The sequence below is a fragment of the Malania oleifera genome, chromosome 8 (assembly GCF_029873635.1).
Source record: "Malania oleifera isolate guangnan ecotype guangnan chromosome 8, ASM2987363v1, whole genome shotgun sequence".
NCBI classification, from domain to species: Eukaryota; Viridiplantae; Streptophyta; class Magnoliopsida; order Santalales; family Ximeniaceae; genus Malania; species Malania oleifera.
Window position 1 is genome coordinate 18,447,238 of NC_080424.1, and position 72,089 is coordinate 18,519,326.

A 72,089-nucleotide genomic window follows, 5' to 3' on the forward strand; every position below is an offset into this window, starting at 1 on the left:
CACCTTACCCCAAATTTAGGATGAATTTCAAACCACTTTCATCAACGATCAACTCCAGTAGTCTTGCAGAGAACTTCACCAAGAGCGTCGTGGTGGCCTCAGATTTATGATCCGGCGAGAAACGGGGCCGAAATCGAAGAGAAAAGAAGGGAGAGGCGTTTAGAGAGAGAGAGAGAGAGAGAGAGAGAGAGAGAGGAAGATTTAAGCCATTTTTTTTTTTTACAAATTAACCTGGGTTTTTACTATTTATAAGCCCGGATTCATCAACGAGACATGTTATCTCGTCGACGAGTTCTTAAGTGATTTTATCAACGAACCTTACTTCCTCGTCGATGAATTTCAGACTACCCAAAACTCCTTTCAGTATCTTCTTGTCGACGAGACATGGTTTCATCGACGAGGTCTCCTTATGCGCTTGTCGATGAGGCCTTGTGTAAATCTTCTGGGTTATTACATCCAAAGTGCAACGTTGTTGAAGAACGCGAAGCTTTCTTCAACAAAGCTTGCAATCTCCTTCTGTTTCTGTTTCCATTTCCCTCTCTCTTTATTATTTAAACACCATTATTCTTCGGGTCATTACAACCAAGCTTACATTGAGGACCCATTTTAGTTCTTTGATGAAGGGCAATAGGATCATATACTGCATAACCAAAAGTTCTTAAATAAGAAATATCAGGTTGTTGCCCAGAAACTAATTGCATGACTGGAAGATTATTGTAAGCAGTTGGCATTATATGGACTAAACATGCAGCATAAAGAATGACATGTCCCCAAACAGATAAAGGCAATTTAGTTCTCATAATAGGTCTAGCAATGAGTTGAAATCTCTTAATAAAAGATTCAAGTAAACCATTTTGTGTATGGGTATAAGAAACGAGATGTTCAACATCTATTCCAAATGACATGCAATAGTTATCAAAAGTTTTGGAATTAAATTCACCTGCATTATCCAAACGAATTGATTTAATTGGATAATCGGGAAGATGAGCTCGTAATCTAATCAATTGAGAAAGAAGTCTAGAAAATGCAATATTACAAGTAGAAAGTAGAGAAACACGTGACCATCTAGTAGATGCATCAGTTAGGATCATAAAATTTCTAAATGGTCTAGATGATGGATGTATTGGTCCAAATATATCACCATGAATTCTTTGTAAAAAACTGGGTGATCCAAGAGTTACTTTTGAAACAGATGGTTTGACAATTAATTTCCTTTGAGAACAAGTAGTATACATGAAATCATTTGATAAAAGAATCTTCTAGTTCTTTAGTGGATGACCATGTGAATTCTCAATGATTCTTTGCATCATTACATCTCCAAGATGTCTAAGACGATCATGGCAAAGTGTAAATAACTTTGGATTATTGCATTTCTGGTGCAAGACATTATATGATTCAACTGCTTTAATCTTTGTATAATACAATTGAGAAGATAAAGTTGACAGCTTTTCTAAAATTTGTTTCTTCCCAGAAACAATAGAAGTAATATAAAGGAATTCTTTACTGCATTCATTTATAATTTCAATGTGATATCCATTAATTCTTAAATCTTTAAAGTTTAACAAAATTTCTTTTGGATCTGTTAGAGTATAAAACTTCATCAATTTGTAATAAAGCACCATTGGATAACTTTATATTAGCTTTTCCGGAGCCTTCAATCAAATTTGCAGAACCAGATATTGTATTAACATTTGTTGAATATATATTCAAGTAATGGAAATATTTCTTATCTTGAAGAATTGTGTGTGTTGTAGTACTGCCAGTTAAACAAACTTCTTCCAAAGAAATCTTAGAATCGATCAAAACTTTAAGACAATTCACACTACAACAAATATTTTAAAAACTCATTACTAAAATTGATAATAATAGCAATTTATCAAAATACAATATTACTTACTATATATCCTAAAATATTACATAATTATTTTTGTAGTGACCCAAAAATTTGCTCTAATACCAATTGTAGTAACCAAAAAATTTGCTCTAATACTAATTGTAGTGACCCGAACCTACAAATAATTCTACTGTGGAAGGCCTCAAATTCATTATACCAGAGTACTAAATAACCTCATTATAACAACAATATCTCCAATATCAAATTTAATACATCCTTAAAAATTCTAAATCGTATAAAAAATAACAAATTTAGTATTTAATTAAAACCGCTCTTTCTAATCCCACCCACGCTTATGCTACACTACTATGATTTTTGGCTATACTTCTCAAGATATTTGAAATGTATGAAAATAATTGGGTGAGACACCTTTCAGTAAGTAAGGACTAGATTATTATCAGTGTGTGGCTAAAATGAGCTTTAATATACAAATAACTTAATAAAAATTTTACTTTAATAAAATTGAATTTGTAAACTGTCAATCACATATTTATAAATATCCGTACTTTTCTTCAAAACACCATTTAGGCCTATTAAATGGCCATAATACACAAATATGTATAAAATAACTTCTTTTGGCCGATGCATGTCATGTTTAACCCCCATGACCAACTTGTGTGGTCCGAAGATTGGACTTAACTTAGTTGACCGACCAAAGCTAAATTAAAATATTATGTCTATAAGATCAATTTGCCTACCATATCCTAGTCCGGAAACAGGTGGATACAACCCTACTCAGGCCAAATCGACTATCCATTGTCAACACTTCCACAACAGTGTGACTACACTAATATTCCTTTGTAGTTACATTACTGAGCATTCACCACATATGACCCACTAGAGTTCTTAAAATATATAATTGTAATTTATGTAATAAAATAGTATAATGATCTCATCATTTCCTCAACATATAATTTAATATTAAATTTCATCATTATTCCCAATAAAACACTTAATAAATATAATACCGTAAAAATCCCAACATGCTTAATTATGCAATAAAATAAATTAAACTCATGCCACACGATTTGCGTGTTAATTATAATTTAATAAATTACCGAAAAAAAAATATAATAATATACTTAGATATATTTAATTAAAAATGCAGGTATAATCACCTTCACATATTTAATTTTAACTCAAACATGTTTAAATAAAATAAAACAGGATCAAATCTACGTACTTCAGTTTTACTCACATAAAAATTAAATAAAACCAGTATCACCAAATTCATATACTTTAATCTAATTAGATATAATTACAATAAAAATATGATCAAATTCCTACGATTTAATTTGACCCAAGCATATATTCCAATATATTCCCAAAACCCAGATTTGATCAAATCCTCGTAGTTTAATTTAAATCAAATATATTCTCAAAAACTCGATTTGATCAAATCCCCGTAGTTTAATTTAATTCCAAAATATATTCTCAAAAACCCAATTTGATCAAATCCCTGCAGTTTAATTTAACCCAAGCATATGGAAATAATTGAATTCACAAAATAAATTTAAATTGGAAATATATTTAAAAATAAACCCTGACATAATCCAGTCCAGGTGCCTACGGGGTGCGGATGATGAAAATTTTCCGGTTAAATCGTTGAAGAGCAGAGCTGGGACACGGGAATGACGTTCGTTCTTCAATTTGGCCAAGAAGTGAGAGAGAGAGAGAGAGAGAGAGAGAGAGAGAGAGAGAGAGAGAGAGAGAGAGAGAGAGAGAGAATGAGCATGCTGCGAGGGGGGGAGAAATTGAAATCTTCAATTGATCTGGAAGCTTATATATATGTATTATATTATATTATATTATTTAAATAAATAATAATAATAATAAAAAAGTAATTTTTAATTTTTTTTACACTTACATGCATATTATTTTTGGGGTCATTACAATTTTCATCTAGATTTTCAAGGAAATCTTTTGAGATATGTTTAATGTTGAATGTGTGTGAGCTTATGTACATGAATTTAATTGCATAAATAATTAGGGCGAAGTAAAACTCTTTGCCCGAGGGCTTACTGAGTAAGGTGAGTGCCCTAATAAGTAACAGTTGTAGCCGCACTCGAATTAAATAAGGCAAGGTTACAAACAGTATCAGAGCAAAGGGGTGTTACATGTATGGGCGTGTAATCTCCCCAATCCTCGGGAACTTTCGCTGATAAATAATGTTTGTGTAAGTGTGAGTATGGTCTGCTTGTGTTTTGTCAGTTGCAGTTGATTAATAAATGATTGTATTTTATATTTACTAAAAACTCTTCTGCCACACACTGTTATAGTTTATTCTGTCCTTACTGAGAAGTGTCTCACCCCAGCGAATTATTTATTTTTCATATCCTTCAGGTGATCGTGCTTAGAAAGCTCCGGGATAGGGTTTAGAATTTTGGTAATTTTGGGTGTTTGTAAGAATAGTTATATGTACAGTTTATGTTTAGATATGCTGGAAATGTAATATGGACTGATGGATGCACTTTTTGGGATGTATAGATAATACTCTGGTATTTTATTTGAGATAGTTATTTATTATTTTTTGTTGCGTGATTGATATTATGGTATCAGAGACGGATGAATGATCACATAACACCCCGAGCCCCACTTGGCGGGTTCAGGGCGTTACAAAGTGGTATCAGAGGTTTAGATTATTAGGTTCTACAGACTCTAGGGTGGATTAATACCAGAGTATAGGTTTGAGTTAGGATGAGGATAGGAACAGGTAGATTAAGATATTGATAGGAATTTGAGTTTTGTTTCGTAGCCCGGAGACAAAAATTCCTTGACGGACTTCTATGATTTTCTGAATCTGTCGACGATTTAAGAGAATTACGGTAAATCCATCGACGATGATGTTTCCAAGCAGAGAGACTAGAACTTGAAATTAGAACTTGAAGGTTAGGTTGGTGGATTTATAGGAATAAGCCTCTAGAAGAGCATTTTGATAATTTAAGCATTGTGATTTGATGATTGAGGTCAATTGGGTGTTTGATGTTTAAGTTGAAGATTTGAATATTAAACTGGTTTCTTCTTGTTTAAGTTTGTAAAAAATGATTGATTAATGAATTTCGAGGACGAAATTTTGTAGGGGGGGGGGGGAATGTAGTGACCCGAACCCAGAAAATAAAATAAAAATAAATAAAAAAAGGAAAATAAATAAAGGAAATGAATGAAAATTTGGAGGGCAACACAGCAGGGACTTGTCGACGAGAGCCCTGCACTCATCAACGAGGAGATCCTGAGAGCCAGGTAAATTTTAGATTTAATAGGCTCGTCGACGAACCCATTATGCTTGTTGGTGAGTGTCCTTCTTTGACCCATCGACGAACCTTTTGTACTCGTCGATTAGTACCAGCTTATAAATATGCATTATGTCATTTTTAAGATGAAAAAAATTCCTCTCTTCACTCTCTCTCTCTAGGGTTTCGGCCCTTCTACCTTCTCTCTTCGATTTCTCCCCGGTTATAGTCCGATTCGACGATCAGAAATCACCACAAGGTTCTAGGGGCGATTCTCTCCAAGTTAACTAGAGCAAAATTGTGATTTGGGGTTCTTGGGCACCACTCCAAAATTAGGGTAAGGGAGTTATTTTTAAGATTAATTAGCTATTTAATTTATGTGGACTTGGAAATGCTAGGATATTAGGCATTCTGGGGTTCAACTGATTAAGTTAGGATTTATGGAATATAGGTTTCAGTTTTCCATTCGTTTTAGGCAGAACTTCGAGGAATTAGGTAAGGGGAATAAATTATACCCGCTTTTTATTAAGTTTAACCGAATAATTTTGAGTATATGATCCGTATATTTATAGTATGATTTTATGAATGGTTTAGGCAAATGAAAATAATGGTTTTTGATTATAAATCATATTTGGGAAAAACCGTGTGGCATGAGAATAACCTTTCATAATTAATTGGTTGTTAATATTGTTTGGTTGTGAATACTGTCTAGTTGAGAATACTGTGAATTTGAATGCATTGATGTGTCCGGATGAATGAATACTGTGGTGAATGCATTGATGTGTTTGAATGGTTGGTAGTGTATTGTTGTTCATGTAAATTGCAATATAACGTTGATAGTGATATGAGGAGGTCGTTATATCATACTTGATATAAATCGTCATATAACATTGGCAGTGACATGAGGAGGTTGTTATATGGTCATTTATATAAAAGGGGTAAAACGTTGGTAGTGGAATGAGGAGTTCGTTTTACCGATTTACTATGAACGGGGTTGTGAGTGTGTGTTATGATTGTGGAAGTGTATGAAGTACTAGTGTGATATCCTATGTGGAGGTGTATCTTGTGTGAATTTGAATGAAATGTGCTAGGGTTTAGGGTTTAGGATTTAGGGTTATCCTGTGTGGATGTGAGTGAAGTGGGTTATACCCTGTGTGGGTGTGCTGTGGTATTGTATATGTAGATTTTGAGATATGTTTAATGTTGAATGTGTGTGAGCTTATGTACATGAATTTAATTGTATAAATAATTAGGGCGAACATTTTGTTCCAATGAACAAGACAGACTAAAGGCTATTTGAATTCTCTCTAATTCAAATGTCTTTAATTCAAGATTATTACAACGCACATGGAAACTGAAGTTCCCTTTATATTTGGGAGCAAATTTGTACCTTTTTTTTCTTAAAAAAAAAACTAAAATATCTTTCTATTACATTTGGGACTATCTAATTAAGTCTTGAATTTGGCTTTCTTTGTAGTGGTGGATTGGACAAAAGCATCAATGAACCAAAAAAAGAAAAAAAGAAAAAAAGGTGACTGCCCCAAAATATTAACAAAACCTAATTCCGTGCAGTAATAGCCTCCAATTTGAGTCATTGTTTTACAATAATCAACCATTAAATGAAAGTCAAATTATAAAGTCTCTAGTTTTAGTAATATCTCTATACGAAGTTTTTTGTGTGCCTTTAAGATCGATGTTACCATGCTGCATAGATTATGACTTAAAATTATTATTTTTTAAAATAAAAAAGAGATAACATCATAAAAAGAATTGGCTCTGAGAGTTAGACACGAGGTCCCGATCCCAAAATCTTTAGTTGTCAGTTGATTGCTCGAGTTGTAGGCATGTCATCGTGTCCCCCCTAAAGCACTTTTAGGCTTGGTTTGAAATATAAAAACACTAGAAAAGAAAAGAAAAACATGAAAGAAAATCTATTTGTAAATATTACAATTTTTTTTAAAATTTAAAAATATCAGAACGAATTTTTATTTTTAATTGTATTTAACTTAGTAGAAAATTAGTTTCCTTATTAACCCTCTTTCCTTCCCTTTGGCCCAAAAAGTCCTTGATAAGATGGAAACTAAAGTTCCTTTTGTATTTTGGTGCAAATTTGTCTTTGTTTTTCCAAAATATTCTTGTGCGAGTCTTGGAGTTGGGGTTGTTTAGGGTAATTAATTGGACCAAAAACTCCAACATTCTCTAGAAACATACTTATATATATATATATATATATATATATATATATATATATATATATATATATTCAACTACAACATTCTATAGAAACATACTTTTAGTTCAATTTTAGAAATAAAAGCAAAGTTACCATAGTATTGTTTGAGAGAAGATATGATTTAAATGTCAGAGTTTAAGTGGCTAATTACTTGATATAGAGGATGGGTTAGGATGTATTCTTACTACAGTTGGTACTACTTGGCAAGACATTTGAGAGATTGTCTTGTCTACTCATTAGCCATTTGAGGTAGATTGATTTTATTAAATTCAAAATGCATCTCTCTTCTACAATTAGGCTTCTTTTTAAAAAAAACTTGATAAGTTTCACTAGTAAGAGCATAACCACGAAATATACCTTCATCTAACTTAAAATCAAATTTATTCCAAATCTTTTTTCATTCAATAAAGCATTTTAACATGAAAATATCCAATAAAAGGGTTCCTATGAAATAGCAGTTCATAGGTTGCCTTATTAAGGAGAGGTCTAATGAGCACACGATTTTAGATATAACAAGTAGTATTTTTAACCTTAATATGAAATACTTGGGCAAAAGTCATTAAGTGTGGTGCATTCCATCTCAATCAATGTTTTGTCTTTGCATTAAAAAATACAAAAAAGAAGTGGCCAATGCCTTAGTGTGCAAAAAAGAAAAAAAGAAAAAGGGTCAAAGTCATGATTTTCAAATTCTTTTCCACAGTCATTGTAGACACCCTATTTTTGCCCTAACTAGATAGAACAAGGGGTCTATTATTATTATTATTATTATTATTATTATTATTATTATTATTATTATTATTATTATCACTATTATTTTTAGTATTTATTATTTTTATTATTTTTATTCTTATTATTATTATTAGTATTTTTTATCTTTATTTTATTATTACTCTCTTATACTTATTTGTATTATTTATTATTATTTATTACTAGTAGTATTATTAGTATTACTTTACTATTATTATTTTGGATATATTTCTTATTATTATTATTATTATTACTTTATTATTATTTCTATTATTTTTCTATTATTATTATTATTAATTATTGCTTTTAATATTTGTATTATTACTTTATTTACTAATTTTTATTATTATTATCATTATTATTATATCTATTATTACCATAAAAGTATAAAAAGAATAAAAAAGAAAAAGGAAAGGAAAAGAAGGATTTTTAGGGTTATCACCTCCATGGCCGGATGAGTCAAGAAAATTGAAGCCAAGATCAGTAACAAACGATGGTAACTAGGGCAGATGTTGGTTTGAGTTTTGTTTAGACTAATTCCGATGCCTTCATATCAGAGTGCACAATGATAACATAGCCAAGATCAGTGGACAAGGAACGAAACTGGGGCAGTTTTTAAGTTCTATTGGAGTGAATTCAGGAGCTTTCAGGACAGAATAAAAGTCAAAAATAGGGCCATGACCAGTGGCATGTAAACACTAAGGAAAATTTTGAGCACCTTTTGGAATTTGAAACATGGCCAGAATCAGCGGCAACTTGGAATTTGAAAGCACACCCAAGATCAGAGATTGGGTTATCGATTAAAAGCACATTGGAAGGAGGAAAGATTCATGCATTACCATGCATTTCATGCATTACAACACATTCCATGCATTGCATAAGAAAGAAAATACAAAGGACATCTCATTCAACATGCATACATCTTTGCATTCACGCATCATTATGCACACATAGCAACATATCACTGCATTCTAGCATCTTAGGTAGCAACATGCATACATATAGTAATAGAGCACCATTCATTCATACTTGCCTGGTTGAATAAACTTTTGAATAATTCTTTTGCATCCTTGACTGAGCCATTTTTGTCTAGACATATTTTGAAACTGGGGCAGCTGGCCCCCATGCACAGATTGACATACTTTGAAACTGTGGCAGTTGACCCCAGGGAGCAATTGATGCATTGATTGTTGAGTCTTAAAGAGGGTAATCTAAAGACAACCAAAGAAACTCATAATTTTGTTCCCGATCGATAATCCCCAGTGGAATAATTCTGAACCCTACACTTAAGGACACTTTCCAGAAGAATCTCGTGGTCTCGCACCCAATTAATCAGCCTCAGCAGAGTAACCATTTTCCAAAATACTGACCTTCCAAAAGATCTCAGGACCTGGCACCTGATTAATCGTCCCTAGTGAAGCAATGTTTCAAGACGTAAAACCCATATAAGCTTATTATTCAAAGAGTCTCGGGATCTTGCACCCAATTGATCATCCTCATACTCCCGCACTCGGGTTCCTACACCCGATGCACATCATTCTCATACTTTGGGTTCCTACACCCGAGGCACATCATCCTCACACTTCAGCGCTCGGGTTCCTACATCCGATGCACATCATTCTCATACTTCGGGTTCCCACACTTGATACACATCATCTTCATGTTTCAGCGCTCGGGTTCCTACACCCGATGCACATCATCCTTATACTCCCACACTCAGGTTCCTACACCCAATGCACATCATTGTCATACTTCAGGTTTCTACACCCAAGGCACATCATCCTCACACTTTAGCGCTCGGGTTCCTACACCCGATGCACACCATCCTCATACTTCAGCGCTTGGGTTCCTACACCTGATGCACATCATCTTCATATCTCGGCACTCGGATTCCTACACCTGATGCATATCAATCCTCATACTTCCGCACTCGGGTTCCTACACCCGATGCACATCATCCTCATACTTCAGTACTCAGGTTCCTACACCCAGTACGAGTCACCCTCCTAAGTCATCGGGATCCTACACCCAGCATAAGTCCTTCTCAAGAGTCTTGCTAACCGAGATTCTACACTCGAGTCATCATTAACCATTGGTCCAGAATTCCCATCAAACAATAATCAGACTCTCAAAATCCTACATCTGAGAAGCCCTCGAGATCCTATACTCGAGCAATCATCAAACTCTCAGAATCCTACATCTGAGAAGTCCTCGAGATCCTACACTCGAGCAATCCACAGACTCTCGGAATCCTACATCTGAGAAGTCCTCGAGATCCTACACTCGAAGAAATCAACAGACTCTTAGAATCCTACATCTAAGAAGTCCTCGAGATCCTACACTCGAGCAATCAGCAAATCCTACATTTGAGAAGTCCTCGAGATCCTACACTCGAGCAATCAACAGACTCTTAGAATCCTACATCTAAGAGTTCCTCGAGATCATACACTCGAGCAATTAGCAAACTCTAATAATCCTACATCTGAGAAGTCCTCGAGATCCTACACTTGAGCAATTCGCAGACTCTCGGAATCCTACATCTGAGAAGTTCTCAAGATCCTACACTCGAAGCAAGCCATCATCGTGTCCCATGGCTGGATCATCGTATCCCTACGGCTCAGATTCCTACATTCAAAATAAGTCATCATTGTGCCCCATGGCTGGATCATCGTATCCCTATGGCTCGGATTCTTACATTCGAAGCAAGCCATCATTGTGTCCCATGGCTGGATCATCGTATCCCTATGGCTTAGATTCTTACATTCGAAGCAAGCCATCATTGTGTTCCATGGCTGGATCATCGTATTCCTACGGCTTGGATTCTTACATTCGAAGTAAGCCATCATTGTGTCCCATAGCTGGATCATCGTATCCCTACGGCTCGGATTCTTACATTCGAAGCAAGCCATCATTGTGTCCCATGGCTGGATCATCGTATCCCTATGGCTCGGATTCTTATATTCAAAGCAAGCCATCATTGTGTCTCATGACTGGATCATCGTATCCCTACGGCTCGGATTCTTACATTCGAAGCAAGTCATCATTGTGTCCCATGGCTGGATCATCGTATCCCTATGACTCGGATTCTAACATTCAAAGCAAGCCATCATTGTGTCCTATAGCTGGATCATCATATCCCTACGGCTCCGATTCTTACATTTGAAGCAAGTCATCATGTGTCTCATGACTGGATCATCGTATCCCTACGGTTTGGATTCTTACATTCGAAGCAAGTCATCATTGTGTCCCATGGCTGGATCATCGTATCCTTACAACTCGGATTCTAACATTCAAAGTAAGCCATCATTGTGTCCCATGGCTGGATCATCGTATCCCTACGGCTCGGATTCTTACATTTGAAACAAGCCATCATTGTGTTCTATGGCTGGATCATCGTATCCCTACAACTTGGATTCTTACATTCGAAAAAAAGCCATCATTGTGTCTCATGACTGGATCATCGTATCCCTACGGCTCGGATTCTTACATTCGAAGCAAGTCATCATTATGTCACATGGCTGGATCATCGTATCCCTACGGCTCGGATTCTTACATTCGAAGCAAGCCATCATTGTGTCCCATGGCTGGATCATCGTATCCCTATGACTCAGATTCTTACATTCAAAGCAAGCCATCATTGTGTTCCATGGTTGGATCATTGTATCCCTATGGCTCGAATTCTTACATTTGAAGCAAGCCATCATTGTGTCCCATGGCTGGATCATCGTATCCCTACGGCTCGGATTCTAACATTCGAAGCAAGCCATCATAGTGTCCTATGGCTCGAATCATCATATCCCTACGGCTCGGATTCTTACATTCCCAGCAAGCCATCCTTGTTTACCTCAACATGGATTCTTACATTCAGTACAAATCGTTCCTGGTTGGCAGAAATAAACAACTCTTGATTAACCTAAAAAATCATGGGGAGATTGAATGGCTTGGCTAAAATAGGTGTCTTTTATCTTTGCAGGCTTGTTGCTACAAAAAAAAAAAAAAAAACGTAGGAGAGTTCCTACCGTTACATTGAAGCAACCAAGCCTATAAAGAGGGGCAGCTGTAGACACCCTATTTTTGCCCTAACTAGATAGAACAAGGGGTCTATTCTTATTTTCATTATTATTATTATTACCTTATTATTATTATTATTATTATTATTATTATTATTATTATTATTATTATTATTATCACTATTATTTTTAGTATTTATTATTTTTATTATTTTTATTCTTATTATTGTTATTAGTATTTTTTATCTTTATTTTATTATTACTCTCTTACACTTATTTGTATTATTTATTATTATTTATTACTAGTAGTATTATTAGTATTACTTTACTATTATTATTTTGGACGTATTTATTATTATTATTATTATTACTTTATTATTATTTCTATTATTTTGCTATTATTATTATTAATTATTTCTTTTAATATTTGTATTATTACTTTATTTACTAATTATTATTATTATTATTATTATCATTATTATTATATCTATTATTACCATAAAAGTATAAAAAGAATAAAAAAGAAAAAGGAAAGGAAAAGAAGGATTTTTAGGGTTAGAATTTTTATATAAGGACCACAGCGCACAGCAAAAAAGACGGGGACACAGCACAAGCGCATAGTGGAGGCCAAAGAAAAAAAAAAGGTTTCTTCTTCTTCTTCTTCTTCTTCCCAGAGCTATCCACAGCTGCCACCCTCATTGCAGCAGCCCTCCTACTTCCATCCAAGACCCCTCCTTTCCATAGCCTCCCCTGTCTCCAGTCTCTCCCTCTGCTTTTTCTCTCCATCTTTCCCTGCCTCCGTTTTCAACCTCACAGCCACGGCAGGGGTCCCTCACGAACAGAAACACACAAACCGGCCCACCGCCTTGACGCTGTTGGAGTCACCACCGCAACACTACACTCGTAGCACCCCTGCAACATCGCCCCCGTCACACCAGATCGCCATCGCCGCCAGAATAGTACCAAGCACCAGCTTCCACGACGGCACCCGGAGCCTCCACTGACCATTCTCCTCCAACTCTAGAACACCAGCCGTCCTCCACTCGTCTGCAACAACCGAAAACTCACGGATTTTTCTTTTTATTGCCAAGGTAAGATTTCATTTGCAATATTTAAATGTAATAATTTCTGTTGTCATATTTTATTTTATTTTTTTTACTGCGCAATATTCAAGTTGTATGTGTAATATGTATTTTTAGGTTTCGGGTTGTTATCTTGTTGTGGTTCTTATGTGTAAGATTTTTTATTTTATTTTATTTTATTCATGCTTATATTGTATGTTAACTTTGTATTATATTATTAGTATTTTAGAGTTTTGGTTATGTTATATATCATGTTAGCATTTTTAGTAGATTAGTTATAGTATATGTGGTATTTTAGAACTATAATTGTATGTGTATTTAGTATTCTAGAATGTTAGTTATATTAAGTATTTAACAACTTAGGATTTATAAGTAACATCATACATGTAATTCAGTATTTTAGGTAACTTTTAATATAGCGTCTTAAGTAATACTATATATTTATTATTATTATTATGATACTTTTAGTATGTTAATATATAAGGTATTATTTATTATTGTAAATTTAATATTTTAGGTAATATAATGTATTTGGTGTTTTGGTAACATGCTATTATATTATATGTTTAGTATATATAGTGTTATAGTAATTTGTTACGTATTATAGTATTTGTGGATATGTATTATTATTATTATCATGATTATATGTATTATGGTATGTTTGAGTATTTTTATTTATAACGTACATGTAGTATTTTAATATTATGGTATGTTCTTTATCTTAGTCTATATTATATATATATATATATATATATATATATATATTTTATATTCTACTATTATCGGTATGTTGGATATTTTAGTCATGTTATATATATTTAGTCTTATAGTATGGTGGTATGTTTAGGATCTTAGCAAATATCATATATTTATTTCTAGTATTTTGTATTGTGCTAGTTTTAGAATTTTAACTTGTATTATATATGTTGATTAGTATGTATTGTGGTATTCTAATATTCTAGTTTATTACTATTTTTTATCTTTACTATTATGTTTAAATTATTATATCTATTATCCAAAACCTCCCAAACTGGTATTTTCATACTTAGGAAAATCCCATAAGATTTCTAAAATTTGGGAGTGTATGTTATAAAGTATTTTTGATTTTTAAGCCCTATGATTTTAATGCAGGGTTTATGAGCCTTCGGGCTTCACGTACCCTTCGTTCTGAGAGAATATGTAAATATTTATATATTACACATATTTTTGTATTCTTTATTTATTTATTCATTTCGCATGTGTATTAGTAAATTCACTAGAGGAGTAATTTTAAAGACTTACTAGATTAACTTAAAGATAATTCCAAATTAATTAGGTACCGTTCGTACGAACGGGCGTGTAGGGGGTGCTCGTACCTTCCCTTCGGGTAACCGAACTCTCGAGCCCAACTCTGGTAACATAGACCCATTCTACCCTTAACGAGATAGTAATCATGTGTTCTAACCACACTAAAAGGTTAGTGGCGACTCCGATAGTCATTGTTTTTCCCTGAAAATATAAAAACATTTTTAATTTCGCCGCCCGGGGCACACGCTCTCCGGGACGTCGCGACAATTATTACATAATGAAATCAAATGCATGTTTAGTTTATTTTGGATCTTTTTGTAGAAGGAGGAAAACCCATAAAAATTTAGATTTTAAGAAAATAGTACATGTGAAATGAGTAAAATGATCCACAATTACCTCTTTAAAATGTTTGCCACTAAGAATCCTGGTTTGCATAGGTCCAAAAAGGTATAAATGCAAAAGCTGAAGAGGTTTTCTAGTGGAAACCATATTTTTGGATTCAAAATAACTTTTGGTTTGTTTCTTTTTCATGCAAGCATCACATAATATGTGTTTATTTGTGTCAAAACAAGGTTGTCCTTTAACAAGCTCATTTTTAGAAACATTTGCAAGAGTATTAAAACTAATGTAACAAAGTCTTCTATTCCAAAAACAATAGTCATCATGTAATGGAACAAGGCATTGTCATCACATGAAAAATCAAAGTTAACAATGTAAACGTCACCTTCTCTAGAGCAATAAATAAAACTCTACCATCCGAATTCTTGACTACACATTTAGATTTGGAAAACTTAACCAATTTACCTTGCAAAGTTGACTAATGCTTAATAAATTACCTTTGAGACCATCTACTAGTAACACATTCTCAACGTAGGTAATAGGTACTTTATCAATTGCACCTTCACCTAATACTTTTCTCTTATTATTTTCACCGTAGGTGGCATACCCAAACTCTCTTGATCGAATGAAGGAGAACTTAGTCTTGCCTCCAATCATGTGCTTTGTGAAAACATTGTCAAATTACCATTTGTTCAACCAGTTATTTTTTTTCCTAAAAGAAAAAGATCGAAACTTTGATTTAGGATCCATGCTATCGGATCCATAAGGATTAGCATAGAGATGAAATTTATTTTTGAGAACCCAATTGTGTTTCACTTTATTCTTATTTTGAAAAGGCTTCATTATTTGCTTTGAAAAATTATTTCTTTAAATATTTCCTTTCTTGTAGTGAAAATGCCATTTTGTAAAAGGAGTTATGAATTGATAAGATTTTCCAAAGAATTTTGGGTCTTTCTTGCTATAAAGTTAATAATGTTTAGATTATCATGGCCCCATTGATAAAATTTCTAAAGTTTTGTTTAAATCAACCAATTTTTCTTTGCAAAGTCTTTCTCTCATTTTCAAGCTTGTTGATTTCCTTTTGAATTTTTTTTTTTTTCTTTTTCAAACAAAGTTCTTTGGGTATCAAGTTCTTCTTGCTCCTCTTGATTGATTTGTTTCAATATAAAATTATCTTTTTTCCCAAAGAAATTATCCTTCTTTTTTTTTTTTTTTAGTTTTTTATATACTTTAATATGTCGTAAAAAGCATCTTGTTTTGTCAAAATAGAGGGTGTAAAGAACTTCATCTCAAGTTATTCCTTCAGATTTGCCATCAAATATAGTTCGACTATCTCATGTTCTTCAAACTTACTTCTAGAATCTAAATTAATGTTCGAGTCACTCCAAGTTGTAAACATTGTCTTTTTTTTTTTTTTTGTCTTTGGATTTCTTTTTTTTTTTTTTTTATAGAGAGGAAAATAAATACCATAGTGACCCTACCTTTTTACATTAATAACAAGTTACATATTTTTTTCTTATCTTTTCTTCTTTCTTCAGCATTTTTCTGAATGAATTTGTTTTACTTTTTCTTAAAAATATTTGATATAATTTCTAATTACTTTTCTCATAGTTTGTTAGTTGAGCTTTCATCCATTGTGGACTCTTCATTAGCTTTAAGTGCTACAACCTTCTTTTCTTGTGTGGTTTGCTCATTATTGTTCATTCTCATTTTATGTATGATGAGTATTTCAATTAGCTTATCTAGCGGCAAGATGTTGAGGTTCTTTACTTTTGAGATAGCATCAATCTTTGTCTCTTCTTCAGCGATGACTTGAGAATCTTTTTCACAACTTCACCATTGGAAAAAAAAGCATTTACAAAATTCTTTCATTGGATTGGTGATACAGTAAAGTAAGTGAACATAAGTTAAAAGATTTATCTGAATTTCTCAATTAAGATACTTATCGTAATTTCCCTAACTTGTTTGATTCCTTTATGAATTACATCTAGTTAATTTATCTAGCTCTCTCTAGGTGATTCACATGCAGAAACTCTATTAACTGATTAGGATCAAGTGCACAATATAAGACATTCATAGCCTTATCGTTCAATTGAATTTTCTTATCATCAAAATCTTGCCTTTCATGCTCGAAGTAGTAAAAGACAAACCACCTAAAATCCTAACAGGAATATATATACACATATGTGTATATATGCATGTATGTACGTACATATGTATAGAACTAGAGAGAACTTTCTATGAAACTGTTAAAATCAAAACACAATCAATTAAACAATTTAGGAATCAATTGAAAGATAACACATATTTAGAACTAATAAAATTTTGAATTTTGGCGGGTGACTCTAGAGGTGAACCGTTGTAGACACTACAAAAAATAAGGTTATTAGTGACAGTTTTGAGTTAGTTGTTATATCTGCCGTTACTAATACTTATTAGTGACGGATTGAAACCATCATTAAAAAAGTTAAGCCCGTCATTATAAATTCTACACTGGCTCGATCAGAAATTGTCACTAAAGTCATAGTATTAGTGACAGTTGTAAATTCGTCACTAATGCTCTATTATTAGTGACGGTTTGAAAATCGTCACTATTGCTCAAAGGCAAAAACCGTCACTAATACTATAAAACCGTCACTAATACTATATTATTAGTGACGGTTTGAAAATTTTCACTAAAACTCTTAAAAAAAAAAGGCAATTATTAGTGACGGTTTTAAAACCTTCACTAATATTTAAATTGGACAATTAACAGTGACGGTTTTAAAATTGTCACTAATAATTTTAAATTAATTTTTTTCCAATTATTAATTCCTATAAAAATCTGTAATTACATTTTTGTATATGTAACATTAAATCATAATTGCTAAAAAATTCATAAATTATTCAAAATTTTAATTCAAATTCAAATTCAAATTTAAATAAAAATACAAATATATTATACAAATTCAAATTCAAATACAAATATATTATACAAATTCAAATTTAAATACAAATACATTATACAAATTCAAATTCAAATATAGAAATTTCATTTGTTCAGATAACAAAAAAAGTCAAAAGCTGCATCCATAGTGCATGACATCGTGCTGACGTTATGACGGTTGCAAACCTTACAAATTACGAAAATAAAAAAAATTAGTATACGTTTTTTAAAAAAATTTGGCAGCATTTCTCCTGTAAATATGAAATCTTCCATAAAAATATGCTCCAAACCTAGGTGTTTATAATAAAAAGTTCCCAATAATCCAACTAGTAATGAATTTTATGAGTACACAAGAGTTTCATATAATAAGCATTAAATAACGTAACGTGTTCATGCATCTCATAAACAATATATATATATATATATATATATATATCAGAATATAGTTCTATGAAAAATTAGAATGTGATGTTTATGGTTTACATGGCTTCCATAGGACTCTAAAACAACTATAATAATCAAATAATGCAAATGAGTCCATGATTGATAAACCTTTCACTTAGCATATGCAAAAGTAAATTTAAAGATAAAGTTCAAAGTTCATTTGAAGTTCACTCATTCTTTAAAAAATGTTGTAACATTCAGCACACTATAATCATATAAGCATATGGTATATGGTTACGATTATTTTGGGAAAAAGTCAATAAAATTTTGGCAGTATGCTGTCTATAAATAGAACATTTCCCAAACCTGCAAGTCATAAAAGTATGCAAATCACAATATTTTTGCATCATACAGATGCCATTTAGATTAAGACATGCAACAACGTAAAAGTATCTACCAGCAGGCAATGCACATCACTGCATCAGCCATGCAAGTGGTGTTCCAATCAAGCATGCAGTCCTAATGTCCACTACCAGCATGCAATTCACAAGATATATCAATCCAAGCATGCAGTCCAGAAGTTAAATCATCTATTAAACTGAAGTTAGATAAGCACAAGGCAATTGTGCGTTGTGCACAGGAAAAAATTTTGAGTGCGCAAACAATAGAAATTGTGGGTGCTTTATGTACAAAAAAGAATTGTAAATGTGTTTTGTGTGTTGGCAACATGGAAGTGTTTTGTAAGTGAGAATGCTTAGTGTTAATTATCTTGTAGTACTTGTGAGGTACATTAGTGTGTGACCATATTTATTGTCTTGTGTGAGTGTTTCGATGTATGTGCAAGTGTAAGGTCTTGGGCACGTATTTTCATCTTGTAAAGATGTCCAAGTCATAGAATTAAACAAACATAATACTATATATATAGATATGCAGTTCAACACTAAAACTACATACCCAAACAATTATTATTCAATCAGAGGAATTCAACAAGATGTTTGTTACTATCCAAGTGTGAAAAAAAAATGCCACAAATAACTTTAACACATACTGATTCCCACAACTTGAGAAAACTTACAAATCCTTTCTCAATCAGACAACTTTTCAGTTTTGGGAGTGCTTAGATATATACCCATCTCTAGCTGCAATCAAACAAGAATCCTAAATCACAAAAGCATAATACAAAACTTCAAACCGAAAACAAGAGAACAGAAAAGAAAATTCGCAAGGCCTCACTATGGAAAAAAGAAGAAGAAGTCTAATTACAGATTCAATCTGAATCATAATGCTCTGTTTGGTTGCTCCAAAAAATGTAGAAGACATCATAGAAAATATAGATCCAATAAGAAACAAAAAAGGATTTTCAGAATACATAAGCAAGTGAACCATATTCAACCCTTGAATTAGTAAACAAAAATTTGATTCCTTAATACAAAAATTAATAAAAACAATCATCACATCAGCCTAGAACGTGATGGCCACTGTATGATAGTATTTTATTTTCTATCTTCAAAACAAGCGAAAAACCAAGTGCCTGTAGGGAAAAAAAATAGCACATTCATGAATCTTTATTAAGAATGTTCTGAGTACCAAAGAAGATAGTAACCTTTTTCTTCCCCAAATCAACTTCAGAATCCTTGACCTTGATGGTGATGGAGCAGACAACGAGGTCATGGAGGGTGATGAAGGACAATGAGGTCATGGATGACAGAGAAGGACCACGAGGCGGTAGATGGTGGTGGCTGCATCAACGATTCTTTATCTAGTTTACTCGAAGTTTCTTTTCAAAATTGATTTGAAATGCGATAAGCCCGCCCATGTAGAAAAAATGAATATTAGCCTTTCATCTGATAGGTTGTCTCTTATAGTTAAGATATGATTTAAATATTAATTTTATTTCTCTTGAATCTTGATGCCCTTCTTGCGGTCATTGCATCCACTTGCCTTATTGTAAAAACTTCGGGTAAACTAGATAAAGAATAACCATCCACCCCACTATAAGAGTACCTGAATCTCCCGATTCTTACCTCCATGTCCATCATAAACTCCAAGGAATGAAGTGAAGGACCGTGGCCAGTAGCTTCATAAGAAACATGTAAACCTCTTTGTTAGCCATAAATGAAATTGATCAGTATTTTATTAGGCTTCATTCGACATTTTATGCCTTTATTGGGATGCAAAAAATGTGATAAAGCATAAAAATAAAGTCATATATTGGTGGTCCATCAAAAATATAAAACGATGTTAAAAGATTAGAATTTTAGAAATATATGTTATAGTTACAGATCAATGGTAGCTCTTCAATGTTCTAATATATAGAATCTTTCTCTTAGCTATAAAATTTTACAATGTCAAATTTTTAGATGTCTAAGTTACGTATGTCTACACCAAACTAAATCTCCTAAGAATTTTGTATATTGCACAACCAGTATGATACATCGAATTGGACAATCCTTAAGAGAGACATCTTAAAGGATCGAGCTTAAATTTAACTTCATTGTTGAAGATTCAAGTTAATATTGACAAAGAAGAAGGGGATATGGAGAGGGAGATGCAAGTTACCTCTTATTGTGTAGCAAAAGCACTATATAGGCCACTGATGAATGTCCGGTGAGATCAAAGGCGTCAGTCACCTGGGAACAACGGGAGATTGGGAAAGGGGTTCGACGGGGGTTGCAGCGGGAGACTGGGAGAGGGCGTACGTGCCAGACCATCAGTCCGCTAAGGTTCCAACGAAGCTTGAGATGTCCAACGAATAGGGCGTACCAAGCAAGAGTAGCAAGAGACTGGGAGGACGAGAGAGGTTCGCGAGAGCAAGAGGGGAAGAGGACGAGCCAATTGAGGAGCAGGAGGGGAAAGTGTGGGAAAATATCCCGCGGAAAGGAATAACGGTTTTTGGGCATCAGTGACAGTTTCAAAACCGTCACTAGTATTATCCGTGAATTTTTTTTAAAATAACATAACATTGTGACGGTCCACAATTCGTCATTAATAATGGCCTAGTACTGACGAATTTAGAAATTCGTCACTAATAAGGGACCAATGGTGATGAATTTATAAATTCGTCACTAATATTCTAAACTTAAAATTTTTTCTTTTTTTTTTAAAAAAAAAAGAAATATTAGTGACACATCTAAAAATTTGTCACTATTGGTCCTTTATTAGTGACAAATTTACAAATCGCCACTAATATTTTGAACTTAAATTTTTATTATTTGTTTTAAAAAAAGGAAGTATTAGTGACGACTCTTAAATCCGTCATTTAGAAGTGACTAATAGTGACGAATTTATAAATTCGCCACTAATACTCTAAACTTAAAATTTTTTATTTTTTTAAAACAAGAAGTATTAGCGACGATTCTCGAATCTGTCATTAATAAAGTCCAATAGTGACGAATTTACAAATTCGTCACTAATATTCTGAACTTAAATTTTTTTTTTTTTATTTTAAAAAGGAAGTATTAGTGACGGTTGTTAAATCCGTTACAAATAATGGACCAATAGTGACGAACCTACAAATTCGTCACTAATACTTTGAACTTAAAAGTTTTTATTTTCTTAGAAAAATAGTACATGACGGTTATTTAATTGTCACTAATGTTTAAATTTTAGTGACGGATTGAATTCGTCACTAATACTCCAGAAATCGTCACTAATATTTTCCCAGGTTAGTTTATACGCAAAAAATGTTTTCGCACGTTATTTTCCAATTTTTAGTGACGAACATATTAGTGACGAATTCAATTTCGTCACTAAAAACCGATTTTTTTTGTAGTGCGAAGTGGCAAGTTTAGCTGAGAGAGAGAGAGAGAGAGAGAGAGAGAGAGAGAGAGAGAGAGAGAGAGAGAGAGATTTCATTCCATGTTGGTAAAATATTTATTAATTACAAAATCTTTGAATCAACTAGATTTTAAATAGCTTTTAAAAGACATGCTTTGAACTTGAAATCCAATTATGCTTTAGGAAATCCATAAGCTATGTTTGAAAATTTTTCGACCAAGCGAAGCAAGCATTCAAAAATTATTCCTAATTTAAGTGAGTAAAATTCCATGGTATACATGTTTTATTTAGAGCATGAAATCTTGGTTAAATAATTCAAAATATCCTAAGGTTTACTTAAAAATTTAATATCAGGTTCATTAAATGAAGTACAAAACCATTGCACAAGGAAATAAAATAGACATGCTACAATGAATATCAAGTCTAGGCATTAGACAAAAAAAAAAAAAAAAAACGTGTATGCAAACCATGTATCCATGCATTAGACTCTTGCTTAGATCATCTAATGGAGCATCTAAAACCATAGTAACACAAATGCACACTCATTTTCATATAATTCAAAGTAGTAAACTAAACTCACAAACAACTATGTTTAGTAAAATCATCAAAACTTAGTTGAAAAATATTGAATTGAACAAGCATAGAAGACTTCTCAACATTTCCTTTCCTTTTGATAATCACAAAACACTTAATAAAACTTTTGAGGAGGAAAATAAATCTAGATAAAAAAGGATCATCCAAATTTATGCCGTTAACAAAGGCTTGAGAAGTGAAAATATGGCTGCAGGTTATTAGATTTTCATTAGATGAATTTGTTGAACTATTCACAATAAATTCAAATGATCAGAAGTAGGATTCAATAACAATTCCATAATATCAAAGCTATGGTAACCTATAGGAGGGCCACCGCCTACTTCGCGTCACCCTTACTTGGACATGCCATGTCATCTTGGAACCTCGTTCTCCCCCATGAAGCCAACACACTGAGAGAAGATTTAGATGGTGCGCAACATGCCACCATAAGATTTGCACGCCCATTGTTGTTTCCTGCTTCGCTATGGCCATACTCATAATTGTAAACACCATTGTCATCGAGGAAGGGACTATTTCCCCAAAAAATATTTAAGAACCTAGTGGTTCCTTTGTGTATGTGTGTGTTTATCTCTCTCATTGTTTGTGAGTGGAAATAGTCTAGGGAAGTCCTTTGTAGCCTCATTGGGTTTTCAGTTGTGCCTTGTCGCTAGAAGCATATAGATCAACCTTCGGCACACTCTTCTCTCTCTCTCTCTCTCTCTCTCTCTCTCTCTCTCCCCACTTTATATCTATCTAATTGCATTTTGTTGTGATATGGATCGAATAATTAAGATGCACAGTGGAATAAATACAATAAGTAAATAACACAACCAAAATAAGAACGATAAAAAGATTTACGTGATTTGGCAAAACCTACATCCATGAAAGTAATGATACACAAATTTCACTATGGAAATCACAACGCACACAATACACTTATCAAATGATCACACTTTCTCAATATATGCCTAAAATGACATATATAACACTATCTCAGAGGTTTCCCTCCATTTACCCAACCACTCCAACGTTCAAATTCAAAATTTAAAAAACTGCTCGCAACCCAGAACTTTTCATCGACTAGAACAGGGGATTCATCGATGAGACCAAGAAGAACACTCATCGATGAATCATTCCACTTGTTAGCGATCCCAATTTCCTGCTCTCGATATCTCAGAAACTCTGAACTTTTAGACCTCTCGGGATCTTCTCGTCGATGAACATAAGACACTCGTTAATGAGTCCTTGCTGTCTCCTCATTGACAATCACATGGCACTTGTCGACGAGCCCCTACTGTGCTGTCCCTTCATGTTTGTCTTTCTTCTTTTTTTATGAAAATCAAAGTATAAGAGCCACACCACAAACAACAATTTCTACTTTGGCGATTATATGCGCCTTAGGAGAATCCCGAAAAACATGTCTAACTACTCCACCTTGAACTTGAAACACTTGATTGGGTATGTCTCCCTTCTATCACTTGGAGACATGGAGTAAGTCCAAGCAATGCTTGAACTTCTTAAAAGTAACTGATTTTGTCAGAATATCCGTTGGATTTTCAAATGTGTGAACTTTCTCCAATACAAGCTCACTCGAAGCAATCAATTCTCGAACCCTGTAAAACCTCACATCAATGTGCTTGGTTCTAACATGGTATATTTGATTCTTCACCAAGGAAATGACACTCTGACTCTCACAATGTAGCACCACACCATCTTGCTATAACCCTAGCTCTCTGACTAAACTAGTAAGCCATAAAGCTTCCTTTACAACTTTGGCAACTACCATATATTCCGCCTCAATTGTGGATAATGCTACTAGAGACTATACTATGGATCTCCAACACACCGGTCCTTCTACAAGGGTAAACACATATCCCATTGTAGACCTTTTGTCATCCATATCTCCAACATAATCAGCATCAACAAATCCCATAACTGAAGGACAACCTTGTTGCTTGCCGAACATGATGCCATATCCCGATGTACCTTGTAAGTATCTAAATATCCATTTGACGTCTTCCCAATGCTTTCTGTCTAGATTAGAAAGAAACTTACTTACCACGCTTACTGCATGAGCCAAATCTGGCCTCGTATATACCATGGCATACGTCAAACTCCCCACAATACTAGCATAGGGGACCTTTGACATGTCTCATATTTCTTCATCCGTACTTGGGCAATCTGTAGTAGACAACTTGAAATGATTCCCTAGAGGTGTACACATTGGTCTTGCATCAGCCATGCTAAACCTCTCCAACACCTTCTATACATAACTGCCCTAAGATAACCATAACCTCCCTGCAGTTTTGTCATAGCGAATCTCCATCCCATGTATTTTCTTGGCTGAATCAAGATCCTTCATGTCAAATTCCTTATACAACAAGTCCTTTAACTGATTCACTTCAGTTAAATCCTTTGCAGCTATCAACATGTCACCAAAGTACAATAACAAGAAAATAAGAGAACCATCCTCAAACTTGTTCACATATATGCAGCAGTCATACTCACACCTTTTGTAGTCAATCTTGATCATATAAGAATCAAACCATTTACATCGTTGCCTTGGAGACTGTTTCAGCCCATAAAGAGATTTCTTTAACCTACAAACAAAATTTTCTTTTCCTGATTCAATGAATCCCTACGGATGTACCATGTAGATTTGTTTCTCAAAGTCACTGTGAAGAAATGTCATCTTCATGTCCATTTTTTCCAAATGAAGATCATAATGGGCGACCAACCCCAACACAATTCTGATTAAAGTATGTCGAACCATTGGAGAAAAGATATCATCATAATCTATTCCCTTCTTCTGTAAGTACCCTTTTGCCACCAATCGTGTCTTGAATTTCACTCTTTCCTTGTCTAAAATTGCTTCTTTCTTCCTATATACCCATTTGCAACCTATTGGTCTCTTCCCATCTGGAAGCTCCACCAAATCCCAAGTTTGGTTCTTATGCAGTGATTCTATCTCCTGAATAATCGTACCCATCCACCTATCTTTCTCCTGGTCGTGCACTGCCTCTTGAAAAGTAGTTGGAGGAAACCATAAGATGCTAACTCTTCAAATCCATACCTTGGTGGAGGACTGATAGTGCGTCTAGATCTCCATATAGGAATATCATCGACTTGTTGGTTTCTCGAGCTAGAGCTCCCTGTAACCATAGGACCATGATCATTTCCGTTGCCTTGAGCTTCCAACTTCACCTGCACAACATGTTCATCACTGCCCTAGCTTTCTGGCTCCTGTTTCTGTTCATCATACTCTTAAGTACTCTTCACCATAGCCTTTTCATCAAAGACTACATCCCTGCTAATCACCACCTTGTTTGCCATTGGGTCCCAGAGCTTGTACCCCTTCACACCCTTTGGATGTCTCAAAAGGATACAACGACGAGACTTTGGTTCAAGCTTAGACCTCTCCTCACTAGATATGTGAACATAGGCTAGACATCCGAATACCTTTAATCGGACTAGTCTATTGCATTTTTCGTCCAAACCTCTTCTACCACTTTACCCTCTAGTGACGCCCTTGGTGATCAGTTTACTAGAACAAAAGCCATACTCACTGCCTCCGCCCAGAAGTTCTTCTATAGCCCTGCATTTAATATGAGACACCGAGCCTGTAGAGACAAGAAAAAATAAAATAATGAAAGAAATTGAGAAAAGTGGATTTTGGATGAAAAGGAAGAAAATTGGCGATGATTTTCTAAATGAGCTAGAAAACTGGCGACATTTTTGGTTTTACTGTGAAGCGGTAACTAGTAAATGGTAAAAACTGAGCCGGTTAAATAAAAATCTAGTGACGATTTTCTTTGTAGTGGGTGTATTAAGAAGATCCCGCAAGCCATTTTCATTTAGCAAAACAAATTCTTACTCTCCTAAACCCACGAACCTCTTTCCTTTCTCTCTTCAATTCCGACTTCATTAAAGCCCAGATTGACGATCAGGAACCATCATGAGATTCTTGGAAAGATTCTCTGCAACGTATACAAAGCAGAATTTCAATTAGGGTTCCGGGACATCTCCCAAAATTAGGATAAGCGGTGTATTTTGGAGTTTTTGAGTTAATTTGGAGTATATGAAACCTAAGAAATGTTAAATGAAAGTTATTATGAGAGTTGTGTTGAATAATTTATGAAAAATGTGAATTGCAGGTTTTTGGGCTGCAAACACCGACAGGCATACAAATTGGGTGTTTTAGCGAAATCTCAGTAAGCTAGGTAAGGAGAATAAATTTGTAATGACCCGGAGAATTTTAATAATTTAAAATAGTAAGAAAGATAGTAAAAGGAAAAGGGGAAATATAAGAAAGGGAAAATAAATTTAAAAAGGATAATAAGCAAGTGCTCGTTGACGAGTAGGATTTTCTCATCGATGAGAAATCTTGTGAGCCTCATCGCTGAGTATGCATGTCTCGTCGACGAGGATTAATCGAGAGGGTTTGAGATGTTCTAAAACTCATTGACGAGGTCATGGCCTTGTCGACGAGTGTTCTTCAGTGGCTCATCGACGAGTCCTATCTTCTTGTCGATGAGTCCACGTGGCAAAGACAAGTATAAGAAGGTTTGGGGAAGCTTCTATGTGAAGGAAATCATTTTTCCTTCGTATTTCTCTCTCTAAACTCATCTCTCTCCCTTCTCTTTAAGAATTCGGCTCGGATTCAGCCTGAATCGACGATCGGAGGTCACTACGGTGTTCTAGGGAAGATTCTCTACACATCTAGCAGATCAGTTTTCTAAACTGGGCTTTTTTGGAAATGCTCCTAAGTTGAGGTAAGGGTTAGGATTCCTAGTTTTGGGTTTTTCAGGGTTTAATTGAAGTTTATAAGTTGATAAAATGCAGAAATAGAAGTTTATTTGGGGTTTATTTAATTAAACTAGGGTTTTTGAACAAAGGTCCGGGTGAACATCAAAGGCATTAGTTTGGGATTCCTGTTGGTGTCGTTCAAGGTGTCAGGTAAGAATATTAAATCAGGTTTTCATGAATTAAATGAAAATGGACTATGTTATATATGTGTATATGTTCTCATATGAGTATAAAATGTCAACTATGTAAATTATGTTTTCTGAGCTTAGGGTTGCTTATTTAGCTACGTATATATGAAAATTAACTGATGAAAGTGAAAGATATTTTCAAGATAATTATGTAAGAAATGAAGGTATATTTTCATTATATATATATGTTAAATGTTGGTTGGTTTATTTTACAGGTAATGTACAGATTTTACTGCAAAATTGTGTGGCATGAGTAGATGGTAATGCAGTGTAAATATATGTTATATGTAAGAGATGCAGGCTATGTAAGAAATGCATTGATAATGAAATGTTATAAAGATTTTCTTGCTTGTGTTTGATAATGCAACCATGTATACAATGACAGCTAAAAGGAGCTATAGACTAATTGATGACAGCTAAAAAGAGCTGTGTTAGTAGATTCTAGCGCATTTCTATGTGGACTAACTAATGTACAGCTAAAAGGAGCTGTAGTATGAATGAATGAAATGAAAATGTGAATGAAATGGAAATGTGAATGAAATAAGCATTAAATATGAAATGTGAACGATATAAAATGTGAAAGGTTACGTAGAGTGAAATGTTACGAAATGCTAAAGTTATGAACATGAATAGTTATGGATGGTAGAATAACGAGAGATAGAATAATGTATTATGGTATTATCAAGTATTTATGTTAGTAGAGCATGTTACGTTAGGGCGGGGCGAACTTTTTTCCTAATGGCTTGCTGAGTAAGATGAATGCATTAGTAGTATCAGATGTAGCAGTAGGCTACATAACGCACTAGGGTAAAGGGAAACTATTTGTATGGGTGGGTAGATTTTCCTATTCTCGAGAGCCTTTGCTAGTAGACTTTTGTATGAACTGTGTGAATACAAGATTAATCTATCATTTGAGGGCTTACTGAGTAAGTTGAGTGCCCTGGTATGCTTCAGTTGTGACCTTTGGGTTGCCTAAAATGTTAGAGCAGGGGGGTGTTACTTGTATGGGTGGGTAATCAGCTTTATCCTTGGATAGTCTCGTGGGTAAATACTTTACATGTGTTTGATTAGGATCAAAAAATGGTTTTAAGAATTTATATTAATGGTTTACAAATGATAATAATATGTTACTTATGAATCTCATGTTGACCATACTCTGTTTTAATATATATTGTTTCTCCCCTTACTAAGATGTGTCTCACCTGAATACAAATTTATCTTTTTCAGGACCACCACGAGATTGAGATTAGAGAGCTCGAGGTTGATATCATTTTTAGGGTTATAGATAGAGAAAGGGTATAAACAATTTGATGATATTTTGGGATGTGTATATAAGTTATGTTTCATGTTTTATGTTTTAAGTCTTCTAAGATATGGATGGTTGTGGAACAAACTGGTGTTTGTGAATATTGAATGTTTTTGGAGATATGTGTATATATGAGAATACAGGTGATGAATGGTTATTATGAATTATAGATAGAAATAGTAAACTCTGGTATTTATTATTATAATTGAGGATCATAGTTATGTTTTTCCCTGTACATGGTATTTATTTATAGATTATTAGGATTTTATCAAGTATAACACACCAAACCGGGTTTAAGGGTTTGGGGTATTGCATTTTGGTATCAGAGTAATAGATTTTTTGGTTTTGTAAACTTATGAATGATTTATACTAGAGTATAGGAATTAGTTAGGAAAAGGATACTAGATAAATAGGTTAGGAAATGAGAAGTAGGTTTGGTGTAGGGAAGTATAGGATTTTGTTTTGTAATTTAGAGGTGGAAGTACGTCGATGATTTCCTGTGATTTTTATGAAGTAGTCGACGGCCTTAGAAAAGTCACGGTAAACCTTAGATGTTTTCGTTTCTGAATTGTGAGTCTGGTCCTTCTAAGAAGAACTTGGATGTATATTGGATTTAAATTATATAATTGTGTGTTGGAGTTATGATATGAAATTCTTATCTCTTTTCTGTCCTATTTTCAGGATGGATCCTAGAGATAAGGAGGTAGAGGCGGAAGGAAGGGAAGGTTCAAGTACTTCTAGTGAAGAGGATAATGATACCTCCAAGATGCTGCAGGGTATAGCCCGTCCGGTTAGGGTAGAGATGAAGAAGGATCCCAGAGAACAAAACTGTCCACCTGCAGTTCAGGGTTGCAACATTAAGGAGTTTATGAGGATGAACCCTTCGGCCTTTGTATGAGGACTTGATCTAGTGGCTTTAGAGAATTGGGTACAGGAAATAGAGGAGATCATGGTTGTACTCAACTGCACGGACAAGCAAAAGGTTCGTTATGCTGCTTTCAAGATGACCGGGGAGGCAAAACACTAGTGGTTTTTTGCAAAGCTGCTAGAGGAACAGAGGCTAGTAAAGATAGCTCTTACCTGGGAGAGATTCAAGGAGTTGTTTTTTGACAGGTATTTTTCTTCGTTTGTTAGAGAGGAAAAGATTGAGGAGTTTACTAATTTGACCCAAGGGGAGATGACTGTTGTGGAATATGCAGTGAAATTTGTGGAGCTTTCTCGCTTCGCACCAGTTTTGATCCTGAATGAGGCAAGGAAGGTTAGGAAATTTGAAAAAGGCTTTAGGTGCAGAATATATGAGCTAGTGGTGGGGTTTTAGGTTCATACTTCTCAGAATTAGTTGTTAAGGTTTCGGTGCTGGAAAAGAGTATCTAGAGCAGCACAGAGCCTTCAGAGAAGAAGAATAGGCCTGCACAATCTAGTTTCCAATCAGAGGTTAGTTAGGGATCAGGGAAGAAAGGAAAAAAGGTAGTGGACTCTGTATGCCAGAAATGTGATAAAAGGCATAGGGGCGAATGCTGGTTTGACACTCTGAATTGTTCCAGGTGCGGTAAGCCGAGGCACATCAAGAAAAATTGTCGGGAACCGTTGCCTATGGTATCTGTTCAGAACCAGGATCGGGGAAAACAGTAGGTACCACTTGGGAGGGGTGCTCCAGCCCAACTATATACACTTCAAGCTAAGGAGGATGCCATCAGAGAAGCAGGTATGGATTTATGATTTAAAAAGTAATGATTTAGTTAAATTATGGATAGCTGGAAAAGTTATATGATGATGTTTTGTCATGAATAGTATGGATATATGAAATAGAATGAGTTTATAAATGTTTGAAATGAGGAAAAAATGAATTAGAAGGAAAAATTTTGAGAACAAAATTTCTGTAAGGAGGGGAGAATGTAACAACCCAGAGAATTTTAATAATTTAAAATAATAAGAAAGATAATAAAAGGAAAAGGGAAAATAGAAGAAAGGGAAAAGAAATTTAAAAAGGATAATAAGCAGGTGCTCGTCGATGAGCAGGATTTTCTCGTCGACGAGAAATCTTGTGAGCCTCATTGTCGAGTATACATGTCTCGTCGACGAGGATTAACAGAGAGGGTTTGATATGTTTTGAAACTTGTCGACGAGCTTACAGCCTTATCGACGAGTGTTCTTCAGTGGTTCGTTGACGAGTCCTATCTTCTCGTCGACGAGTCCACATGGCAAAGATGAGTATAAGAAGGTTTGGGGAAACTTCTCTATGAAGAAAATCATTTTTCCTTCGTATTTCTCTCTTTAAACTCGTCTCTCTCCCTTTTTTCTAAGAATTCGGTCCAAATTCAGCCCGAATCGATGATCGGAGGTTGCTAAGGTGTTCTAGAGAAGATTCTCTACACATCTAGCGGATCGGTTTTCTAAACGAGGCTTTTTGGGAAATGCTCCTAAGTTGAGGTAAGGGTTAGGATTCCTAGTGTTGGGTTTTTAAAGGTTTAATTGAAGTTTATAAGTTGAGAAAATACAGAAATACTAGTTTATTTAGGGTTTATTTAATTAAACTAGGGTTTTAAATTGAACAAGGGTCCGGGTGAACATCATAGGCATCAGTTTTGGATACCTGTTGGTGTAGTTCAAGGAGTTAGGTAAGGGGGAAATATATATATTAAATTAGGTTTTCATGAATTAAATGAAAATAGACTATGTTATATATGTATATGTCACGCCCGAACTCGAAAATGGGACCCGGGGGTGAGAATGTAATCTAATTTGTCTTTGTATCATACAAATCATCACAGATATAGTACAAAGGATGAGGGTCCGATCCCGTGGGGTTCCCAGGCACCCTAAACACATCCTAACACAATCATATACGCAGTGGAAAAACCATATATACATATGCAGTACCATACTAGAGTCTATACAAGAGCAGACATAATGCTCTATCAAAACGTACAAACGGGTGCCCAACACATCCCAAAATGGCAACCCACCAAAAATTACAGTCTAACACTTACTCAGCGCTAAACGTAGTAAACCGGCGACTACGCTCCCTACACCAGGACACTAATTCCAGTTACTCGAAGGACCTGTAAAAATGTACACACAGCAAGGGTGAGACACCTCTCAATAAGGAAGAACACAGGTTATATCGGTGTGTGACATTTGAGTGTTATCATGATACACAACATGCATAAATCAATAGTCAAAACAATCAAAACAGTTCCAGTATTTTCACAAACCAAGCAATGCGATATGGTGTCATCCCATCCTTTAGCTCAAAGTCGGACTGTTTGGTGGTATTTCACACCCTTCGGTAAAAACTAGTGATCTGGTGGTATTTCACACCCTTCGGCCAACCCCGGTAGTCTGGTGATATTTCACACCCTTCGGCCAATGCCGATGCACCCGATAACCTGACATAACATCAGCGTTGAACCGGTGCAGATCTGGTGCTCGCACACCCTTCGGCTCGAAAGCCGGCTAATCTAGTGGTATTGCACACTCTTCGATAAAAGCCAAATTTTTAAACTTGGAACAATTCGAAACCCCGTTCCTATTTCACGATACAACATATGCATGCTCATATAACCAAACAAACCACACTCATTTGGTAATCTAAATCATGGTTTTCCAAACAAATACAGTTTAAACAAGTCAAGGCATGACCATCTTAATATCATAGTATAAATAACACATATACTTAATTTTCAACAAAACTCGGGTTTCAGCCCGTCACCCTTTTTTTCCCAAAAATGTAATAATGAAAAACCCATAGTTTTCCTCGTTAGATCCCCCCAAATGAGTAGCCAAAACACACATAGGATCGTGGACCACAATTCCACCGATTTCGATTTTGAAAATAACCAATATAAACATAGTTCCCCTTACTTTTTCCCTGAAAGCAAATCCTGAACTCCAAGGCCCCTAAACAGCGAACCGAGTACAAAACCTACAACCAACAGTACAGACTATACTCACAAGACAGTTACCTACAAAACTACCGGATCAGAAATGAAAACCGAGCCTTACCTCGATTTTCTGCCAAAACTCGAAAATCTCTAAAACGAGATTCCGATTCGTAGAAATTGTAGAGAATCCTTCCACGATCCTCGTGGTAACTTCAGATTTCTGATTCCGTCAACGATCGGCGAAGAAACTAAAGAGAGATAGAGAGTAGGGAGCGTTTTAGAGAGAGAGAGAGAGAGAGAGAGAGAGAGAGAGAGAGAGAGAGAGAGAGAGAGAGAGAGAGATTTTCTAAGTTACTTAGTGAAGAAGTAATGGAAATTTTCTTTTATAGCCCTTTAACCTGGCCCAATTTTGTCGACGAAATGGTGTCCTCATCGACGAATCTTACATAGCCTTCGTTGACGAATTTGAGAACACCGGTTTTTCCGAGACTCCTAGGCTTCTCCTTATCAACGAGTCTCTAAATTTTGTCAACGAGAAGAATGAAGGCTTCGTCTACGAAATCTAGCTTGGTCGACGAATCTGCTCTTTTACCAAAATGTCCCTCTCTTTATATATATATATATATACTCATTATCATGGTTCAGGTTCTTACAATATATATTATCATGTGGGTATAAAATGCCAACCATGTAAATTATGTTTTTTGAGCTTAGGGTTGCTTATTTAGCTATGTATATGTGAAAATGAACTGATCAAAGAGTAAGATATTTTCAGGATAATTATGTAAGAAATGAAGGTATATTTTTAGTATATAAACGTTAAATGTTGGTTGGCTTATTTTACAGGCAATGTATAGATTTTACTGTAAAATTGTGTGGCATGAGTAGATGGTAATGTAGTGTAAACATATGTTATATATAAGAGATGCAGGCTATGTAAGAAATGCATTGATAATAAAATGTTATAAGGATTATGTTGCTTGTGTTTGATAATGCAACCATATATACATTGACAGCTAAAAGGAGCTATAGACTAATTGATGACAGCTAAAAGGAGCTGTGTTAGTAGATTCCATCACATTTCTATGTGGATTAACTAATGTACAGCTAAAAGGAGCTGTAGTACGAATGAATGAAATGAAAATGTGAATGAAATGGGCATGAAATATGAAATGTGAAAGATATAAAATGTGAAAGGTTACGTGAAGTGAAATGTTATGAAATGCTAAAGTTATGAACATGAATAGTTATGAATGGTAGAATAACGACAAACAGAATAATGTATCATGATATTATCAAGTATTTATGTTAGTAGAACATGTTACGTTAGGACGAGGCAAACTCTTCGCCTGAGAGCTTGCTGAGTAAGGAGAGTGCACTAGTAGTATCAGATGTAGCAGTAGGTTGTATAACGTACTAGATCAGAGAGAAACTATTTGTATGGACGAGTAGATTTCCTTATTCTTGGGAGCCTTCACTAGTAAACTTTTGTATGAACTGTGTAAGTACGAGATTAATCTATCACTTAAGGGCTTACTGAGTAAGATGAGTGCCCTAGTATGCTTCAGTTGTGACCTTTGGGTTGCCTAAAATATTAGAGCAGATGGGTGCTACTTGTATGGGTGGGTAATCACCCCTATCCTCGGGTAGTCTCGTGGGTAAATACTTTGCTTGTGTTTGATTAGGATCAGAAAATGGTTTTAAGAATTTATATTAATGGTTTGCAAATGATAATAATATGCTATTTATGAATCTCATGTTGACCACCGCTGTTTTAATATATATTGTTTTTCCCCTTACTAAGATGTGTCTCACCCGAATACGAATTTATCTTTTTCAAGAACGTCACGAGATCAAGCTTAGAGAGTTCGAGGTTGATAACATTTTTGGGGTTATAGATAGAGAAAGGGTATAAACAATTTAATGATATTTTGGGATGTGTATATAAGTTATGTTTCCTGTTTTATGTTTTAAGTCTTCTGAGATATGGATAGTTGTGGAACAAACTGGTGTTTGTGAATATTGAATGTTTTTGGAGACATGTGTATATATGAGAATACAGGTGATGAATGGTTATTATGAATTATGGATAGAAATAGTAAACTCTAGTATTTATTATTATGATTGAGGATCATAGTTATTTTTTCCGTTACACATGGTATTTATTTATGGATTATCAGGATTTTATCAGGTATAAGGCACCAGATCGGGTTGAAGGGTTCGAGGTGTTACAAAATTATAGCATTTTTTTATTGAAAATTATGGCTAAAAAAATATGTGAAAGTGATATTATGTTATTATACCTTAAATTTATTATGATATAAATAGCAGATGAAATTTTTGTGGCATATGATTTGTATTGAAATATATTTGAAATAGAGTTGAATGATTTACATTGAGAATATGAGATTATGGGATGTGAAATGATAGATGAGATTTGAAATGTGGAAAAATGATGAAAATGAAATACACGGGAGTATGTATCTTCTGAGAAATGATGAAATGTGAAATATGGAAATGTGTATTGAGAAACATTAAATTACATGAAATGAATTATGTATATGTTATTATGAGATGAGATGAATTTTGAAATGATGAAATGTGTTGAGAATACTAAAAATGTGGACATTGCAATGATAATACTGCAATGAGAATAATGATATGTGAATACTGGTATGAAAATATTGTAATGTTAATTTTACAAAATGAAAATGAGAAATGTGAATATGAGAAATATGATTATGAGAAATGTGAATATGTGAAATGTAAATATTGCAATGCAAAATTCTGCAATATGAATACTGAATAATGAGAATTGAAATGTGAAATTCTGAAATATGAATACAGACATGTGATTAATGAAATGCCAATTCCACATAATAAATGCTGGTATGTGGCAGAGATAACCCTAATGGATGGATATGGAAATTTTGAACACGGTACCATTGCTAGTGGTGTTAGTGCAACCACACGGGCTCGTGGAGCGCATGGCGTGATAATCAACTGAACTGTTTAGTAGAGTTGTTGTGCCCCCTGAGTCCGGATCAGGGCTATTGGCCGGCCAATCATACTATAGATACGGGATATATGATGATTTTTGACCTAACCGGGTTGGCCAATTGCGGTTAGGTCCAGCCTTCAGGCCGCACAACCCTATTCATGGGGGGAAACATGACGTGGAAAGATATTCTCAGGGCAGCCATGAGTATAGACACAGATGTATTGGTAACAAGTGACACTTATGATCTTAATATGGGAATGGGAAGGAAAATGGAAATGGAAATGAAATGAGAATGGAAACAAGAAAGAAAATGAGAAATGAACAGCGTGAGTTAATAAATAATTAAAGTGAAGTAGAACACACCTCTTGGGGGCTTACTAAGTAAGGTGAATGCTCTGATAAGTATCAGTTGTAGCTAAACCCGATTTAATCGAGTTAGGCTGAAAATGATATCAGGGCGAAGGGAAGCTACTTGTATGGGTGGGTTAGCTTTCCTATTCTCAGGAACTTCGCCGGTAACTTGGGTTACGAATGAATGATTTTGGAAATGGAAGTAAAAGCTTTTGAAAACTTGTGTTTTATATCTATTTGGTTATGATTATGGAATTGGTATATTTTCTCAGAAGATATTGTTACTGAAACAAATGTATGTTATGATATAATGAATCTCATACTATCACACATAGTAGATAATTTATTCCATCTTATTGAGATGTGTCTCACCCAATCATTTAAATATTTTAGGAAACCGAGATAGAGTTGATGATAGAGCTCCGAGGTAGAGGAGAGTAGATACCTTGGGTAGACAGGGTGAGTATTTTGTGTTAGGGAGGTTTGATTCCCCTCGAGTTTTTGTATTAGACTTGTATATATGGATGGTAATACTTTGATATGTGTATTCGCTGTGGTATGTATATGTATATATGAAATGACTTCCGCTATTAGGATCATGTATATGAGTATGATTGTATACCCGGTACCCACTTTCAGATCGGGTTATGTATTATGGTATCAGTGGTTGATATGGCCGGTTTATGGTTATGTGTGTTGTTTATATGAAAAAAAAAATGGTATGAAAAATTAGGGCGTCATAGAGCCCTTTCAAAAAGAGTCTGATTCATCCGTTCTGCCACACCATTTTGTTGGGGTGTCCGATGAACTGTAAAGTGTCTCTTAATGCCTTGCTCCACACAAAACTCCATAGACCAAGAATTAGCGTACTTGGTCCCATTATCCAACCTTAAGTATTTGATTCTCCTCTTTGTCAGGTTTTTCACTTCAGCCTTTCAAATTTTAAACTTGGCAAACGTATCTAATTTATGACCCATTAAGTAAACCCAGACCTTCCATGAGTAATCATCAATGAAACTCACATAATATACATGTCCACCCTTTGATGCAACTCTAATCGGGCCCCAAACATTTGAATGCACATAATCAAGATTACCCTTTATCTTGTGTTTAGTTGATTTGAACTTTGCCCTATTCTATTTTGCCCTATTCTATTTTCCAAGAACACAAATCCTACAAAATTCCAGCTGAGATGATTTCAAGCCCTTCAAAATTTTCCTCTTGTGTATTTCCTTCATGTCGTATTTCCTCATATGCCTAAGACGCATATGCCACAAGACGGTCTCATCTGATTCAACATCTACAATTGTAGCTCCACCTAGAACGATAGTTCCCTGCAATGTGTAGATATTGTCATCTAGTTTCTGCCCTTTTATTACAGTTAGATTACCTTTCCATACAGTCAGAATTCCACCTTTGGACTTGTAATTAAAGCCATTACAATCCAATGTACCAAGTGATATCAAACTCTTTCTCAACTCTGGTATATGTCTTACATTACATAATGTTCTTACAGCACCATCAAACATTTTTATCTTTACATTTCCTATGCCAATGATCTTGCAAGAAACATCATTACCCATAAGAACCAATCCAGAATTCACTAACTTGTAAGTGCTAAACCACTCCTTGTTCGGAGTTATGTGATAAGAACATGCCGAGTCAAGTATTCAAGAGTCCGTTAGATTATCCGAACCTACTGAAACTGATAGAACATTACCATCACTACACACTAAACCTTCTTCTTGAACAATATTCATAGATTTTGAAGTACCCTCATATTTATCAGAATTTCCCTTCTTTCAATCCGGACACTCTGGTTTCACATGCCCCTTTTTATCACATTTATAACACCGGATTTCTTTCTTCTTCTTGGATTGATTTTAGGATTTCTGACTTTAACCCTTTATCACAAATCCTTCTCTTTCATCACATATTTTCAATTTTTGATGAAAATTTAGCAAAGCACTTGTTACCTCTTCTAGATCAAGAGTTTCTTTTCCCCACGTAAGAGTGGTCACAAGATTTTCATAGGTATGAGTCGAGGGCAAAGAGTTTAACAACATCAAAGCTTTGTCATCCTCATCAAACTTAACATCAACTCTCATCAAATCACAAATAATTTGATTGAAAACATTAATATGTTGATCTAAGTTTGATCCTTCCATCTTAAACTAATACAAATGTTGCTTAAGAAAAAGTTTATTATTGAGAGATTTGGACATGTACCGGCGCTCTTAACTTTCACCACATAACCTCTAGAGAATCCTCCTCCATCACCTGATAGACTACTTCATCGGCCAAACACAAGCGTATTGTAGAAGCGGCCTTTGCTTGCAAATCTCCCTATGTTGCCTCTTCCATTCTATCCTGTTGAACATCAAGTAATGCCTTTCCCATTAATTGTTGTACAAGAATGTCATTCACTCTCCTCTACCATAAACCAAAGTTCCCGATTCCATCAAATTTGACGATGTCAAATCTTGCAGAAGACGATCTTGATGCCATAACAACAATCGCTCTGATACCAACTTGTTGTGATATGGATCAAATAATTAAGATGCACATCAGAATAAATACAACAAGTAAATAACGTAACAAGAATAAGAATAACAACAAGATTTACAGGGTTCGGCAAAACCTACATCCACGGAAGCAATAACACCCAAATTTCACTATGAAAATCGTAAAGTACACAATACACTTCTCAAATGATCACACTCTCTCAATACATGCTCAAAATAACATATATAACACTCTCTTGGAGGTTTCCCTCTGTTTACCAAACCACCCCAATATTCAAATTCAAAATTCAAAAAACTGCTCGCAGCCTAGAACTTCTCGTCGACGAGAACATGGGATTTGTCGACGAGACCAAGAAGAACACTCATTGACGAATCATTCCACTCGTCGACGATCCCAATTTTCTACTCTCGGTATCTTAGAAACTCTGAACTTTTGAACCTCTCGGGATCTTCTCATCGACAAGCACAGGACACTCGTTGACGAGTCCTTGCTGTCTCCTCGTTGATGATCACAGGGAACTCATCGACGAGCCCCTACTGTGCTGCCCCTTCATGATTTTCTTTCTTCTTTATTTATGAAAACTAAAGTATAAGAGCCACACCATAAACAATACCTTTCTTATTCTACCTTCTTTCTCTAGGCATCTATGATTTTATTTATCATTATTTCTCCACCATAAATAAACCCCACTTTCTTTCTCATTAGTTTCACTTATATCATGCATAAACTCTCTTTTGAAGTTGCACATAAACTTCCACTCTCCAAAACACACATAAATTGTCTATCTAAAACACATGCATAAGCCTTATCCCTCATCACGTTCTCTTTCTAAAACACGTGCATAAACTCGATATAACTAGAGCAAGAAAGGAGAAAGAAGAAAAAGAAAATGATGGTGGTGGTTTTCATGATGTAAGGAGAGGATGTTATTATGACATTCATAGTAGATGGTACGAGGAGGCTCTAATCTACCTAACGCCACCAAGATGAAACAAGCATGAAATCTCTATCATAGCAAACATAAGGAGCATATGCTATTAACACAAGAACAAGCATACAAAATAAAGGGAGAACATACCATGAATCCCTAGACCAAAGCACCTTCAAGAATACCCAAGAAATCTAAGAATGCTATGCTCAAGAAATTATATCTCTTCCTATAGCCACTCTTTTTATAGGAATTTCTCTCCCTTCTAAGGTTTTCCTCTTCTTTTTTCTTTTATCCCCACTATTTGGGAATCTAAGGCCTCTCTTTTATAGAATTTGGAAGCAAGGGTTTTGCTCTAACTATATATATTTATCCCCACTATTTGGGAATCTAAAGCCTCTCTTTTATAGAATTTGGAAGCAAGGGTTTTGCTCTAATTATATATATATATAAATGTCTTAAGATGCAAGGAGCTTCACTCATTGTCCAAAGGGGTATTTGAACACAACCCTTATACTATTCTCAATGAAATCTTAATTAGGCTAAGGATAGAATCTTATTCTAATAAAGAGGTGAACTAAACTATAAAATAAATCATTGAAGGTTGAAATTAGTCCAAACTTGACACATGCTCCCTAAAATCTAGAAAAGGATAAATGACTCTTAAATAATTGCTGTTAACTTATTTTTTTGTCAATTATTTGATCAATTAATCAAGGATTGCTCAAATTTTGATTAAATAGACTCTATAAAAATTTGACGTAGACAATTTGCTCTCAAAATGACATATTAGGGATGAAAAAGGGCTGAACAATAGTGATTGAAGATCTATACCACTATGTCTCATGCCTATCTTTGGTGCATTTATAGGATAGATGTACTCACCCACTTTTTTCCTTTATGCATGGATTAAACCTTTTTACTATGATAAAATCTACTATATAAAAAAAAAAATGGTGGGGTATAATAGTAAGAAAAGTTTGAAAATTTCAATTAACCAGTAGAATATGCTATTTACATTCGACCCAAAAGGAACTTTTTGTGGAAAAAAACAACATTGGCCTCCTCGAAGGGGAAGGAGTGGGTTTATGATTTTTAATTTTTTCCGTGTGAATTTATAAAGTAGAGCATTTCGGTGAGATTAAGAAAATTTGCACTTGAAATTACGGAGGGATTTTCACAGAGAGAGAGAGAGATAGATAGAGAGAGAGAGAGAGAGAGAGAGAGAGAGAGAGAGAGAGAGAGAGAGAGAGAGAGAGATTTATGTGTAAGATGCATATTAGCGAATAGATTCAGGACAAAGAAATTTCAACCAAGAAATTTTTTTCTTAAATTTTAAAAAAAAATTAAAACAAAAACTGGATTTTGGATGATCCTAAAGGCAAGGACCTCCTATTTTATTATGATATCATAGGTATCTCAAGTGATATCTAAACTGGCATGTTCTTGGCCTATTTTTTTGAAAAATCATCCAAGATAAATTTTAAGATAATAATAAGTGGTATTGTCTTTGTCATCTCTTAAATATTTTTTAAAAAAGTTTGAATTTGAATAATTCACACTCTATCTTGTTTTGTAAAAATGAATATTATCTCTTTCCTCCTTTGATCAATTGAAAATCTCAATTGAAGCATACATTATTTTGAGCATGGAGAAACTTAATTTGAGATATTCTTGGAACCATTTTAAAATGTTTTGATTCTTGTATCTCAAATATGGTTGTATAGAATCTTGTGTAGAATTATTATTTAGGGTTTTAAATTGGGGATGATATGCTATTATTTTTTTTTTGTTTTTTAAAAATTGATTGAAATTACCCTTCCATGATTCAATTATGATAAGGAGAATTTGAACTTTCATTGAATTTTATTTAATTTTTTTTTTTGCAAATGAAATATTTTTTTAATTGATCAAGAATTATTTATTTATTATATCATCTTGCTTAATTTGGGCTATACTTTTTTAGAACACAACTAATGAAAATGAGCCGTTTCATAACATTGTAAAAATAATCTAATCCTCTTGTCAAGAAGTTATTAGAAAGAAAAGTTTGTTCCTAATTTTTTGTAAAAAAAGGGCTAAAGTGTAAAAATATTTAAAATGACCAAAACATATATATATATATATATATATATATAAAATAAATTAATGTAACTATTGCATGATTAATTTTTTAATATGTGAGATGAAAGTCCTAGAAAATAATATTTTTTAGAAAAATATAATCATAACTTTTAAAATTTTCAAATTCATATTTTCTAATTTTTTAAAAAAAATTAAAAAATTTTTAAAACTAAAGGGTTATTTTATATATGTATTACATTCTCATTTTGACTTTTTAAATGAAAAATCCATCCAAGAGGGGGAAGGAGGGTTTGCAAACTAATCTTATCTTCTAGCGAGTACTAATATTATTTGATATAGTTTGTTTGACTTTTAAATTTTACTAACAAGATTGATACTTACATCATCTGGGGAGTATTAATCCTAATTTGAGATTAAGACTTTAATACGGAAGTGTAAGAACCTGAACCGTGATATATGGAATAAATAAATAAGCGAAGGGTAAAATAGTAATTGAGCAGGAAATGTGTATGTTATATGTCATGATAACATTTATATGCTACACACCGATATAACCTGATTCTTCCTTACCGAGAGGTGTCACACCCCTATCGTATGTACATGTTTTCTAGGTCTTTCGAGTAACCGGTACTAGCGTCCCTGTTTTGGGAGTGTAGTGGTCGGTGTACTGCGGGTAGTACTTGCGTAAGTATTAGGACTCTATCGGATTGTCATTTTGGGGTTTTGGCCGATGCTCGGGTTTATGTTTTGTATTGTGGAGTTTATATTTTTTTGTATAGACTTTGGTATGATATAATGTATGTATAGAAAGAACATTTTTCACTACCTATTTGTCATGTATGCGAACGTGTATAGGGTGTACGGGAACCCCACGGAGTCGGACCCTTATTTTTTATGGTATCATTGGTATTTTGTATGATACAGGGATATGTTAGGTTACTATATCACACCCTAGGTCCCATTACCGGGTTTGGGGCGTGACAGGAAGGCCTTAGGAACAACTTTGTAAGGGCTAAAAAGGAAGGTAAGTAAGATTGGACATGGTTCAATTTATAGAACCATACCTCTCCCATTACTAAAAATAAATTGAAGTTTCGGTTTGCTTAAAATTGAATCATTTCAAATACTTCATCAAAATTCTAGGGTAATTTGGCATCATCATCACTATAAAAAATTATGAATATAAAGAACATAAATCAAAAACGAAAACTAAGGGCCTGTTTAGTGTCATTGTTAGTTTCTGTTTACATTTTTTTTTTTTTTTAAGTGAAGAAACAAACTATAAAAAGGCATTTGTTTATATTGTCAATTTCCATTTCTATTGTTAGTTTTCAACTGTTTATGAAGAAGATGAAAATCAATTTTTATGGTTTTTAGTTGTTTTGACAATCTGTTACTAGAAAATTTTTATATTAAAAAATATTTTTTTTAAATTAAATCATTCATTTTATGCACACTTTTTAATTAAAACTAAATGATCATAAGAATTTAAATATAATTAAAATAAAAATATACATAATTTTTTGAAAAATAAAAATAATAAAAGCTAATTATAAAATACTTTTACTATTTTTCAATCGTCATGCACAATAACATTAAAGTAAAATATGGAAATATAGTAATATTCATTTTTATTATAGCATTTTTTTTAATTCATATTACTTTAACTTTCTATTCTTTTAATCATATTTTTATAACCAAATAGTTTGCCAATTTCTAACTTTTAGTCTTTATTTCTACTTTTTTGCTTCATTTCTAGTTTGCATTTTCATATTTTTTTAGAGTGATACCAAACAACCCCTAAAAGTTAGAAAAAGAAATCTAAAAACAAAAATCAGCAATCTGACTGACTGGTTAATATTTGTTAAATTTATTATAAATAATTTTTTTTATTTAAATGATTAAATTATTATGTAATATATAATTTTATAATATATCGGTTCGATCCAATTAACTTTCATTTAGCAGTGATCATTGATCCAAACTTCAACTTTAAACCCTAAAAAATTAAAAGCTTCAAAACAGAACTAATTTAAATAAATAGTCAATTGATTTTTTGATCAGAGTGATTCAAATATGACATTGAATTATTCAGAAAAATCCTTTTGGCCTTAAAATCTTTCAGGAAGCTTCGTAGAAAAATAGATGTGCCCAGAATATTCTCTCTTAAATTAATAATAAAGGTATGATTGCGACATATTTTCAAATAGGTTTTATCCTGTTTGTATCGAAGGAGTTCTTGTGGAAAAAGCTGTAATTTACTTTTGATTTTAAAGAAGTCAGCCACCATCTTCGATGCAGTAATATTCACTATACTTTGAATCATTCAAATAACTATTCAAATTTTACTCCCCTAGATCAAATTGTTTTCAAAAATTAATTTTAAATAATTTACAATCCGAACGAGTTAGTTTGTAAGTTTAGTGCTTAATTTATCTAATTCGAATATATTAGTAATAATCGATAATTACTTGAGATTTATGAACAACACAATTTGAACTGTTCTAATTTTTATTTTTAATGTGGTAATATTTATGTATATAATGTTTTGATCCTGTGTAAATATGTTTTGTATTTTATTATTTAATATGATTGATAATATTGTTCGACAATAGATATAATATTTTTTTAATTACTTTCAAATTTTTCTTTTTTATATTGTATTATCAATACAAAATTGAAAATTATAAAGTTTAAAAAATATCTTTTTTTTTTTATTTACATAAAAATTCCAGCCACCAACGAGTCCTTCTGACCCCCTGGTGCAGCACCAAACCTACGGATAAGCGTCCTTCGTCCCTAGGTCTCGCTGATCAAGGTAAAGTCTGATTTAATGTAATACATATTATCATATTTGGCAAAACTCTCATATATATATATATATATATATATATAGTAATTCCTCTTTCTTTTCTTTTTCCCTTTTGTCAACACCCACGAACTGGAATTGTTAAATTCCATCGCCGGGAATATTAAAAGGAATGCTCCCAACTCTTTTTATGTTAAGACGATATTGGGTTATTTTAATAAGCTAAACCACTAACCCGACACAACCCACTTGATAATCAAATTAGTCCAAATCAACACAAACCCACATCCTTTAACTATTCGGCTTAATATTGATTTTTGCCTAACCGATAAGATTAGATTAATTTCTTAAGGTTATAGGTAGAAAGATCTACATATTTTTCTATAATTACAATTCAATTCAATAATTTTGACTCGATATAAAAACAACATCAGTTTTTTTACATGATATAATCCATTACTCTAATTTATAGAAAAATGTCACTAATTATCCATATTAAGTTATCCAATATTTATATCTAATTATTTTCCAAAAAACTACACTCTATAAAATAATTGCATCTAGATTAATTTTACAATGTGTTCTCATAAAGCAGGGTAAATTTAATTAAACTTGTAAAAACTACCGACGCGGTGGGATAATACAATAAAAAAAATGTCATATACATATGAAGTAAGTTAAAAAAAGAAAGATTAGAAGTTTGAATTAGATATAGGTGACAATGAAATGATTAACTGTGTTGAAAATTGCCTAAGGACAAAAAATAAATTTCAATTTTAGATTTTGATAATGGATGTTGATTATGAGAAGATTCAAATCTTAAGATCAATCCAAACAATATAAAATCACAATGATATATCATTTTAGTATGAAACTTGACTATAAATACAACTTTATCATTAGAAAAAGGTGTATAAGAAAAACATTTTTAGAATATATTATTTCATTAAACATTACCATTAAAACACGTAATATAAATAATATTTAGGTATAAATTTTTGTGTATTTTTTATGAGATTAATTGTCGGATATATTTTTTTCGACAATAATATCATAATTTAATATATTATTTTATATTATTTGTTTAATATAATTGATAAATATTGATAATTCAAATGAATAATATAAATATGTATGAGGACTTGGACCACAAAATTGTTTACCCAAAATAGTGTCCTGGAAAAAGGAAAAAAAAAAAAAAAAGGACAGAAATAAATTAATCAGAAATTTCACTGCAACATTTATTTATTTATGCAAAATCTCAATACCATTGCGAAAAATCAATAATTGGGGCTGCCACAAAGAGACAAACAAAAGAAGACCGTCAGAACGGACGTGGACACCCGGAGCGTATCCAAAAAAAAGAAGCGTGGGGGAAGATAAAAAACAAAAGCAACCGCTGCAAGCAGCCATGACTGGACAGAGACAGAGACAGAGAGAGAGAGAGTTGAAGGTTAAAAGAAAAGCATTAATTAATTTTACTAAGAAGGAAGTCATACTATTGGGATTCAGCGGGACTTTCGTCTCCACTGTCACTAGCTGGAGGCTGATCATGACTACTGTTGCCGCTGTATGCATTCATGGAAGCAAACATACCCTCTGAGATCCCCAACCCCGCGAATTGAACCGCTCCAACCCGCCCCATTCCCCCTTCATGCCCGCCGCCCGAAAAGTTTAACACTCTCTGTCCGCCGGCTCCTCCCGGAAACGTCCACAATTCTGGCAAACTGGCTCTGGGGGCGCCCGTCACCGCCGAGCCCGCAGCTGCCGCTGTCATGGGCAGCATCCAGAACGCGTTTCCGCCGTTGGTAGTGGCCGGCGCTACTGCCCACATGGCCGGAACTGGCATGATCGGCGGTGACCGAACCGGAACGCTTACAGAGCCCGAACCGCCCGTTCCCTGATCCGGAATTTCGTTTCCGGGTGCTTTATCAGAGGAAGGACCCGGTTCTCTCTGCCGTTGCTGATGGGGCTCTTGCTTGAACAGATCTTCTCTAAAGCTCCTCGTCAGATAATTCTCGCCGAGCTGTACTTCAGCGGCCGGATTTGGGATGAGAAAATGGGGATTCGCCGCGTAATGAGGGCCGAGCACGGCAGCGGCGCCACCATCGCCGTAGAAAGAGAAAGAATGGGAGGCTGATTTAGAGGGTCCCAGAGAAATCGTGGACCCGCTGCTCCGGAGAGAGACGCTGAGGGTGGAGAAGTTCGCCGGGATCGTGCCGGTTCCGGTGGCTGCGACGATCGAGGGTTCGGCATGCTGAAGAAGCCACTCGATGGTTTCGCCGTCGGTCTTGTGACCCAATTCTCTGGTGAGCTGGAAGACGCGAGCGGCGCAGGCTGCTGGCATGCGGATGCGGCGGCCGCGGCCGTCGACTTTGGTGTGGCGGTCCTTGGAGGGTCTTTTGGTGGACTTGGGGGTGAGAGCGGAAGACTTGGAGGTTGAAGAAGAAGGGTTGAGGAGAATGGGCTGGACTGAAATTGAAGTGGAGGGGGCGGCGGATGGGCCATCGGCTGGGGCCGAACCGGACCCATCGGCGGGTTGGGGATGGAATTGTGTTTGGGTTGGGAAAGGGACGAGTTGCAGAGAAGCTGGTTGGATTTGGGGGGGATGGTGGTCTGAGCTAGCGCTTCTACTGCCTTTGTTGTTGTTGTTGCTGCTCTGATCGGCAGAATCCAACAACTCCATCTGGGTTTCGACCAAATTTCTCTTTATATAAGCATCAATATTCTACCACAACTCAATTTTGCTTTTCATCTCATAGTTCGAGCTGTTCATCAATCTTCAGAGATGGCCGATGGGGGCCTGGGCAGAGGAGAAGAGAGAGAGAGAGAGAGAGAGAGAGAGAGAGAGAGAGAGAGCTTGAGCTTGTGGATTTGGTGGGCAAGTAATTGATTGAGGGAGAGAGGGGGATGAGGTAGCTGGTGTGGGTTTGGGCTCCAACTGGCGGCAGGTGGGGGAGGGGCCTGCGCTGCTGGAAATTTGACAGAGTGCGGAGCAGTGAACCACTCGTGGGGTATCTGGCAAGGAATGTTTAATGGGATTAAAGCACTATTCATGAATTGTTTTTTATGGGTCTTGGCTACACATCTATATAAGCACCCATAATGGTGTGTTTGATATGGATGAATATCAATTTGATCCGTTAAATTTATTAAGTTTTAAATTACACCATATATATATATATATATATATATATATAAGCACCAATTAAATATTTAAATTTTTTAATGTGGGACAAATATCATAAGTAAAATTCTCAATATTTTCTTATTTCTCCGTTGTAATCACAATTAACGTAGAGGGAGAGAGAGAGAGAGAGAGAGAGAGAGAGAGAGAGAGAGTTTTCTAATCAAGGGATTGTGTTTTTAGTGAGGGCCTTAATGTAATCCAATAATTGATGTATGCACAAGACAATATCCATCATTAAAAAAATGCATTTAGGTGTGTTTGGTGAGTTTCTTTCCATTTTAATTTTATTATTTAATAAAATATTAAATAATACTTTATTTAGAAAAAAAAAAAATCTCATTTTTAGGCTTATGTAATCTCGCAGGATGGTCCTGCGAGATTTAAACAAATTTCGCAGGACCATCCTGTGAGATTTAAACGATTAGGGAATTGGGGTGTTGATGCGTGGTGGCCAAATCTCGCAGGACCATCCTGTGAGATTTACATGGACATTTACATGGTCTCAACGCATTTAGTTTGTTGCTGGCACAATTCGTATCCCCTGCCTGTGATGCCCGTGGCGAGGCCTTTGAGCAGAGACGTAGGAGAACAGGAGAAGAGGAACTTGGACAAAAGGGCGAGTCAACCCGGGTTTTGACCTTCGGTAAACCGCAGCACGAGCAAGTCAATGATGGCGTTGGTGATGGAGGTTTTTCGTGTAGTGACCCGAAGAATAATAGTATTTAAATAATAATGAGGGAGAGAAATGAAATTAGTAACAGAAGGAGGCAGTAGATTTCGTCGATGACATTACATTTTGGAGATAATAATTTTAAGGAATTTCCAGGCTTCATCGACGAAGGTCTTTAGGACCTCATCGATGAGGTTTCGTCTCGTTGACGAGAAAATACCGAGAAAAGGATTTGGGCTACCCTGAATTTCATCGACAAAGGGTAAGGTTCGTCGACGAATTTACCGAAGGACTCGTCGATGAGGTGACATGTCTCGTCGATGAATCTAACCCTATAAGTAGTGAAAAATCGAATTTTTATCACATTTTCAATGCTCTCTCTCTCTCTCTCTCTCTCTCCTCCCTCTCTCTCTCTCTCTCTCTCTCTCTCTCTCTCTCTCCTATGGTCCCTCTCCCTTCTCTTTTCAATTTTGGCCTCGCCAATCGTCGGATCGACGATCCGAAGCCACCATGACGCTCCTAGTCAAATTCTCTGCAAGTCTGCCGAAGCGGATCGTTGGTAAAACGAAGTTGGAATTCATCCCAAATTCAGGATAAGGCCTTTTAGTCCATTTTTTACCTTATGACAGTTATAGGAAATGATGTAGACGAAGAATTACTAATATTTTGTTCTGACAAATATTGTTTTTAAGATATTGTATAGGAGGCCCTACGGGTGTTAGACTAGTATATCATAAGGGCTTTCCAGTAGTTTGGTAAGACAAATATACTATGTTAGGTAATTTTAAAATTTATATAGTTTATTAAATTATGAATATTATGTATTAAAGTATGGTGTGGCTTGAAAATATGAATATAGTACGGAGATATGTTTTACGAATTTCAGTATCATGATTTTACGAATTTCAGTATCATGATTATACGAATTTTAGTACCATAATTATACAAATCTTAGTACTATGATTATATGAATTTCAGTATTATGATTATGCAGTTTCAGTGTTATAATTATACAGTTCTCAGTACCATGACGTATGGATTACAGTTACAGTTTATTCAGTATCATGGTTATTACGGTTATTTCAGAATCATGGTAAATCAGATAGTTGTATATAGAGATATATTATATAGTATCGGACTCTGTTGGACCATACAGTTACAGAGCATGGTACCGTTGCTACAAATATTTATGTTATGAGTGCAACCACTTATTTAGATAATACGTGGTAGTAGATTGATCACATAGACCCTTGACGTGGATAGGCTCCCCATCAGATATGGGTTGAGGTGGGCAGATCAAACCGGTGGAGTATAGTGATTTACCCTAGTCGGCCAGCCAGTGTAGATCCCGCCTACGGGCCGCACAACCCTGTCATGAGGGGTTAAATCATGACACTCAGTTATCCACAAGGAAAATTTTTAGTTATTATTACGTATATATAGTTTTACAGAAACAGGGAACATACTTATGTACACTAAAAGTATTTTGAATAGTAACTTACAATACTGTTATGTTAAGTTACATGAAAAGGGTGGTATATTTTATTACTTATACTGTACTTACGTATCCAGTTATATACGATTATATGGAAACAAGTTTTCATAATATTGTAACTCATTTGCCACACACTAATAATAGCATATTTCGACTTACTGAGCGTTGACTCATTCCAATGTTGATTCATTTTTCAGGTGATCCAGGTAGGCGAGCAGACCAGGCTCGCAGATAGAGGGGTTTCAGTACTACCCTGTCAGTAGATAGTGAGTATGTTTGTGGAGGATTTTTGTATATCCCAGTATAATTGAGGGTATTTTGGGAAACTGATATATGTGTATATTTTGGGAAAACATGTTAGTACTCTGGCATTGGTAGTGTATATATATTTACATATGGTTACGTCTATGTGATTTTTGCTTCTCGCTGCTTAGGTTGATAATTAGGTTTAACTTGTAGGGCATTAGACCATGTAAAATGTCATAGTATAAAAAAAAAAAAAAAATCCCTAGTTAAATAGGAGGTCATTACATTCCGAGTGACGGAGTTTTCCAGGAAAAGGGCGTAGGTGTCATTGCCACAAGCAAGGGCGAGGATGTCGTAGCAATTGGAGCAAGCGAGGGAGTGGAGGGAGGCACAGAGGGAAACCGACGTCGTTTTCCCGAATGTTGTCTGTCCTGCTAATCCGCAACCACCAATGTCCAAGAACGTGCTAGGGCCCATCGCCGCACGCACCCCTAAATCTGGTGCGCCGCCGTGATATGCACTGTGCTGGCTGCCACGCAAACTTCTACGACGCGGGCTTTGGGATCTACTTCCACGGGTTGCAGATAGCGAAGCTAGTGGCGGAGCCCTTCAGCGTCCGAAAGAACAGTTCAATGGAGTTTCATTATCAGGTGGAGTCATCGCCAGTTCCACTGGACGCGGCCGCAATGGATTACATGGACGCGACGCTGAAGGAGAAAAAGATTGCGTTTAACCTGAAGGGTCACGTGAGGACCAGGTGGAGAGTGGGGATTCTAGGCTCTGTCAAGTTTTGGTGCGATTTGGATTGTCAGCTCCAGTTCAACCCATTGAACAGAAGTTACATTCCCTCCTATTGCAGCTCCAAATCTAAATAATCTCCCCCTCTCTGCCTCTTTCTCTCTCTAGTTCTGTTTGAACTTTCAGTTTAAATGCAATAAATTTTAGAGTCTTGTGTTGAATCAATTAACATACTACTTTACAGTTTTTGTAAAAGATTGATCAACTAACGTACTCTCTTTCGGTTTCCACAATCCCAAAAGCAAATTAACCTTTAAGTTTATTTAATATCTAATTCATGTAATGTATATAATTCAGACATTTAAAACATCTACGCAATTGTATATGTACTGAAAATAAAGAGAGTAAGGGAAAGAGAGAGTGAGACAAGATTTTTACGAGGTTTGGCTTATACCCAATTTACGTCCTCGCCTATGCAAAACACCAAAAAATTCACTAAACCTGTTTATTTAACGGGCGGAATAATACATTTACACACTCCTTCAGTAGGCTAGAGTTTGTCTCTTCAAACGATGTCCTCTTGTTCAATCACTCCTTAGTTAAGCTAGAGCCCGCCTCTCTAAGCAATATCCCCTTACTTAGCTAACGATCCAAACAATCATTGGAATCGTCAATCTACAAGATATAAATCTAATAGACATGTACAAATAATGCTCACACAAAGAGTTGATTATAACAATTTAGAAACTAATATACTTTAATTCAAAATGCAAAAGAATGAAGTAAGAAGTTCAATGTAAATATCACCAGTTTACTTCTCTTTGATGAGAATCAAGAACTTAAATCATATACTTTAAAGAAGTTATAAAAGCTCATAAATTTCCCAAGAAATTCGCCACAATTCAGCACTAATAGCAGATAGCAAGAGCTTTGAGTGAGAAAGATTTTGAAAGAATGTTCAATGCTTGGTGTGAATGTGAAGAGCATAAAACATGTATTTATAGGCTTGAAAAACATTCACATTCATGCTGCCCAAGTTTACTTGAAGTGCCCTCCAAGTTTCTAAAAAGATTGGGGCGTAAGTCAATTAGATTTGAAAATTAGAAGTTTAAAAAATCTACCTGTTGCCGTACTTTGATTGTTTAAAGTGCAACCTCAGTCGCTTGAAGAGAGGTCAGGAGCCTAAAGATACAAGGTCAGGCACCCGAAGACACACTACCTGTTCTAATTTTTTTTCAGAAAATTCCTTGGTCACCTGAAGTGACTAAAGGAGCCTGAAGATGTCTTTCTTTGATTTTTCTTTCCTTTTTCAAAAATATTTGACTTCTTTGTTTTCTTGCTTTCAAAAAATATGTTCCAGAGATTTAAAATAAAATCTCTAAATCCATATTACTCCCCTAAAGAGCTTCTTTTCATTTACAATGATATTTTTACCTTTGAAGTACTTACATGAAGATTTCCTAATAATTTAAATACTTTTTGTTCTTTGGAAACTTCATGGTTATCTTCGAGCTTTGAGTTCATTCCACCTTCAGATGTCTTTGAGCTTCCCTTTTGATCACTTCATGACACATCACGTACTTTTAAGCTTGTTGGTGATCTTTCGAAACTTTGTTGGTTTTGCCTGTTTAAGTTTCCTGAAAAACATTATTACTTGAATACACAATGATATTAAAACTTTTTATTTGTTACCATCAAAACAAGAGGTGAAAGCCTTTGTTAGGCTAACAATCTTCTTCTTCATTTTGATTTTGGAGGGTAAAAGGGGATTGGATAGTGTAATCCAAGAAAGAGATTTTAAACAAAAGCTGAAGGACAGAGGATATGGAGAAACAACAGTGGCGACGGCCCACGACAGAAAACACGTCATCGGGGAAGTGTCCCATGCAAATCTGTTTTTTTTTTTTTTTTCCCCAAATCTCACAGGACAAACTTGCGAGATTTGTTTAAATCTCGCAACCCCAACTTGCGAGATTACATAAGTCTTAAAATAAGAATTTTTTTCCCAAACAAAGTATTATTTAATATTTTATTTAATAATAAAATTAAAATGGTAAAAAACTCGTGTTTTGGTACTACAGAATTTTTAACTTTAAATTTAGGTATAACTGAATAAATTTTGTAGTTTGTCTTATTTTGTTTAAACTTAGATAACCTTTTTTTTTTTTTTTTTTTTTGAAACTTAGATAACCTATTTAAATTTAAAGTTTAAATTTTTGTAAAGACCCGAAAATTAATAGTAATTAAATAAAGAGGAAAAGGAGAATTTAAATAAGGTAAAACAGGGTTCGTCGACGAATGCCCTAACTTTGTCAACGAACTCCCTTATACGATTTGTGGACGAAGTTCAGTGTTTTGTCGACGAAAAGATACCGAGAAAGGGTGTTTTGGACCCAGTGGTTCGTCGACGAGATTCTTACCTTCGTCGACGAACTACCTTCTTCGTCTCGTCGACGAGTACACGTGGCTCGTTGACGAAGCTACGTGTCAAGTCACCTATATATATATATATATATATATATATATATGTGAAAATCAGGATTTTAATGAGTATATTAGTTCCTCCTTCATTATCTCTCTAGAATTTTAGGATACTCCGCCTTCTCTCTAGATTTCCGGCTCCATTTCTCCCCAATTCGACAATCAGAAACTACCACGATGATCCTGAGGAGATTCTCTACAACATAGTCAGAGCAGAATTTCGATTTGAGAAGTTTGGGAACCATCCCAAAATCATGATAATTAGGTTATGTAAGGGTTATTTGACTTGTAGGTTTTTTTGAACCTAGATTTGGTTGTAGATGTTATTATACTGGTGTGTTTGGGATGATTAAAATTGGGTGTTGTGAATTCAGGGTTCTGGGGCTTATACTGCAGGTAGGTTAGGGAACCTAGTGGGTGTTCTCAGGAACCCAGGTAAATGATCAATAGGTTATAAATTCAGGAAATGTGAGTAAAGAAATTATTTTGAAAATTCAGTTGATTAACAGGAAAATATGTATGTGTATAATTTCAGGATTTTGAAATTATGAACGCTGTGGGCGTAAGTTAGAAATCAGTAAACGAGCCTAGTTTGTCAGATAAGGGAAATATGTTATGCTAGTAAATTCAGAAATTTTATTTGTAAATTATAGTATTTTTTTATTAAGATACGAGGTATAAATTATACAGTTTTACAGATTTCAAAACATGAGATTTATTAATTGTGGCATGAGTAGGTATTTTTTTAGTACAAAGTTTATATAGTTTTTTAGAATATCTTGATTTACAATATTTTTGCACAGAAATATGTTTTACCAGATTTTACAGAATTATGAATTACAGTGTATACAGACATATATTTTACAGTATCTATAGAATACCATGATTTCTAGAATATCAAAACCATAACACTCAGATATTACAGTTTATTCAGTTAAGATATTACCGATCAAATATTACAGTTATTTCAGTTAAGCTATTACAGTATTTTCAGATCAATTTTACAGTGTTATGATTATTTTCGATTCATGATGAAACAGTAAGATAATATATATATTAGTATTATATAATATCAAACCTTGATGAATTATTTCAGTCAGTAGAGCACAGTACCGTAACTATTTTAGATTAGAATGCAACCACATATCTCAGATATTGTGTGGATTTCCGTTAACCGTGCCTTGGAGAGATTGCAGACTCCCCAGAAATCTGGGTTGAGAAGGCCGGTTTGACAAAGGAGAGGTCAGTTACCGAGCCTTTGAAGGGATTGCAGTATGGTTGTTCTGATAATTGATAGAGTTTCAATTTACTTATCCTGATGGGCCAACAAGAGTTAAGTCCCGCCTACAGGCCGTACAACCCTATCATGAGGGGTTAAATCATAACATAGAGTTTTCCAAGATAGTTTTCACAGATATATATTTACACACACACACACACACACACAGATTTGCAGGATAACAACAGATACACTATAATACTATAAGTATGATTAAATATAAAGCTCAAATATTATTGATGTATTTTAAGCCACATAGGTGTGAGTTATATTGTGTGTTATTTTACAGGCTATCTCAGTTTCAGTTATCTATCAGTAAATTATTTATGTAAGTTCAGTTGTCACATACTGGTAATAACATATTTCTTCTTATTGGAAGTTGTCTCATCCTAGTAAATTAACATTTTTCAAGTGATCCAACTAGATGAGCAGATCAGGCTCGAAGATAGGGAGGTCGGCTACACTGCCCTGTTTAAAGGGTGAGTGTTTTCAGGGAAAAGTATTTTTGGGTAGGCTCCAGGAGTTTTGATAGATGAATTTGGAAAGATATGTATTTATGTGCGTATATTTTGGGGAAATACTGAATTCTGGTATTGTGTATATGGTTGTATAGTATTATGTTTTCCGCTGCATATGTTTTTCCAGTAGTCGTTACAGGGGTATCAGGGTAAATGATTATCAGTCAATTTATATTTTATTTAAAAAAAAATGGTATGTAATTTTGAGATCGTTATAATTTTAATATTTCAAGAACAGAATTATAGTTTTCTCATTTCATAAAAAAATTTCTCACATAATAGGTTCGTGCACCCTCAATATAAATTACAAAATATTGTAAAAAGATGAAAATTGCATTTATGTATCTTTGTAGACACCATATTTTGATGAAGTCAACTTGAGACTCCTATTGCACTTAAGTGGGTAATTTTAATTAATTAATTAATAATTCAAATTTATTTTTTATTGTGTGCTCATGGTCAAAATTCTTGGAAATAAGCAATTGAAAAGGGTTATAGTGGCCAATCCCCAACTTTGCAAGTTTAGATACACAATAAAAATGACCTTCAATTGAACTCTAGATTATGCATTGAGTATATATATATATATTACATTAGAATATGAAAAAGGCTCATATCACTTTTCCAAATTCATCCACTTTAGAAAAAAAAAAAAAAAGGTAAATTTAAATAGAACAAAGGAGTATTCAACATATATTATGACACGTAAGTTGGGAGATAAATATTTTGAGAAATTAGCGTAAAATCTTACACAAGAGTCTATTTAAAAAGGAAGCCAAAAAGACACGAGGGACAAACACACACATACATACATATATATATATATATATATATTCCATTTGGGTATTCTTTGAGAGGGAGAGGTTTTTTGGGATTTGGTCGTGAGAGAAGATCCAAAGGTAATCTTCTTCTCCATCCATGTAAGACTAGGTCACATGATGGTCACCTCTAGTCGACCTCCATCATCATCATCATCATCATTATCATCATCTTCTCTAAGCATTATCATCTAGTGTCATCATTGTACATGCATCCAACCTCCATCCCTTCAATTCATGCATATACATACCATCGCATTAACTATATATAATCACCATGGCTTGAGCATAGTTGTCATCAACCACCCTATCCATTACATGGATCGACTCACAACTCAAATACCACACCCAAGGACACCCATTTATTGATAAGCGACTGCCTAATCTCTTGCATGTGGTGTTTTTCCCCTATTAGATGAAAAAGCTTCGAGAGTGAGAGGGATGAGGAAGAGAGAAAAGGCTAGTGATGAACAATGACTGTTCAATGATGGCTACTGATGGTGCATCAGTATAATAGTGGAACAACATCAACGATGCAGCTCCCCCCTCAAAGCCCTATTACAGAAAGGAATTGTTGGATAATTAATTTGTGCTGTTTATGATTATTCAACCTAATTTATTTGGATGATTTCCCAGCACTTTAATGAAAACTATAATGTGTTGCTTAAATGTGATTTGATTTTGCACGAACATTCTATTAGATCTAGCATTGGACAGTTTGTCTTTGAATTTTTGTCTGAATATTCTATTAGACTTTGCATTTAAATCTGATATTCTGTTACTGCATTAGTTTTTGATTAAAGCATGTATTTTTTTGTCAAGCTTTCTTTGATGTTCTAATCTTGTATCTGATGCATGACCGCATGCATTCTGTACTTATATTTTGTTTATATGATTTAAGTTTGTTCATCATACACATATGATGATGTGTCCAATCAATGAAAATCTGTGTCATGATTTAATTTTATATGATCCATGCTTTATTAATTAAACTGTTTAGTAAACCAAAATTTAAATTTATTTAGCTTATTTAGTAAATTATATTTGAGTTATTTATTGATGATTTTGTTGTCTACCAAAATTAGAAATTTTTTTGAAATATTTCCTTTTTCCTAATGTACTCGTTTGTATGTTTTTGAGTTTCAAAACCTCGAAATCTCTTGAGTTTTATTTTTATTTTTTTCTAAAAATATCTTGCTCTAATTGTAAGTTATGCAAATCAAATTTGACCCTGAATATCTTGCCAAGTGGAAATGTTTTATTCACTCAATTTCTTATCTTGTCAGTTGTAGCAATTGATGATTTGGCCCCACACAATTTTTGTTTGTGAATCTTGTAATTAAATTATGATTTTTTTTTTTGTTAATATTTGTAACTAAATTATGATTTGGCCCCACACAATTTCTTATCAATTTTTTTGAACCTATATATATATCTAGCATTTATCGTAGACTAATTTTACGTTAGTTTGAACTTGAGTTGACTTAAATGTGTCTTGTTTATAAAATAACTTTCTTATATCTCTTTAATATCCTTGTTTAGCTAAACACATGTTAAGAAATTGGATAAACATTGTTGAATGTGTCTTGCAGATTGAGCTTGAATAGATTAATTAGGAATTGATGTTTATGATTGATCATTTAAATAAATGATCATATGCTCACGAGTTGATCATAGGGATGAATGGTGAATAAATGCTCATAGGTTGAGTCTAGGTAGTTGTCATATTTTGGGATTTGAGACGAAGTGAGGAAAAGGTTAACAATGTCCAATTCTTATATAATGATCTACCTAAACTCCTAATCATACTAAAAGGAATGTAGTTTTTTTTTTTTTTTTTTTAAAAAAACATTTTAATGACAAAATCTTGCACAATAAAAGATTTCATGAAAGAAAGAAAGAAAAAAAAAAAAAAAGCTCAAAATGACCACACAAGTTAATGTTGACACTAAGAAAGAAGAGGCTCATGCCCTTATGTGGCAAGTTTCTACTTTGGGATCATCTTTGAGACACTATTTTAGGATGTGGAACTCATGGCTTTTATGTGAAGTTCAACTCTATGCTTAAGGATAAAAGCTCCCTATCGATGGTTATTTTTTGACCAAAAATTTCATAACTTAGCTAACAATTTAAGAATTTAGCTAACACAGAGGATGAAAAAAAAGTTGCACATGCTAGTCGATCAACCATTTAATAGTGGTCGATTGACCCCTTCCCTTCTCTTCCTTTTTTTTTTTTTTTTGCGCATAAGTGAAGGAGTTTGACACTAACTCGATAGTGGTTGACAAGTTTCTATAGGTGGTCGACCAGTACTGTGGAAATTCAAATTTTGAATTTTTTTCTTTTAATTGACTGATGGTTTTGGGTGTGTCATATGTCCTTGTCGTTGCTATGTGTCAAGAAAGAAACAAGGTACTGGTAGTTATTGTAGAAACTCAAACCCAAAAAATAAAAAAATAAATAAGAAAAGAAGAAAAGGAAAGTTAAAAATGGAATTTTAGTAGGCTTTGTCAACGAATCTCTAGTTTTCGTTGACGAAGGTCCTTTTGTTGTTTGTCGACGAAGTTCAGGGTGTCATCGACGAAAAAATCCCGAACAACTAAAATTTCAGGTTTAGAGTTTGTTGATGAAGATCTTCTTTCATAGACGAACGTTCTTTTTCAGTTCATCGACGAAGGCGTCATTTTGTCGACGAATGTGACCGGGTCAACGACTTATAAATAGGATTTTTGGTTGCTTAGTGATTAAGAAATCAGTTTTCTCTCTCTCTCTCTCTCTCTCTCTCTCTCTCTCTCTCTCTCTCTCTCTCTCTCTCTCTCTCTCTCTCTCTCTCCTCGATTTCTCGCCAATTATCACCAGATTCAAAGATCGGAAGCTATCACCAAGATCTAGAAGTATTTCTCTACAAGTCTAGCAGAGTGGATTTTTTATTTGGGCATTTTGGAACCCACTCCAAAAAGCTAGGGTTTCGGCCTTTTGAGGCATTTTTAAGGAAAACGAGTAAGAGGATTATATTTTGTCGGCTAATCTTACGAATTTTACCAATTTAAAATGTTGGAAATGCTTATATGTGCAAAATTACGGCTTTTCTAGGGTTTCCGAGCCTAGGGTTCGGTTAACTGACTTTATTTTCAAAACCAACTGATTAAATTCAAATATGATATTTTTATATTAAAGTACTCAACTTTCTAAACGTTTTTACTGGTTGGGAATTTGGGATTTGAAACCATAGGGGTATTTTACAATGAACCAAAGGCGGTAGTGTTGATTATCTCTATTTTTCCTATATTTAGTTATATATCTATATTTTTAGTAAAATAACAACTTGGAGATACTCATACCCCTATTTTCAGTACAATATTTATTTTCTCAAGCAGTTGTGTATTTATGAATTACTTGATGAAAAATTGTGTGGCATTAGTACAGTTTTAATTGGCATAAATGAACAAGTTTTGTGTAATACTAATATGATACGATGACTATATGCTGAGATATGATACGACGACTATATGCTGATATGTAATATGACGGCTAGATGCCGAGTTTATGATACGCCGATTTTTACCGAGATAGTTTATGACAGGTATGATATGCCGAATTTTATCGAGACAGTATACAACTGATATTTTTACAAAACTATGAACAACTATTGTTTTATGTAGTTTCATGAATATGAATTATGATTTCAGTTTTATACGATGTAAATTGCTATATATGACTGTAGAGCCCTGTTGATATGATGTTATGTTATGAGTACGGTACCGTAGCTATATATTGATATATTGTAGGGGTGTAACCACACGTTTGAGATAGAGTGTGGATATGGGAAAGGCGACTGGTGGCCTGGGTAAAGTACTCCTCGATGCAGAAATTTCGGGGCTCCATCCAATGCAAAAATTTTGGGTGATTCTACCTTCGGGCATAGGGTAGACACCATTGTACTACTTTATGTTTGACTTACCTATAGTCGGCCGGCTATATGCTAGGTCCAGCCTTCAGGCCGCACAACTTGTCATGGCGGGAAGCATGTCGTATGTTATTTTTAGCGCAACGACGCTAATTCAACAATATAGGTTGTATCTTCTAAGCATATATGGGCATATTTACTATAGAAAGGGCTATATTGAGCCAACAGTATGTATTTTCAGATATACAGGTCAGTATAGTTTTTTAAAATGCCAGTTAAATGATTTAAAAGTTAGCAGTAATATGTGCATACGAAATCTCATGTTGACCACACACTGATGATAATATAATTTGTCTTACTGAGAGGTGTTTCACCCTATCATACAAATCATGTTTCAAGTCCTTCAAGGGATCGATTATAGTGTACTACGGGGCTGACTTTGATCGTTGTTTGTTTTGTTAGAGCTGGTGAGTCATAGACAATTGCTATGTTCCTATTGGGGGATTGTAATATCAGAGTATGATGTAGTATGTATGTATTTATGTATGTATGTTGGGAAACAGTTAGAAACTATGGTAAGTTTAAGAGAATGTATATTTTTTTGTTGTGTATGTTTATACAGATCAGTATGAAACACACATTCCCCTTATTTGCGTGGGTTGTATTTGTACGGTGTCAGAGAAATGTATGTTATGAATGTTTAGTAGCACTCCTGGCCAATCTAGAGGGTCAGGGCGTTATAGTTATTGGTTGATAGTTATGAAAGTTGAAATTTTGAATTTGAATTTCAAAATTTGACCAATTTCCCTCCAATTTGCATGGTCTATAAATAGGCCATGCATGAACAATTTTGGGACTTGTCTTAGTGGGTGTCAACACATTCCAAAGGCTTACTTCTATCGGGGTGAATCTTCGAACCGTTTTGACATGAATGACAAACTTGAATTGTGAAATTTATATTTTGGGGATGAGACGTGGGTTAATAATATGTCAGCAGTGTAACAACCCGGCCCTTAATACGGACCCAGGTGTCACTCACTCATACAAAATACTTGTACCTGTTCAAGATGCATAGACAACCCACCCTAAACAGGGACATACAGATGTAACTCATACATAACAGGAATGTAAATTTGCGAAAAAACATAAACATTCATCGGGATTTCTAATAGACATATACCAGAGTTTACTGTTGTATCTTCAAATACATTTATACAGATTTAGAACATATCCTATTAATACAACCCCAAAATATATTCCAACTAAGTTCAATTTACACATTAACCATTTACGTACGCTACAACAAAAAATAATTCTCCAAGTCCCTTAAGCAACTAGGACCGACATCCTGATGGACCTGAAAACAAAGGTTGTATAATGGGGTGAGACACTTCTCAGTAAGGAAGAAAGTGTTACAAACAGTGTGTAACCACATATGCATATTTGAATAAAACCCATACATATATATGTAAAACATTTCTTCACAATACTGGTATATATAAGATTTGTTTGCACATTCTAGTATTTAAATCATGCATATGAATATTAGAAGAACGACCAGCTTGTCATATCATGTTTTTCCTATTTACCCAGTGGCACAGGTTGTGCATCGATATCTCCAACAATGCCCTGTTCGTGCAGGCATTTGTTAAGTATCTAATATATAATCCGACTGCCCCCATCTGGTTTGTTATTTCACTAGTGGTTTCATTACTTCTTCTAGCCGACTATCTATGTACCCATAGTGATTTACATGTGTGGTTGTACTGTACCCTTCCAGCTGAGGAATTCCTTGCCATTGGGAGTATCTTTCACCTCCATTAATGAAGCTTTTTCAACTTCTCACATTGGAGTATCTTTCAACTCCTTTTACTGGAGTATCTTTCAACTCCTTTTACTAGAGTATCTTTCAACTCCTTTGGTAGCAAGCTATGGTTCCATTTATCACATATACAATTTATAACAAAATATAGTAACCTGAATTCCAGTATTTTCACAAATTCAAATAATCACATCGGGTTCAAATCGGGGTCTATCCACTTGGTTTACCCCTTTTTGTTTCACTAATACAGCTCGGTGTATAACTGGCCTCTGTTTTCCACATTTTTAGTATAACAAATTTGGAACTTCAGTTCCCATATCTCAAATACATAGCATAGAAAATTCATACATTTCTATTTCAACATATACCACACGAGTTTAATCCAAAAATTTGCTAAATGATAAAAAGTTCAGTAAACTTCATTTAAATGGAAAAGTAAAGGATTTAAGCATCTCTTACTACGACTTAAATGCAAATAAGTGATTTTTGTAAAGTTTGGAGATCATACGCCAAAATTCTCGTTTTTACCAAAAATTGTAAAATTGTAAAACTGACATTTCTACTCGGTAGAATTTAGCAAATAAGTAGTTAAATCATACATACAAGTATAAACTAGCTTTTTAGTGGTTTAGTTTACCAAAAATTATTTTGTAATCAAATTCCCCTTACATTAAACTCGAAACAAAACTTCGTACGAACACGGTCCAAATCGACAACTCAGGACCCTCAAAACCTAAAAACCACAGAACATAACCTTACTAAAATTTCTACTACTATCCAAATATTCAATCAAAGTCGAAATCATATCCCTACCTCGATTTTTGGGAAAACCCGAAAATCTCCGAAACGACGATCCAATCCACTAAAATTGTAGAGTTTCCTCTTCTGATCCACGCAGTACCCTCTGTTTTTGGAAACGGACGACGAATGGTGAAGAATCTTAAAGAGAGAGAGAGAGAGAGAGAGAGAGAGAGAGAGAGAAAATCGCAGGTTAGAGAGAGAGAGAAAACCGCAGGTTAGAGAGAGAGAGAGCTTTTGGGAGCAAACTTAGCTTCTAAGATACTAAAATGGATATTTATAGGGCCTTTGACCAAGTCCAACTCGTCGACAAAGAGACGTCTTCATCGACGAATCTGCCACATGGCTTGTCGACGAAGCCATTCCTTTGTCGCCGAGCCCAAGTTCCGAATATTTCTTTGACTCGCTCGGTATTTTCTCGTCGATGAGGCTCTGAATTTCGTCGATGAGGCTCTAAAGGACTTCGTCAACGAATGTGACTCCTTCGTCAATGAACCCAACTCATTTCAGGTTTGGGTCTCTACAAATCTCCCCTCCTTATAAGAATTTCGTCCTCGAAATTTACTAACAATTGCTAACATGATCTTTTCCTATAATCCCGTTTTACAAAAGAGTCGACCATCACCTACAAAATGACTTTGGCCTAAATTCATTACATACTCTCACATATGGTGGAGGAATACCGTGGTTACACAAAAGATACTTTGGAAGATTACATACATAAACAAAACTCTCCCAAAGATCATACCATTTAATCTATACCATCTACACTACTATACATACTTCTATACCATCAAATAATTGTGGGTAGTTCTGGCGTATTTCAGATTCTAATTCCCATGAAACTTCTTCCACTGCATGGTTACGCCATAGTACCTTTATGAGAGGTATTTCCTTAGTCCGTAACTGCTGCACCTTCCGATCCAATATCTGCATTGGTACTTCCTCATACGATAAGGCATCACTGATCTTTAGAGGTTCATAACTCAACACGTGTGATGGATTTGGTACGTACTTCCTCAGTACAGACACATGAAATACATCATGGACTTTGAATAGTGTTGGAGGTAAAGCCACTCGATAAGCAACCGAACCTATCCTTTCTAGGATCTCAAAAGGTTCGATATACCGAGGACTTAGCTTCCCCTTATTCCCGAATCTCATCACTCCTTTCATCAGAGCGATTCTCAAGAACACCATATATCCTACCTCGAATTCCAACTCTCGTCAACGAGTGTCAGCATAACAATTCTGTCGACTTTGAGCTGCTTTGATTCTTTCCCTAATCAATTCGACCTTTGCAGAGGTCTACTGAATTAATTCTCGACCCAGTATCTGCCGCTCACCTACCTGATCCTAGTACAACGGAGATCGACACCGATGACCATATAAAGCCTCATAAGGTGCCATCTCTATGCTCTCTTGGTAACTGTTGTTATATGCAAATTCAACAAGCGGTAGATATCGTATCCAGCTATCACCGAAATCCAGTACACAAGCCTGCAACATATCTTCTAACGTTTGAATAGTCCTCTCTAACTGTCCATCCTTCTACGAGTGAAAAGACGTACTGAATGTTAGTCGCGATCCCAAGGCATCCTGTAAACTCATCCAGAAACGAGATATAAAACACAGATCCTGATTTGAAACAATAGAAATAGGGACACCATGGAGTCGCACCACCTCCTGCACATAAAGTTCTGTCAGCCTATTCAGAGAGTAGCTGAGTTTGATTGGAATGAAATGTGTAGTCTTCGTCAGTCGATCCACTATAACCCATATGACATTCTGCCCATGCACTGCCACAGGTAAACCCATCACAAAATCCATCAAGACATATTCCCACTTACACTCAGGGATGTCGAGTGGATAAAGTGGTCCTGCTAGTTTCTGATGTTCTGCTTTGATCCACTGACATTTCAGGCACTGCTCTACAAAACGGGCAATCTCTCTTTTTATGTTAGACCACCAAAAAGATTCCCTCAAATCTTGGTACATTTTCTTACTACTAAGATGTACAGTGTAAAGTGAACGATGTGCCTCCTATAGAATGACCGTTTAATCACGGCATCATTTGGTACACAAACCCTACCGCAAAATCTTAATATCCCATCATCGGAAACACTGAAATCCGGATTTAACCCCTTCTGAATTCCTTCCGTAACTTCAACCAACTCGGGATCCTCCTTCTGCGCCACACGGATCCTCTCCTGCAAAGTTGGCTATACCACCAAACTAGTAAGAACAGCCTGATGGTTTCCTTCCACTACCTCCAAACTCAACCTCTCAAGGTCCATATAGATCTGATGTTGAATCTCCACTACTGAGACTGACGCATCACCAGACTTCTGACTCAGAGCATCAGCTACCACATTAGCTTTTCCTGGGTGATAGCTAATAGTACAATCATAGTCTTTAATCTACTCAAGTCATCTACATTGTCTCATCTTGAGCTTCTTCTGGTTGAAAAAGTATTAAAGACTTTTATGGTTGGTAAAAATCTCATACCTTTCATTGTACAAGTAGTGCCTCCAAATTTTAAGTGCAAACACTACCATTGCTAACTCCATATCATGCGTCGGGTAGTTTTTCTCATATTCTTTGAGTTGAGGAGAAGCGTAAGCAACTACCTTACCCTGTTGCATTAGAATACAACCCAAACCCCTTTTTGAAGCCTTACTGTAAATAACAAAGCCACCATCACTGGATGGAAGAGTCAGAATTGGAGCAGTGACTAGTCGCCGTTTCAGCTCCTGAAAACTCAGCTCGCACTCATCTGTCCAATCATACCTCATGTTTTTCCGCTTGAGTTTCTTCAAAGGACCTGCTAAACTAGAGAACCCTTCCACAAACTGACGATAGTAACCTACAAAACCCAGAAAACTTCTGACCTCCTAAACATTCTTCGGTCTTGCCCAGTTCACTACTGCTTCAATCTTACTCGGGTCCACGGATACACCTTCTTTAGACACCACGTGCCCTAGAAATGCAATCTGTTCCAACCAAAACTCTCACTTCTTCAATTTAGCATACAACCTCTTATCTCTAAGCATTTTTAATACCAGCCTCAAATGAACTTCATGCTCCACAAGACTCCTAGAATTCACTAGGATATTATCGATAAATACCACAATGAACCGGTCTAGATATTCGTGGAAGACCCTGTTCTTCAAATCCATAAATGTTACAGGTGCTTTAGTCAAACCAAAAGGCATAACCATAAATTCAAAATGGCCATACAGAGTTCGAAATGCAATTTTCGAGATGTCCTCCGCTTTCACCTTCAACTGGTGATACCCAGACCATAGGTCAATCTTAGAGAAGACCTACGTGCCCTGAAGTTGATCAAACAAATCATCTATCCTGGGTAGTGGATACTTGTTCTTTATCATCACCTTATTCAGTTTTTTATAGTCGATGCACAATTTTATTGACCCATCTTTCTTCTTCACGAATAACACTGGGGCTCCCCAAGGAGAAACACTAGGTCGAATATACCCCTTGTCAGGCAGCTCCTGAAGCTGTTCTTTCAATTCTCTTAGATCAGCTAGAGCCATACGATATGAAGCTTTCGATATAGGCACCGTACTTGGAGCTAACTCAATAGAAAATTCCACTTCACGGTCCAGAGGTAACCTTGGCAAGTCCTCTGGAAATACGTCAGGGAACTCGCACACTATAGCAATCATTTCCAAATCCCGTTCCTTTACTAGCATGTCTTTCTCAAACGCAAGATACCCTTGGCACCCTTTAAGGATTAGCCTTCTAACTTGCATAGCAGAAAGAATCTGTGGTGTAGAACGCACACACGATCCAAGGAACTAAAATTCTTGTTTTCCTAGCGGTTTGAACAACACCTCCCTCCTATGGCAATCGATATTGGCATAAGTGACAAACAACCAGTCCATCCCTAGGTTGATATCAAAGCCATACATGTCATACACCACAAGATCAACTGGTAGCACCCTTCCCCAAATTTCAACCGGGAAGTCATGAACTACCTTGCTTCACCCAACCACTGATCCAGACGGTGTAGCCACCACCAGTTCATAATCTAAAAATTGCACCTCTAATCCACACAATTTAACAAAACCTTGGGAAATAAAAGAATTTTTTGCCCCAGATTCAAATAATACAACAGCTTCATGAGAAAGCATGTAAATGATACCTGTGACTACGTCACCAGCGTTCTCAGCGTCACTAGGAGTCAGAGAATACACCCTAGCCTGGGTCATACCTCCTTGCTGACCGCCGCACTGTGTTGGAGCATTCCCTCTGTATGGCTATTGTGAGGCTCCACTATATCCCTGCATCAAATAGTCTATCATATTGTGCCCTTGCCTACCACACCGCATACAAGCCCCCGTAGACAACCAACACTGCCTCGAGTGTCTCTTTCCACACAAAGGGCAACGTTGAAAACGTGCTATGTTCTGAGACATACCACCACTGTTCTTCTTCCAATTACCCTGCTTTTCCCCAGACGAAGAACTAGGAGGTGCTGGCCTCTTCTTCGGAACCTGGACCTCTGCGTCTTCAAGCAAATACTCCTCTACCACGGTGGCTTTGTCAACCAACGTAGCAAAGTCTTGTAGCTACAGAATCGTTGTCTTCCAATGGATCTCCTCCCTCAGACCCCTCTGAAACTTCTAGGCTTTCTTCACTTCATCTGGTATCACAAATGGAGCAAATCGGGATAGATCCTGAAATTTGGCAGCATACTGCTGCACTGTCAGCGATTCCTGCATTAGGTTCATAAATTCCTCCATCTTCGTGTTTCTGACCGTGGCTAGAAAATATCGTTCAAAGAAAAGCTCTTTGAACCTTGCCCATGTCAATGTTACTGGTATCGGTCAGTGCTCCTCCATCTTCTTTACAAACACCCACCATCTCTCAGCCTCCCCTGCCAACTTGAACGTGGCAAAGGTGACCTTCTGATTCTCTGTGCAGTTCAAAACATCCAGGATTTTATCCATCTCTAGGATCCAATTATTAGCATGAACTGGATCTGCACTTCCTACGAAAGCCGAAGGCTTCAATCTGGTGAACTAATCAATGAAGCAATCCATCTCAATTGTAAAACGGTCCTGACTTCTATTCGTTCGCACTACCTCAACCATGAGCTGCTGTGCGAAATCACGCAATACACTAGTGGACTCACTGCCAGCCTCAGGGCTGGTACTCTCACTACGACTGCCTCCCACGTTGGCAGTAATATCCCTGGATTCCATCCTAAAATCAATTACGATATCCATTAGAAAAGTAATAGCCTAACCGTCACATTACTATCATAATATAAGCTCAATTCTCTAAGTTCATATCCTTGACATTGACGTACTCCATAAATTTGACATCCTCATTCTAACTAAAGTTCCACCCTTCCACTTGGAAACAAAATCGTCAATGGGTTGCCGTGATTTTCTTGAACCTTTCAATTGATCTAGAAAAACACAAAAGTTTATCAATGGATTTAGATCTCCAAATATACAAAGAAAAAGCAAGGTCTTATCCATGTCCTACACTCTGGCATATTCTAGACTATCACAACTAGCAATTCCTAAATTCTGCACATATCCCTAACCAGGCAGCATGAATCAAATCATACTTCCAACTGGCTATGGGCTCTGATACCAACTGTAACGACCCAGCCCTTAATACAGACCCAGGTGTCACTCACTCATACAAAATACTTGTACCTGTTCAAGATACTTAGACAAACTGCCCTAAACAGGGACATACGAGTGTAACTCATACATAACAGGAATGTAAATATTGTGGAAAAACATAAACATTCACCAGGATTTCTAATAGACATATACCAGAGTTTACTATTGTATCCTTAAATACATTTATACAAACTTAGAACATATCCTATTAATACAACCCTAAAAAGGATATTCCAACTAAGTTCAATATACACATAAACCATTTATGTACGCTACAACCAAAAACATGTAACGACCTCAAAATCTTAATATAAAATGAAACATAATAAATAGAAAAGTCAACCCGAACCCGTGGGTAACGGGGACACCTATCATTCACTGCGAAAACCTACGCAGCAGTAAATATAAATCACATTCTCATAACCATAATATACATAATACCAGAGTCTACTGTAATTCCATAATACTGTGTTTATATATAATCTCCAAAATATCAAAATAACCCTAAGATCATGCAACAAAAATCTCCTAATCCTAGATCAATGCTTACCCTTCTAGTAGGGAAGCTTAACTCACTCAACAATGGCCTTGACCCGCTAGTCTCTCTGGGTTTCCTGAAAATCATTTGATGTTTGGGGGTGAGACACTTCTCAGTAAGGGAAAATAAACTAAATACAGTTATGTGGAAATATGAATATTTATTGTAGTTATACATATACAATACATTTTATATATCTGTAAACATTCGTCACATCGTACTGAATAATCACATATTTTCATATTTGCTAATAAATCATACATACATAAAACATCTGTTATAACTGATAATACTGAAAAACATATCCAGGATGAATAGCTAGCTAATGTCATGTATTGCCCCCCATGACAGGTTGTGCAACCCGAAGGCGGGACCCGACAATGGCTGGCTGACCACTGCTGAGTAAAAAATGTATACGATGGGTCCGCCACACCCTAGTCTGGACTGTCAGGTGGACGTCCACACTCTACTGAAAGCCACATCGACTATCCATCTTCCACCCCCTCGTGGGGTGGTTAGCACCAATCTGATCATAGATATCTGATCTATAAGCTACGGTACTGTGCTCCTGAACTGAACTAAACTAACATCCGGGTTCTGATTACATATAATACATGATATTATAGCATTTTCATCATTTAATAAATATGGCCTCGTGCCAAAATTATTTCATATATATACGACCTCGCGCCGAACATTTCATAAATACAATCTCGCGCCGAAATCATTTTATATATATCATTTTAAAAATAAATCAATTATCATATATTTTCCAAATTATTTGTATTGCAACATTTTATATTCCTGAAAACATGCTTCATTTGTAATGACGTCATATCGTAATACATTCCACGTAAAATAATATTCATGCCACACATTTGCTATATAAAACCATACATTGTATTCTAAAAATCATGATTTCTAGCATCTCATACATATATATACATTTCAACATAATAACAGTATTTTCTCAAACGTGCATTTCCTTTATAATATACAGATATAATACATGCTTTCCTGAAAATAAATTTACTTATACATGATAAAAATTTGCATGAAAAATAACTACTTTAATTTATTCCATTACCTGGCTACTAAGAAAAGCCCCTATAAATTTTGGACTCACGCCCATAGGATTTCCTGATCAATACCCTGAAAATGAAAACTCCCAGTACTAAATTTCAGTATTTTCAAGTGAATATCATTTCCTATAACTACAGTAGGACCAAATTCGGTATAAAAAACCTTACCTCAACTCAGGGATGATTTTCAACGGAGTTCAAGTGACAATCCGTTTCTCCAGATATGCAAAGAACTTCTCCAAGAGTGTCGTAGTGGCTTCAGATCATCGATCCGGTGAAAATCGGCCCAAAATCGATGGGAGAAGAGGAGGGAGCCGAAGGGAGAGAGAGAGAGAGAGAGAGAGAGAGAGAAATTTCTTAATTTTGAAGTTAAAATCCGATTTTTTGATATTTATAGGACTGGATTCATCGACGAGCCACTTCATTTTGTCGACGAGTCCTTTAATAATTTCTTCGACAAAACTCACTCCTCGTCAACGAAATTCAGACTGCTCAAAACCTCTCTCGGTATTTCCTCGTTGACAAATCTTGCCTTCGTCGACGAGGTCCTCTTATACGCTCGTCAACAAATCCCCTGTGTTCATCGACGAGACTTGGGTAATTTCCCTCGATCATTCCTTCTGTTACTATTTTCACTTCCATTCCTCTTTATTTAAATACCATTATTATTCGGGTTGTCACAAAACAATTCTCCAAGTCCCTTAAGCAACTAGGACTCATGTCCTAATGGACCTGAAAAAAAAGGTTGTATAATGGGGTGAGATACTTCTTAGTAAGGAAGAAAGTGTTACAAACAGTGTGTGGCCACATATGCATATTTGAATAAAATCCATACATATATATATATATACATATATATATATATATATGTAAAACATTTCTTCACAATCCTATAATATATAAGATTTATTTGCACATTCTAGTATTTAAATCATGCATATGAATATTAGAACAACCACCAGCTTGTCATATCATGTTTTTCCTATTTACCCCATGGCACAAGTTGTGCATTGATATCTCCAACAATGCCTTGTTCGTGCAGGCATTTGTCAAGTATCTAATATATAGTCTGACTGCCCCCATCTAGTTTATTATTTCACCAGTGGTTTCATTACTCCTACTAGGCGACTATCTATGTACCCACACTGATTTACACGTGTGGTTGCACTGTACCCTTCCAGCTGAGGAATTCCCTGCCATTGGGAGTATCTTTCACCTCCATTAATGAAGCTTTTTCAACTTCTTATATTGGAGTATCTTTCAACTCCTTTTACTGGAGTATCTTTCAACTCTTTTGGTAGCATTGTGGTTCCATTTATCATATATACAATTTATAGCAAAATATAGTAATTTGTGCAATTCCAGTATTTTCATAAATTCAAATAATCACATCGGGTTCAAACCGGCGCCTATCCACTCAGTTTACCCTTTTTGTTTCACTGATACAGCTCGGTGTATAACCAGCCTCTGTTTTCCACATTTTTAGTATAACAAATTTGGAACTTCAGTTCCCATATCTCAAATACATAGTATAGAAAATTCATACATTTCCATTTCAACATATATCACACGAGTTTAATCCAAAAATTTGCCAAATGATAAAGTTCAGTAAACTTCATTTAAATGGAAAAGTAAAGGATTTAAGCATCTCCTACTACGGTTTAAATGCAAATAAGTGATTTTTGTAAAGTTTGGAGATCATACGCCAAAATTCTCGTTTTTACCAAAAATCATAAAATCATAAAACCAGCATTTCTACTCGATAGAATTTAGAAAATAAGTAGTTAAATCATACATACAACTATAAACCAGCTTTTTAGCATTTTATTTTTCCAAAAATGTTGTTGTAATCAAATTCCCCTTACATTAAACTCGAAATGAAACTTTGTAGGAACACGGTCCAAATTGACAACCCGGGACCCTCAAAACCTAAAAACCATAGAACATAACCTTACTAAAATTTCTACTACTATCCTAATATTCAATTGAAATCGAAATCACATCCCTTCCTCAATTTTTGGGAAAACCCAAAAATCTCCGAAACCACCATCCGAACCGCAAAAATTGTAGAGTTTCCTCTTCTGATCCACCGTTTTTGGAAACGGATGACGAACAGTGAAGAATCTTAGAGAGAGAGAGAGAGAGAGTGAGAGAGAGCTTTTGGGAGCAAACTTAGCTTCTAAGCAACTAAAGTGGATATTTATAGGGCGTTTGACCAAGTCCAACTCGTCGACGAGGAGGCGTCTTTGTCGACAAATCCGCCACACAACTAGTCGACGAAGTCATTCCTTCGTCGCCAAGCCCATGTTCCGGATATTTCTCTAACTCGCTCTGTATTTGCTTGTCGACGAGGCTCTGAAGGACTTCGTCGATGAACATGACTCCTTCGTCGACGAATCCAGCTCATTTCGAGTTTGGGTCTCTACAAGCAGAGTCACCATTAACCTACTTTTTTATAGGTGAGGTTAGAATACC

At 35.2% G+C, this 72,089-nt stretch overlaps 2 protein-coding genes across 2 annotated transcripts; one reads left to right on the forward strand and one right to left on the reverse strand.

The window, feature by feature from the left end:
* Positions 1–45,582: 45,582 nt before the first annotated feature.
* On the reverse strand, positions 45,583–47,524 carry LOC131162375 (transcription factor TCP23). Its single transcript, XM_058118791.1, has one exon. The coding sequence runs from the start codon at positions 47,050–47,052 to the stop codon at positions 45,865–45,867; it is 1,188 nt and encodes a 395-aa protein (XP_057974774.1). The 5' UTR covers positions 47,053–47,524; the 3' UTR covers positions 45,583–45,864.
* Positions 47,525–50,378: 2,854 nt separating this feature from the next.
* Positions 50,379–50,930, forward strand: LOC131162376 (uncharacterized). The gene has a single exon (XM_058118792.1). It carries the CDS (start codon positions 50,483–50,485, stop codon positions 50,840–50,842), a length of 360 nt encoding a protein of 119 aa, XP_057974775.1. The 5' UTR covers positions 50,379–50,482; the 3' UTR covers positions 50,843–50,930.
* Positions 50,931–72,089: the final 21,159 nt, after the last annotated feature.

Excerpts from the sequence above, each read along its gene's own strand:
- LOC131162375 (XM_058118791.1), bottom strand. The coding sequence starts at position 47,052 with ATGGAGTTGTTGGATTCTGCCGATCAGAGCAGCAACAACAACAACAAA.
- LOC131162376 (XM_058118792.1), top strand. The coding sequence starts at position 50,483 with ATGCACTGTGCTGGCTGCCACGCAAACTTCTACGACGCGGGCTTTGGG.